This window comes from Oryza glaberrima, chromosome 12 (assembly GCF_000147395.1).
Source record: "Oryza glaberrima chromosome 12, OglaRS2, whole genome shotgun sequence".
In the NCBI taxonomy this organism is placed as follows: domain Eukaryota; kingdom Viridiplantae; phylum Streptophyta; class Magnoliopsida; order Poales; family Poaceae; genus Oryza; species Oryza glaberrima.
Window position 1 is genome coordinate 8,488,962 of NC_068337.1, and position 72,089 is coordinate 8,561,050.

The window sequence follows — 72,089 nt, forward strand, 5'->3', positions numbered from 1 at the left end:
TGGGCAATAAAGTTACTTTGACGATGGTATGCAGGGACATCTGTGGAGGCACATCACGTAACATCCAAACGACATGACTCACTCTGATCCTAATAGAATATCCAACCAAAACAAACACTCTAAAGCAACCGATAAGGAATTCAAAGAAAACCCATCCATCGCATCTATAAATAGACAAGCACAATGTAAACCCCCTTCATCCTTCTCACAACTCAAACATTACAGCGAAAGCATAACAACTAGAATCCCACCACAATGAAGATCATTTTCTTCTTTGCTCTCCTTGCTATTGCTGCATGCAGCGCCTCTGCGCAGTTTGATGCTGTTACTCAAGTTTACAGGCAATATCAGCTGCAGCCGCATCTCATGCTGCAGCAACAGATGCTTAGCCCATGCGGTGAGCTCGTAAGGCAGCAGTGCAGCACAGTGGCAAGCCCCTTCTTCCAATCACCCGTGTTTCAACTGAGAAACTGCCAAGTCATGCAGCAGCGGTGCTGCCAACAGCTCAGGATGATCGCGCAACAGTCTCACTGCCAGGCCATTAGCAGTGTTCAGGCGATTGTGCAGCAGCTACAGCTACAACAGTTTGCTGGCGTCTACTTCGATCAGACTCAAGCTCAAGCCCAAGCTATGTTGGCCCTAAACTTGCCGTCAATATGTGGTATCTACCCAAGCTACAACACTGCTCCCTGTAGCACTCCCACCGTCGGTGGTATCTGGTACTGAATTGTAGCAGTATAGTAGTATAGGAGAGAAAAATAAAGTCATGCATCATCGTGTGTGACAAGTTGAAACATCGGGGTGATACAAATCTGAATAAAAATGTCATGCAAGTTTAAACAAAATGCCTCTGTAAGGATAAATCCTAGTACATTGTTGAAATTAATTATCATCACCGTCTACTATGGTTACATTTACAACTTTACGATGTGTGCCTACATTCGGTTCTAAGCTACTATGGCTACTCGACGTGAACGGAGTGTGTTAAGCAGATCAATCTTTTCATTTCGATCAGAACAAAGTCAAAACGCATGTGGCAAATCGTATATACCCTACAACGTAATCCTACACCATAGGAAAATCATTGCCAATACGTGCTAGCCGAACTGTTGTGAGAAGCAATGCCTCCTAAGTCACGATTCCGTTCCCTTTCGTGATTTTTTCTTTCTAACGTGTTTTTGAACTCCTCGGCAAAATAAACGCAAGCTAATCTTTCAGATTTTTCTCCAAAGTGGTCATAAAATTGATGACGTTCTTAAAGGCTATCATAAGATTTTTGTCACGGAATGTCTAAACTGTTGTAGTATTAGACATATTGTCGTAAAGGCACTTTACTACATATCTCATTTGAACGTAAGCAGTTATTGATAACTAATATATTTGTCATAACTCACTTTACACATACAAATATATGTCTAGATATATCATTAAAGTTCCACGCGCCCTTGACATGTAAAGTGCATTTGTAAAACAATAGCTTACAATACATAACAAACTTAGTTTGAAAAGGACAGCAATCCATGTCACACTGAGATATAAAGTGAGTGACGAGTCATAACATTATCTATCTTGCTAACCATCAAGTATCTGTGATGGGCAATAAAGTTACTTTGACGATGGTATGCAGGGACATCTGTGGAGGCACATCACGTAACATCCAAACGACATGACTCACTCTGATCCTAATAGAATATCCAACCAAAACAAACACTCTAAAGCAACCGATAAGGAATTCAAAGAAAACCCATCCATCGCATCTATAAATAGACAAGCACAATGTAAACCCCCTTCATCCTTCTCACAACTCAAACATTACAGCGAAAGCATAACAACTAGAATCCCACCACAATGAAGATCATTTTCTTCTTTGCTCTCCTTGCTATTGCTGCATGCAGCGCCTCTGCGCAGTTTGATGCTGTTACTCAAGTTTACAGGCAATATCAGCTGCAGCCGCATCTCATGCTGCAGCAACAGATGCTTAGCCCATGCGGTGAGCTCGTAAGGCAGCAGTGCAGCACAGTGGCAAGCCCCTTCTTCCAATCACCCGTGTTTCAACTGAGAAACTGCCAAGTCATGCAGCAGCGGTGCTGCCAACAGCTCAGGATGATCGCGCAACAGTCTCACTGCCAGGCCATTAGCAGTGTTCAGGCGATTGTGCAGCAGCTACAGCTACAACAGTTTGCTGGCGTCTACTTCGATCAGACTCAAGCTCAAGCCCAAGCTATGTTGGCCCTAAACTTGCCGTCAATATGTGGTATCTACCCAAGCTACAACACTGCTCCCTGTAGCACTCCCACCGTCGGTGGTATCTGGTACTGAATTGTAGCAGTATAGTAGTACAGGAGAGAAAAATAAAGTCATGCATCATCGTGTGTGACAAGTTGAAACATCGGGGTGATACAAATCTGAATAAAAATGTCATGCAAGTTTAAACATAATGCCTCTGTAAGGATAAATCTTAGTACATTGTTGAAATTAATTATCATCACCGTCTACTATGGTTGCATTTACAACTTTACGATGTGTGCCTACATTCGGTTCTAAGCTACTATGGCTACTTGTCGCGCCCGGAAAAATACCTTTTCCAGAACGCTAGTGTGTTGATCCCCGTCCCAGGAAAAGCCGGGGTACACCACACAAACATGATATAAAAGACACATCTTTATTATATCGATAATATTTACATTATCACAAAGGCGCTTTAGGCCTGACAATCAAAAATAAACAGCAGCGGACTAGCGGGCCTACGGCTCCATCTTCACAGGCGCTCAACTGGGGTATAAGCCGGGACTCCACCAAGGACATCTTCTCCAAAGCTTATCTTACTGAAGGAGGGAAAGATAGAGCAAAAATGAGTACAACCACAGTACTCAGCAAGCCACACTGGGAGATGCATGATTAATGCAAGGGGGTACAAGGGGATAATAATAATATGGTTGGGTTTTGCACTAAAGAGCATTTAAAAGACACTTAGTTGCTCAAAGCTATTTTGTAAACACGATCCTAGAGCTACACAATATTATTAATCAAGACTGTGAACCCTCACGAACCTGCCTTAACCCAAGGCCTACGATGATTCGGACCGAACTAGCAACCCGACCTCGGTCCCAGCTCGTCCCAAGCCAACCCAGGCCAACCATTCCATATTTTAGTTGTTAAGCAAATTTTAAGAATTAAACCACCAACTTGGGTACATTGCTAGGCTTGCCCTTATCCGAGGGCACGGCTATTCGAATAAATTATACTCTGATCAGAGGTGTACATCTTTACCCACAAGACACGCCTTTACTCTGCATTCCATTGCAATTGGAACCCATCATAAAAAATGTGACATAACCCTTTACCCATCCTAGCCATGAACAAAAGCACCGACCCAACCCTGCCTACGGCCGGTATCCCGGGACAGGCAGGCCAGGATTGAGCCCCTAGCAACAGGATCTAGACCGGGTGCACCACACGCATAGGGGTGAGACCACCCGTGTACTAATCCAGTGCCATGGCATCTCGACTAACGGACACCGGCCCATGTAGCCTTCATTTGCCTAGACATCTCGATTACCGATCCGCAGCTCGCGTAGCCTTCATTTGCCTCAAAGATATCCATCGTCACAACGACTTCATCCATCTCTATCCGTGTCCTTTTGTTCAGGACTAGACTGAGCACCGAGTTAAGCCTTACCCATTAGACATGTGGTTAGTACGGTAGTGCTTTGCAACAGAGGCCTGAGCTTAATCCTTATATTGGCCGGGGTGCTACTTCCCACAACTGGCATGCACCCAAACCCCACCGGAAAATAGGTTTTAGGGGTTTTGAAAGAGGAAGAGAGGGGTATGTCCAATTCCACCATAAGCCAACCATTCCATAGTATCCAAGTGATATAAGAATTCCCAAAGTCTAAAGTTATAAAACCACCTATTGTTGCCTAATTAATCAGCAAAGCATCTACCTAAATTCATACTAGTGGAACCATAAATAGAGTACCCACTAGTTGGGGTTTTATTTGCCTAGGGTAATGAAGGTGATAATAACAATTGCAATAATAAGGCTATAACAAGGATTAATAGGTAATGCTAAATAAAACAGTGGTAACGCGGGAATTTAAATAAAGCTGTAATGCAATAATTCAAATCAAAATAATTTTATAAATTGGGATTCAATATGCTCAAGGATGATGCGACTTGCCTTGCTCAGAGAGAACGGCCTTCCGAACGTTCGGCAACGACTGCGAACCACGCTTCGGGAACCTCCGGAACGACAGGAGCTATGTGAAGCACACAAGCAGAGCTAAACCCTATAAAGAAGCAACAACAATACATAAAAAGAAAGCACAGGGTTCTTTAGGTTATAACAAACATTAGGAGACTTGAACGGTTCCATTCGAAGTTCGTATGACCAAGATATGATCATCCGAAGTTTAATGTTGTTACATGGAGATTTACGGATTATTGTAATTAGGTTTTGCAACTAAAACATGTGTAAGCACTAGCCTGGAAAAGACAGGAAGGCTGCGTTGTTGACATGCGGACCCCACATGTCAACCTAAGAGACCACGGTGGACCGGGTACACAGAGACGATCCACGGGTCGACGGAAGCGGACCCCGTGTGTCAACCGAGGCGAGTGGCCGACAAACGGACTCCACCAGACACCACGCGGGCTGCACACGTGGAAACCACGCGGCTACCGAGGGGGCACACAAACACGGTCACCACACGCACCCACGAACGACTACCGACACCGGTACACGGGTAACGGGGTTGATAACCGCACAACGAGCACGGGGCGACACCAAAAGGACGAGGACGGGGCAGCGAGAGGAGGCACCCTTACCACCACGCGATGAGGCGTGGGAACGACGACGGCGAACGGGCACGGCGGAGACGGCTCGGGGACGATGGAGGCGAAAGGGGAGGGAACGACTTCAGCGGTGATCCTTGGACGAAGGCGAGACGTGGCCGGTGCAACACTTGACGACGCGGAGCCGAGGACGAAGACGACGACGGGGCTGCAGCAACCTTGACGAAACGCGGGCGGCGAACACGATCGGCTCGACAGAGGGACGAACGCCATGACGACCGGGAACGACGAGAGGACGACGATGGGAACTGGCGAGGAGGCGACGACGAATGCCGGCGGGTTCGGCCGAAGGGGAGGCGATGCCGAGGACGACGTGGAACACACCACTGCGATACCGGAGGAGGAGACGGCGACGTCGGCTAGCGCACGGGCGACGAATAGCAGTCGGCCGGAGACGGGGAGGTATTGGACGCCGACGAGGAGGCCACTCCGGCGAGCTTCGGGCGAGGAGGAGGTGATGCCGGAGATGAGGACGGCGTCGCGGAGGCGAGGGAGGTGGTGGCGACGTCGGCCAGTGCAACGGCGAGGTGGCACAGGCGGTTGGAGGCGGAGCAGTGGCGGCAACACCACTGTTGCCGGCGGGGACGCACATCCAAGGGTCTCCGCGCGAAACGGAGGCGACGCCGGTGGAGGGGAGGCAGCTGCGACGCCGAGGGAGGAGACGGCGCGGCCGACCGGCACGCGGGCGAGGCGGTAGGGGCGGCTGGAGATGGCCGGCGGCACGGGAGAGAGAGGAGGATGGCGGGGAGAGGTGGTGAAGCCACGGGAGAGCGCGGGAGGGGGTAAAAACTGGAGAACGGATCTAGGGGGTTCCATTTTATAGGATAGGGGAGGGAGCCGGGCACGAGAGAGGTGAGAACGGCGGCGGAATTTGTGGCCGGCGGCCATGGAAGGCGGCCGGGGAAGACTCGTCCGTTCCCGACGATTGGGGGCGCCATTCAAGGGGGAAAATGGGGGAAACCAAAGAGGATTGATTAGGGAATAAAAGCCCCCAATCAATTTGGAGTTAAAGCCCATGATTCGAGCGGATTTGGAGTAGGATGAGGGATAGATTTGAACGGGAGAGATGAGAGGAGACTGACGGCTAGAGGTGGGAGACGGGTCCGACAGGCGGGACCCACCTGCCAGGCGCGGTCAACGGACGTGGGCGCGCGCTTGACAGGCGCGTGCGGCACGGCCTGGGGAGGCTCGGCTAGGCCGGGACACGGCCCAGGTGGGAGGGGGCAGGGCGGCCTGCGCCGGGCAGACCGGGAGGGGAGGGAGGATTGGAAGGAGTGGGTCGGGAGGAGGAGGAGAGGCCCGGGAGAGGAGGGAAAGAAAGGGAGGAGAGGGAGACTTTGGGCTGGGCTCGGCCCAAAGGAGGAAGGAGGGATTATTTTTAGTTTTTCTTTTTAGTAAACTTTGATAATGGTTGTTGTTGTTTAATAATTATTTCCAGTATTCTGAAAATTCAAGTAAAATTTGAGGGCTCCTTTTAGACAAAGGAGAATTTAACGAAAATTCTTCGGGCTACATTCGAAATTTTCTTGCATGCATTTTAATGTTTGCCAATTTTTTTTTGAATTTTAATTAATTCTATTATTCCTTTTAGAGAATGAGTTTTATTTCGGGATGAATTTATCAGGACGTGACACTACTCGACGTGAACGGAGTGTGTTAAGCAGGTCAATCTTTTCATTTCGATCAGAACAAAGTCAAAACGCATGTGGCAAATAGTATATACCCTACAACGTAATCCTACACCATATAAAACATGCCCAACCTATAGCGGTTATAAATCCACTATTCAAAATGTAAGTATCGATGGGACAATTTGTCATATCATTGTTAATTCAATCTTACCTTGTCACCGAAACAATACGCTCCGCGTAACATGAAGTTAAAATTTTCATATTTGAAGGCCTCGTCGCGGAAATATCAATTTATAAGTTAAAAACATTAAGCATTACTGCCACAATGAAATTCATATATGCTTAATAGTCCACGTTAATTCCCATGCATATCGGTTTCATTTGTTTTCACCTAAAGTCACAAAATATAGTTGTTGTTCTTAAAGGTCATAATATCTACCCAAGCTACAACACTGCTCCCTGTAGCATTCCCACCGTCGGTGGTATCTGGTACTGAATTGTAGCAGTATAGTAGTATAGGAGAGAAAAATAAAGTCATGCATCATCGTGTGTGACAAGTTGAAACATCGGGGTGATACAAATCTGAATAAAAATGTCATGCAAGTTTAAACATAATGCCTCTGTAAGGATAAATCCTAGTACATTGTTGAAATTAATTATCATCACCATCTACTATGGTTGCATTTACAACTTTACGATGTGTGCCTACATTCGGTTCTAAGCTACTATGGCTACTCGACGTGAACGGAGTGTGTTAAGCAGGTCAATCTTTTCATTTCGATCAGAACAAAGTCAAAACGCATGTGGCAAATAGTATATACCCTACAACATAATCCTACACCATATAAAACATGCCCAACCTATGGCGGATATAAATCCACTATTCAAAATGTAAGTATCGATGGGACCATTTGCCATATCATTGTTAATTCAATCTTACCTTGTCACCGAAACAAGACGCTCCGCGTAACATGAAGTTAGAATTTTCAAATTTGAAGGCCGGGTCGCGGAAATATAAATTTATAATTTAAAAACATTAAGCATTACTGCCTCAATAAAATTCATATATGCTTAATAGTCCACGTTAAATCCCATGCATATCGGTCTCATTTGTTTTAACCTAAAGTCAGAAAATATAGCTGCTGTTCTATTCTGAGAGTGAATAGGTAGGCATTTCGTTCTTTACTGGTATCGTTGATGACCGCCGTGATGCAATCGGACCATGGTTTGATGCTAGCAAGGAGCTATTTTCATTTATGTTCTGCCTCCTAAATGTCCTTTCGTTCTTACATCTAGTACCGTGACAAAAATCTAGCTAGTTCTATAGGCAAATCGTTGCCAATACGTGCTAGCCGAACTGTTGTGAGAAGCAATGCCTCCTAAGTCACGATTTCATTCCCTTCGTGATTTTTTCTTTCTAACGTGTTTTTTTAACTCCTCGGCAAAATAAACGCAAGCTAATCTTTCAGATTTTTCTCCAAAGTGGTCATAAAATCGATGACGTTCTTAAAGGCTATCATAAGATTTTTGTCACAGAATGTCTAAACCGTTGTAGTATTAGACATGTCGTCGTAAAGGCACTTTACTACATATCTCATTTGAACGCAAGCAGTTATTGATAACTAATATATTTGTCAGAACTCACTTTACACATACAAATATATGTCTAGATATATCATTAAAGTTCCACGCGCCCTTGACATGTAAAGTGCATTTGTAAAACAATAGCTTACAATACATAACAAACTTAGTTTGAAAAGGACAACAATCCATGTCACACTGAGATATAAAGTGAGTGACGAGTCATAACATTATCTATCTTGCTAACCATCAAGTATCTGTGATGGGCAATAAAGTTACTTTGACGATGGTATGCAGGGACATCTGTGGAGGCACATCACGTAACATCCAAACGACATGACTCACTCTGATCCTAATAGAATATCCAACCAAAACAAACACTCTAAAGCAACCGATAAGGAATTCAAAGAAAACCCATCCATCGCATCTATAAATAGACAAGCACAATGTAAACCCCCTTCATCCTTCTCACAACTCAAACATTACAGCGAAAGCATAACAACTAGAATCCCACCACAATGAAGATCATTTTCTTCTTTGCTCTCCTTGCTATTGCTGCATGCAGCGCCTCTGCGCAGTTTGATGCTGTTACTCAAGTTTACAGGCAATATCAGCTGCAGCCGCATCTCATGCTGCAGCAACAGATGCTTAGCCCATGCGGTGAGCTCGTAAGGCAGCAGTGCAGCACAGTGGCAAGCCCCTTCTTCCAATCACCCGTGTTTCAACTGAGAAACTGCCAAGTCATGCAGCAGCGGTGCTGCCAACAGCTCAGGATGATCGCGCAACAGTCTCACTGCCAGGCCATTAGCAGTGTTCAGGCGATTGTGCAGCAGCTACAGCTACAACAGTTTGCTGGCGTCTACTTCGATCAGACTCAAGCTCAAGCCCAAGCTATGTTGGCCCTAAACTTGCCGTCAATATGTGGTATCTACCCAAGCTACAACACTGCTCCCTGTAGCACTCCCACCGTCGGTGGTATCTGGTACTGAATTGTAGCAGTATAGTAGTATAGGAGAGAAAAATAAAGTCATGCATCATCGTGTGTGACAAGTTGAAACATCGGGGTGATACAAATCTGAATAAAAATGTCATGCAAGTTTAAACATAATGCCTCTGTAAGGATAAATCCTAGTACATTGTTGAAATTAATTATCATCACCGTCTACTATGGTTGCATTTACAACTTTACGATGTGTGCTTACATTCGGTTCTAAGCTACTATGGCTACTCGACGTGAACGGAGTGTGTTAAGCAGGTCAATCTTTTCATTTCGATCAGAACAAAGTCAAAACGCATGTTGCAAATAGTATATACCCTACAATGTAATCCTACACCATATAAAACATGCCCAACCTATAGCGGTTATAAATCCACTATTCAAAATATAAGTATCGATGGGACCATTTGCCATATCATTGTTAATTCAATTTTACCTTGTCACCGAAACAAGACGCTCCGCGTAACATGAAGTTAAAATTTTCATATTTGAAGGCCTAGTCGCGGAAATATCAATTTATAATTTAAAAACATTAAGCTAATCATGTAGAGAGAACTCAACTAGTAATTTATATATTATTTGTGATAATCATATTCTAAGCAGGGATTAAGATAATCCAAGGGTAGAGTGACACACAAGCATTAATTACTCATCCTCATAATATATCATCTAAGCTAAGTGGAAAGAAAAGAGAAAGAGAATCTATTCCTATACTTCTAATATACATAGTATACATACATTCTAGTTAACTGATATACTAGCTAATACCCTCTATCTGATGCCCTCCTGGTACTTCGAGAAGCCACCCCTGACTGCCGAGTTCCTTACGACAGCCTGTCATGACCAAATAATGATATCCCATAATCTAGACACCACGTCTAAACTACCAGATACTACTCTAATATCATCGTCACGACATAGAGTAAATGCATAAGCAAACATTATACCCGCACCAAAGCATCTCCTAGATAAGCTAGCCGTATATTCAGTATAACATGAACATAATGTAAAGTAGGTACTCATATACTCGAAAAGTATTTCAGTACCATAAATGTATATAGAAGAGTATTCTAATAAAAGTACAAAGCTTACAAAAGAGGAAAGGAAAGCTGCTAGAGCCATACCCGAACTCTTCTGAAGGCTTCCGGACTCCTGATTCCTATTCTAATTCTATTCCACCAACTAGATACTACTAAACTAAACTTGAGAGGAATGAGAGAGCTATTGCTTGAGGTGTGTGAGTGAAGTGAGAAGGTGAGGGGTTCATATAGCCTCCCAATGACGGTTGTGACGGTTGGAATGGTCGGAAATACCCTCCAATCGTAATTGGGAGCTAATCCACACCGTCCAGAAGAAACCCTACATCCAGCGGCGATGAGGGAGGTTCGGCCGAACCCCCTAGTTCGGCCGAACCTGGGGACGGCCCAACCAGCCCATGGCTTGGCTGGTGGCCTCCTCTATTGTTCTTCTCCGCAGACTTGTGAATTTTGGCCCAATTCATCGTGTCAATTCTAAGTTCTTGGCCTATTCACACACAAGTCTGGTTCTCGACATCGTCCGATTGATTTATCGTCTGAGTTAATGTCGATTCTCCTCCACTTTAGTGTCATTCCCTGCAAGAGGTTAGTATACCTAATACTAGTCGAAGTTCATTATTCTAGCAGATATATGCATTGCAAGCATCACTAGTTCTCTCCTATTTTAGTAATATTGACGGTCGAAACTGATCGATAACGACCGTCAACAAAACCCCCCAAGCTTGAACCTTTGCTCGTCCTGAGTGAAGGACGAAAGGAAACAAAGACTTGGTTATTGATCAGGAGGTGCTACTATGCTGCATATCTCAAAGATACAGGTGGAAGGTATATGTACTCTCTCTTAGATTAAATAATCTTTGGCACGGTGGCTTACCCTTACCCCTGATTCCCACAAGACACTGCTTCTCCTTGCCTTGGGCGGTTGAAGGACAGAACATTAATTAGAGCACCAATCACCCGATCTTTATTCAACTCTTGTTTCGGAAGTTTTCAAATGATTTTGAAAAAGAAAGCCAAGTTTCTCAATTGATTCACTCAGTCTCTCTAAGTGTATCAATTTGAATTCCTCACCAAACATTGCATTGTTGATTCCTACTCTAAGGTTTATATGTGGAGCTTGGTAGGGATCAAACATGGCACACTTACATTCACATTTATTACCAAGTCAAAATTTTAGACTAGAGCAGATAACTAAACATACTCAAGATCAAGATCGTGCATAATGTGTGTGTGGTATATAGTGGAAAAATAAAGGAAAATGCTTCTCTTTTGTGCTTACTTTCTTCTCCCAAAAATCCTTCTTTTATTTATAAGGAGAGGACATGGCTATATTTTATTTCAACATCATGCTCATGCTTGATGGAGCATAACTTTATTATTATTATTATTGTTATTATTATTATTGTTATTATTATTATTATTATTATTATTATTATTTTATAACCATGCCTTTACCTCCTCTTTTTTTTCTTTTTTGTCAAAAGGACTTTTTTCTTTTTAGGAGAAGAAAGTACATGAAAGCATGGAGAATTTATTTTGATGGTAATGTGAAAATGGAATGGAATATTGCATAGCTCCCAGTGTAGGAGTTTAGCATGTGCATATATGTGGGTGTATGATCTTGATCATACAGCATGAGAAGTATCTACACAAGTCACAAAAGTTTGACAAAGTTCAATGGAATGGTAAGCAACCAAAATGTATATGGTTTAATCATGATAGCACATTTTTGGCTCTAGTAGAAATTTACATCAAATGAGGAACTTCAATGTTATCATTTTGAAAAACAAAACATCCGGAATTCAAGTCAAACTAGTATCAGGATCATAGCTACTCATATTTACTATCTCATATCTCACAACAACTTAGACTTAGATTAGCAACTGCAGCCCATTTACCTCAGGTTCCCAGATAATTGTTGGCAACTTATATTTAACCTTTGAGAGAGTATTTACCAAGAACTCATATATAAGAGATATAAAACAGAGCAACTATTCAAAGAGAACTAGCTTGCCTTACCTAGCATGACTCAAACCTATCCTATCTTTTTGGTATTTTCTATTTTGCAATTTTTTATGTTGTTTTCAAGTTTTGTAGGATGCAATTGGAAAGCAAACATGCAATTGGAAAGGGAAATATGCAATGTGATACAAGTTACCTCAGTGGGTGTCACATCCTGATAAATTCATCCCAAAATAAAAATCATTCTCTAAAAGGAATAATAGAATTAATTAAAATTCGAAAAGAAATTGGCAAACACTAAAATACGTACAAGAAAAATTCGAATGTGGCCTGGAGAATTTTTGTTAAATTCTCCTTGGTCTAAAAGGAGCCCTCAAATTTTACTTGAATTTTTAGAGCACCGGAAATATTTATTAAGCAACAACAACAATTAAGAAAGTTTACGAAAAAGAAAAACTAAAAATAAATCCTCCTTCCTCCTTTGGGCCAAGTCTGGCCCAAAGTCCTCCCTCTCTCTCTCCCTCGGCCCGCGGCCAAAGTCCTCTCTTCCTCCCTCTCTTTCTCTCCCTCTCCTTCTCTCCCTCCTTCTCTTGGGCCTCCCCTTCCCCTCCCGGCCCACTCCTTCCTCTTCTCCTCCTGGGCCGCCTCGGCTTCGCCCGGCCCAAGCCGAGCCGCGCCTCCCACCCGTGTCGCGCACGTGCACGCGCGTGCACGCCGTTGCCACGCGTTGACCGCGCGCCTCCCACGTGGGTCCCGCCTATCAGGCGTGTCCCCGACCTCCAGCCGTCGGCCTCTTCTCTCTCCCGTGCAAACCCTAGTGCCAATCCTCCCCAAAATCCACGCGATTCAAACCGGGGTTTCCGAAATTGATTAGGGGGTTTTAATCCCCATTGATTCCTCTTTGATTTCCCCTGTTTTCCCCCTTGAATGGCGCCCCCAATCGCCGGGAACGGACGCGCCAACACCGGCCGCCTTCCATTGCCGCCGGCCGCCATTCCCGCCTCCGTTCCGACCTCTCTCGTTGCCGGCTCCCTCCCCGCGCCTATAAAATGGAACCCCCTCCTTGCGTTCTCTCATTTTTGCCTCCTCCTAAGTCTTCCCGAGGTCCCTAGCCACCTTCCCGCCGTCCTCCTCTCTCTCCCGTGCCGTCGGCCGCCTCCAGCCGCCCCTCCCTCCTCGCCGGAGCGCCGTCCAGTCGTGCCGTCGCCCCCAGCGGCCTCGCAGCCGCCTCCTCTTCCCCGGCATCGCTCCGTTTCGCGGGGAAATCATCGGAGCCGCGTCCTCGCCGACGACCAGTGGTGTCGCCACCACTCCATCGACTCCAGCTGCCCCTGCCGCGCCGCTCAGGTGCGGGCCGGCCGCGCCGTCTACTCCCTCGGCGTCGCCGCGTCGACCTCCTCCCCGGCCTGCCCTCTGATTCGTCCGGAGACCGCCGTCGCTGCCGCGCCGGCTTCTCCATCCTCCTCGTCGACTCCTCCAATTGGCCGTTCCTCCTCGCCGGCTCGTCGTCTCGCTGCGCCGCCACCGTCGTCGGCATCGCAGCGACGTGTTCCACGCCGTCCTTGCCTCCGTGCAGCTGCTGCCGGCTGCCCTCGTCGCCTCCTCGCCGGTTCCGGTCGTCGTCCTTTCGTCGCTCCCGGTCGTCATGGTGTTCGTCCCTCCGTGAAGCTGATCGCGTTCGCCGCCCGTGGTTCGTCAAGCGAGCTGCTGCAGCCCCGTTGTCGTCTTCATCCTCGCCTCCGCGTCATCAAGCCTCATGCCGGTCGCGTCTCACCTTCGTCTAAGGATCGCCGCCGAAGTCGTCCCCTCGCCGTTCGTCTCCGCTGCCCGTTCGTCGTCGTCGTTCCCACGCCTCGTCGCGTGGTGGTAAGGATCCGTCCTCTCGCTGCCCCCGTCCTCATCCTTTCGGTGTCACCCGTGCCCATTGTGCGGTTGTCGACCCCGGTACCCGTGTACCGGTGTCGGTAGTCATTCGCTTGTGCGTGTGGTGACCGTGTTAGTGTGCCCGCTCGGTAGCCACGTGGTTTCCACGTGTGCAGCCCGCATGGTGTCTAGTGGAGTCCGTTTGTCGGCCACTCGCCTCGGTTGACACACACGGTCCACTTCTGTCGACCCGTGGACCGTCTCTGTGTACCCGGTCTGCCGTGGTCTCTTAGGTTGACATGTGGGGTCCGCATGTCAACAGCGCAGCCTTCCTGTCTTTTCCAGGCTAGCGCTTACACATGTTTTATAGTTGCAAAACCTAATTATAATAATCCGCAAATCTCCATATAACAGCATTAAACTTCGGATGACCATGTCTTGGTCATACGAACTCCGAATCGATCTGTTCAAGTCTCCTAATGTTTGTTATAACCTAAAGAAGATTGTGCTTTCTTTTTATGTATTGTTATTGCTTCTTTATAGGCTTGTAGCTTTGCTTGTGTGCTTCGCGTAGCTTCTGTCGTTCCGGAGGTTCTCGAAGCGTGGGTCGCGGTCGTCGCCGAAGGTTCGGAAGGCCGTTGTCTCTGAGCAAGGCAAGTCACATCATCCTTGAGCATATTGAATCCCAGTTTATAAAATTATTTTGATTTAAATTAATGCATTATCGCTTTATTTAAATTCCCTCGTTATCACTGTTTTATTTAGCCATGCCTATTTACCTTTGTTATGACCTTATTATGATTGCTATTGTTATCATTACCTTGTTCACCCTAGGAAAATAAAACCCCAACTAGTGGGTACTCTATTTATGGTTCCACTAGTATGAACTTAGGTAGATGCATCGCTGGTTAATTATGCAACATTAGGTGGTTTTATAACTTTAGACTTTGGGAATTCTCATATCACTTGGACACTATGGAATGGTTGGATTATGGTGGAATTGGACATACACCTCTCTTCCTCTTTCAAAACCCCTAAAACCTGTTTTCCGGTGGGGTTTGGGTGCATGCCAGTTGTGGGAAGTAGCACCCCGGCCAATATAAGGATTAAGCTCGGGCCTCTGTTGCAAAGCACTACCGTAATTCCACATGTCTAGTGGGTAAGGCTTAGTTTGTGGCTCAGTCTGGTTATAAACAAAGGTACACGGATGGAGATGGACGAAGTCGGGGCCCGATGGACATCTCTAGGGCAAATGAAGGCTACACGAGCTGCGGCTCGGTAGTCGAGATGTCATGGCACAGGGCCGGTGTCCTGCTGCTAGGGGCTCAACCATGGTTGCCTGTCTCGGGAATCCCGGCCATAGCCAGGGTTGGGTCGGTACTCTTGTTTATGGCTAGGATGGGTTGGGAACTATGTCACGTCTTCCGTCCGTATGCCGTGGTGGTATGTGCCACGTGGTTACACGTGAGGAAGATGTGTCTTGTGGGTAAAGATGTACACCTCTGATCAGAGTAAATCTATTCGAATAGCCACGCCCTCGGTTATGGGCAAGCCTAGCAATGTACCCAAGTTAGTGTTTTAATTCTTAAAACCTGCTTAACAACTAAAATGTGGAATTGTTGGCCTGGGTTGGCTAGGGACGAGCTGGGACCTAGGTCGGGTTGCTAGTTCGGTCTGAATCATCGTAGGCCTTGGGTTAAGGCAGGTTCGTGAGGGTTCACGGCCTTGATTAATAACACTGTGTAGCTCTAGGATCGTCTTTATAAAATGGCTTTGGGCAACTAAGTGACCTTTAAATGCTGTTTACTGCAAAACTTAACCCCTATATTATTACTCCTTGTACCCCCTTGCATTAATCATGCATCTCCCGGTGTGACTTGCTGAGTATTGTGGTTGTACTCATTCTTGCTCAATCTTCCCCCCCCCCCCCTCAGTAAGAGAAGCTTTGGAGAAGAAGTCTTAGGTGGAGTCCTGGCTTATACCCCAGTTGAGCGCCTGTGAAGATGGAGTCGTAGGCCCGCTAGTCCGCTGCTGTTTATTTTTGATTGTCAGGCCTGAAGTGCCTTTGTAATAATGTAAATATTATCGATATAATAAAGATGTGCCTTTTGTATCATGTTTGTGTGGTGTACCCCAGCTTTTCCTCGGACGGGGATTAATACACTAGCGTTCGGGAAAATGCAAATTTTCTCGGTCGCGACAGTGGGGGGAGAGGTATCTCCCTCCAAGCTTGGCTTTCGCTCAGGGTCCTTGATAAGGATTGAACCCCTGAAAGCGAAAGTACACTTGAAGGTCATCATGCTGTTGCTGCATCATGTTGTTGATGTTGGCGAACTGAGCATCAGCAGATTGTTGCCATTCTTGCGTTTGAGCTATGTGTTCCGTGAGGTTGTACTAGATCTCCTCCGTCTGCACATCAAGGGTGTCCATTCTCCTGGCGATTTCACCCAAGTCCCAGCGAGAGGAACTCGAGCGAGATTCACTAGGAGATGGAGGCACACCACTTGATCTGGAGGGTTGGTTGTCCCCCTAGTGGATGTCATGAGGTGCATGCCACCGGTCATCACTGGCGCTTGCCCAGGTTGAGACTCCGATGCTATGGCGTGGAGCTTGGGTCCATCCTAGAGCATCCCCAGTTGGTGCCCAACCTGCCTCATACATCTGCACGGGTGGTTAGGATGATGATCTTTCTCGTTCGTTCCTTGTCATGTTGCGCGTCTTCCTGTATGTTCCACCTACACGAGATTCTTCTATGGTCTACAGGCGAATGGTTAGTTCATGGCAGTTGTACAAATGATACCCCGCGTTTGGCAACGGGATTTCATTTGTACAACCGGGGAAAAAGTATATCAAAGATCCATCTACCCCATGTTTCAAAATATGCCCTTGCACTAGGTAAGCCTCATCAATACGCGGACGAGCGGCTGAGATAAAAGCAATTTGGTCGCTAATGACCCCTAGCCCTTTTGCTATCCGAGTAATCAGAGAAGTGCACTCAACAGGAGCAGAGAACTTTATACTTTCTAACCATTGCCTTATCATACATTTCACAGGAGAAATTTTGATCTTTCTAACCATGGCAAACATGATAATTAATTCATCTCCCCTAATGAGTCTCAGATCACTTCTAGGAAACAAAGTCATAGCAATCCATTTGTGCATGAGCCTAAGTGTAGGATTATGGATATCATTCGTTCTAGGTTTCTTGCAAATTGGAGCACTATAAATGTCTTCACAAAACCTATTTTTCTCGAACCCAGAAATTTGTTTCTGGAGATCGATTTTACAGGAATCGTGAAAACCAAGAAGTGTACTCAAGCCATTCCATGTGAGTGTGAACTCCTTACGGAAAAAACGAAAAGAAATACCATCTTCTATTTCTTTCAAAGTGCACAGAAATTGCAAAGTAAGCAAACGAGAACCAGGCTCATCTACCACAGCAAATCTCTGCTAACCAATAGCTTTCCAAATAGAACGAAATTCAACATCCATACCTATCTTTTTCAGCAACTCCAGTGAGTATTCTCGCGTGTGAGCATACTCCCAGTCACTCGGCATGTAGTAGGCTTGTCTCTCCCGATCACTGACAAGGTCGAGGTTGGCGTCGTTTTGGAGTTGTCGCGGAGCTTCGACGTCTTCCATCGAGACATCAACTGATGAACGAGTACTAGACTCGTCATGACGACTTGATGGAGAGCCGGACCCCTTGAACAGACGAGACAATCGCCTACTCATTCTGCACAATGGAGCAAGAACAGGCTAACTCAGCGGGGGTTAGAACTGGCAAGAGTTTTACCCGCCGGTTAGTTTCACCAAAGCAACTTGTATATATGCAACTAAATTTTTGAATTTGAGGGAAATTATCAAAGCTTGAATGAACTTGAGGGCAAACTTTGGAGAGGGAATGAAAATGTGTTGAAATGGGGTGGAATTCCCTCTCCCGGCCGGTTGGCTTAAGTAGTGCACCCACAACGGTCAAAACTGACCTGTGGGGCCCACTAGTCGTTGCCTCAAAGAGTGAGGCAGCCGACCGTTGGCCTGGCTGGTTCGGCCGAACCAGGGTGTTTGGCCGAACCCCTGGTGGGCCCAACCGGCCCCACTTTCGGCCGTTGGATTTCAACGGTCAATGCGGTCGTGGCACAGTAAATTTTCGTTGAAAATTTTATTTTGGTTTGCTCCGAAAAATTCATTTGAAGAATTTCCTCAAAATTCAAAAAATCCTAAATGCAATTTTGAAATTTAAACATGTGGTGATGCACAAATTCAAATTGTTGAAAGCAAATATGCGGATACATACCAATTTACCTGTTGGCGAAGGTCGCATCGTTTAAAGTCCGACGTGCAAGATCGTACCTCCTTCCGTTTCAATTCATGGATTTTCCACCCGTCTCCGGAGGTGATGGAGTGGGCGTCTTTGGCTTTTCCTTCCACACCTTCTTTGATTTCGGTGCGGAAGACGGCTTTTTCTGAGCTGGCTGCTCTAACTTCCTGGCCGGTACAGGTGATTTTACCGGCGTCCTCCAATAACAGTTCCTGGGTATCATTGTTTCCTTCTCCAGGAAGTTCTGCATAAATTTTACCAGGCTGTCCGTCTTAGGTGGCTCCACTTCGACCACTTGAATATTCTGCGGGTTTGGCCCGTACTTGATTCTGACCATGGAGCATTGTTCTGTCCTCGGTTGGAACTCAAACTTTTCCTCCTTCCCGTAGATATGGAAACCCGTTGATATGGAAACAGATACTCCTCGTTCCCACATCAATGTTGCCTCCTGCGGTGCTAAGGAATGGACGCCCCAGGATAAGCGGCGTCTCCTTCCCCGTCTCCATGTCCAGCACCACGAAATCAACCGGGATGAAGAAATCCCGTATCTTGACTGGCACATCCTCCGCTATCCCCGCAGGGTAACGAACTGATGAATCAGCCAGTTGGAGGCGCATCGGTGTTGGTGCCAACACCGTGAAGTTGAGTTTGTCGAAGACGTCTTTTGGCATGACGCTGACGCTAACTCTAAGATCGCACAAGGCCTGGTCGAATTGTTGTGCCCCGATCGAGCAGGTGATCGTGGGACACCCCGGATCTTTCTTCTTTTCTGGGAGTTTGTGGAGTATCAGGTTGCTGCAATGTTCCGTCAGCTTGACCACCTCCGTTGTTGGGAGCGGTCTCTTGTTGTTGATTATGTCCTTGAGATAATGGGCGTATGTCGGCACTTGCATAGCGTCCAACAACGGCACGTTAATGTGAATCTTCTGGATTACTTCAACAAAACGAGCAAACTGCTCGTCTACTGACGATTTCCTAATCCGTTGGGGAAATGGCAGCAGCCGTGTGTCGTAGTACTCCTGCGGCACTGTCTTTTCTGGCTGAATATCCTTATCAGCTGAGTCATTAGATGGCGTTTCTTTTGACATCCCATTGGTTCCTGCAGGGTTAGGATACGGCGGATCATGAGTGGACTTACCTCCCCTTGTCGTGATCGCCTTGACATTTTCAATGGAGGAGTCGGGTTGGCTCGGAATCCTCCCAGATTCATTTGCAGGGACTAAAGATGCTAACTGAGCTAACTGGGTTTCTATCATTTTATTGAAGCTTAGTTGGTTCTGAAATGTGGAAGCAAAGCCATCTAATTTGACATTTATGTTCTCTAGGATCTTATCATTGGCAATAAGCTTTTTGCTTAGCACATCGGTGCTTTTAGCTTGCGCAAAAACAAGATCCTTCAAGGGGGGCTGGTTAGAGAAGTTACCGTTATTGTTACCTCCTTGATAATATGGGCGTGGTTGGTTCCACCCCTAACCTCCTTGTGGATGGTACCCGTTGTTGTTGCCCATGTACATCGCCTCCTCACGGGTTTCTGGGCAGTCGTTCCCAGAATGACCCGTGCCGCCGCAGACCTCACATGTGATGTGAGAGTCCAAGGCCTTGACGGTGCCTTGTGGCCTTTTCTCGTGTTCGTCCAAACGTTTCATGAGGAGGTCCAGCTTAGCAGCAAGTAATTCCGTTTCCTTGACAGTGTGCATGCCTCGCTGACGGGTCTGGAGTCGTTCCTCGCTACAACCCATATTGGAGACCATCTTCTCTATTAATTCAACGGCTCCTTAAACCGTTTTAGAGAAGAAGGCTCCTCCAGCTGCCGCGTCTAGGTGATCGTGGGACATCGGGGTGAGTCCATTGTAAAAATTCTGCAGGATCAGCCAGTCGTCCATCCCATGATGAGGACAGGCGGCCATGTACTCCTGTAGTCGTTCCCATGCTTCCGGAATACACTCGTCCCTTGTCTGCTAGAAACTGGAAATCCTTCCACGAAGAGCATTGGTTTTGCCCATCGGGAAGAATTTCGAGAGGAATGCCGTAGAGCATTTGTCCTAGGTGTTGATAGCAGCACGGTTGGCATAGAACCACTGTTTAGCTCTCCTGAGAAGAGAGAACGGAAACAGTCGCAGCCTGACGGCGTCGGGACTGACGCCCTTGATAGTGTACGTGCTACAAATCTCCAGGAACTGTTGCAAATGAGCATTAGCATCCTCATTAGGCTTGCCACAGAACGGGCTAGCCTGCGCCATCGTGATAAGGCTGGAGTTCAAGTCAAAATCCACGTCTCCTGTGTTGACTTGCGGCCCAGTGGCCACATTGTCAGTAGAGGGAGCAACGAACTCGCGAAGAGTCTTGCTGGCCATTGTCTTGAAGGTCGGTGGCACTGGTACGGCTGGTTTCTTTGTCGGTAGAGTTTTCTACGGAGCAACGACTCGCGACCTGACGCTCCGGAAGAAAGCTTCTAGATTTTGTTTTAAGTTTTCCGGCAAGTTGAAACCAGTCATGCACTACCCTGTTTTCACAACAAAAAGTGAAAACAACCAAGGTTAGCCTGCAAAGGAAATGATTATACAGTGGTAAATATAAAGTATTAGTTCAAGTAATCTCTATTATGAATCTTCCCCGGCAACGGTGCTAGAAATGCTTGTAGGTATTTCTTAATGACATTACTAGAAATATAATTCTCAGCAATGGCGCAGAAATACTTCTAGTATATTATGGTTACAGAGTTCATCCGCAAGCGCACAGATATACCATTGTAGCATTTCACCCGAGAGTATTCCAAGGGTGTCGTATTTATTTTATCCCATGGGAAGATCATGTAGAGAGAACTCAACTAGTAATTTATATATTATTTGTGATAATCATATTCTAAGCAGGGGTTAAGATAATCCAAGGGTAGAGTGACACGCAAGTATTAACTACTCATCCTCATAATATATCATCTAAGCTAAGTGGAAAGAAAAGAGAAAGAAAATCTATTCCTATACTTCTAATATACACAGTATACATACATTTTAATTAATTGATATACTAGCTAATAGCCTCTATCCGATGCCCTCCTGGTACTTCGAGAAGCCACCCCTGATTGCCGAGTTCCTTACGACAGCCTTTCATGACCAAACAACCGGTGCTAAATACGGAGAAATACCCTCCCCAAGAAATTAACTTAGGATTATATATAGGCGCGGAGGAATACCCGTACTGAGCTGTCATCATCAGTGGCCTACCTCTCATCCGCAATATATAACCCCAAATAATGATATCCCGTAATCTAGACACTACGTCTAAACTACCAGATACTACTCTAATATCATCGTCACGACATAGAGTAATTGCATAAGCAAACATTATACCCGCACCAAAGCATCTCCCAGATAAGCTAGCTGTATATTCAGTATAACATGAACATAATGTAAAGTAGGTACTCATATACTCGGAAAGTATTTCAATACCATAAATGTATATAGAAGAGTATTCTAATAAAAGTACAAAGCTTACAAAAGAGGAAAGGAAAGCTGCTAGAGCCATACCCGAACTCTTCCGAAGGCTTCCGGACTCCTGATTCCTATTCTAATTCTATTCCACCAGCTAGATACTACTAAACTAAACTTGAGAGAAATGACAGAGCTATTGCTTGAGGTGTGTGAGTGAAGTGAGAAGGTGAGAGGTTTATATAGCCTCCCAATGACGGTTGTGACGGTTGGAATGGTCGGAAATACCCTCCAACCATCATTGGGAGCTAATCCACACCGTCCAGAAGAAACCCTGCATCCAGCGGCGTTGAGGGAGGTTCGACTGAACCCCCTGGTTCGGCCGAACCTGGGGCCGGCCCAACCAGCCCATGGTTTGGCTGGTGGCCTCCTCTGTTGTTCTTCTCCGCAGACTTGTGAATTTCGGCCCAATTTATCATGTCAATTCTGAGTTCTTGGCCTATTCACACACAAGTCTGGTTCTCGACATCGTCCGATTGATTTATCGTCTGAGTTAATGTCGATTCTCCTCCACTTTAGTGTCATTCCCTACAAGAGGTTAGTATACCTAATACTAGTGGAAGTTTATTATTCTAACAGATATATGCATTGCAAGCATCACTAGTTCTCTCCTAGTTTAGTAATATTGACGGTCGAAACTGATCGATAACGACCGTCAACACAGGATATCATTTGTACAACTGCCATAAACTAACCATTCCCCTGCAGACCATAGAAGAATCTCGTGCAGGTGGAGCAAACAGGGAGACGCGCAACATGGCAAAGAACGAACAAGAAAGTTCATCATCCTTAACACCCGTGCAGATGTATGAGGAAGGTTGGGCACTAACTAGGGATGCACCCAGAGGGACCCAAGCTCCACGCCGCAGCATCGGAGTCTAAAACTGGGCGAGTGCCAGTGAGGACCGATGGCATGCGTCTCATGACATACATTGGGGGATAACCAACCTCCCAGATCAAGTGGTGTGCCTCCATCTCCTAGTGAATGGCGCTCGAGTTCCTCTTGTTGGGACTTAGGTGAAATCACTAGAAGAATGGATACCCTTGATGTGCAAACGGGGGAGATCCAGTACAACCTCACGGAACACATATGTCAAACGCTAGAATTGCAACAATCTGCTAATGCTCAGTTCGCCAACTTCAACAAAATGATGCAGCAACAGCACGATGACCTTCAAGCGTACTTCCTCTTCCAGGGGTTCAATCATTATCAAAGACCCTAAGCGAAAGCCAAGCTTGAGGTGGGGAGACATCTCTCCCCCCACTAAGGTAACTTGTATCACATTGCATATTTCCCTTTCCAATTGCATATTTGCTTTACAATTGCATCTTATAAACTGAAAACAACATAAAAATTTGCAAACTAGAAAATACTAAAAAGATAGGATAGGTTTGAGTCATGCTAGGTAAGATAAGCTAGTTCTCTTTGTAGAAATGATGAATAGTTGCTCTGTTTTATATCTCTTATATATGGGTTCGTGGTAAGTGCTCTCTCAAAGGTTAAATATAAGTAGGCAACAATTATCTGGGAATCTGAGGTAAATGAGCTGCACTTGCTGATCTGAGTCTAAGTTGTTGTAAGATATGAGATAGTAAATAAGAGTTGCTATGACCCTGATACTAGTTTGACTTGAATTTCGGATGTTTTGTTTTTCAAAATAATAAAATTGAGAGTTGCTCATTTAATATAAATTCCTACCAAAGCCAAAATTGTGCCATCATGATTAAACCATATACATTTTGGTTTCTTGCCATTCCATTGAACTTTGTCAAACTCTTGAGACTTGTGTAGATACTTCTCATGCTCTATGATCAAGATCATACACCCACATATATGCACATGCTAAACTCCTACACTGGGAGCCAAGCAAATATTCCATTCCACTCCATTTCCATATTACCACCTAAATAAATTATCCATGCTTTCATGAGCTTTCTTCTCCTAAAAAGAAAAGTCCTTTCAAAAAAAAAAGAGAAGGAGGGAAAGGCATGGTTATGAAAAGAGAAAAAATAAAGTTACGCTCTCACAAGCATGAGCATGATGTTGAAAAAAAATGTAGCCGTGCCCTCTCCTAATCAATAAAAGAAGGATTTTTTGGGAGAAGAAAGTAAGCACAAAGGAGAAGCATTTTCTTTATTTTTCCTCATGTGCCATTTCCACCATATACCACACACACTTTGCACGATCTTGATCTTAAGTATGTTTAGTTATCTGCTTTAGTCTAAGTTTTTGACTTAGTAATAAATGAGAATGCAAGTATGCCATGTTTAATCCCTACCGAGCTCCACATATCAAACCTTAGAGTAGGAATCAAAAAGGCAACATTTGGTGAGGAATTCAAAGTGATACACTTAGAGAGACTGAGTGAATCATTTGAGGAACATGAGTTTCTTTTGCAAAATCATTTGAAAACTTCTGGAATTAGAGTTGGATAAATATCGGGTGATTGGTGCTTTAATTGTTGTTCTGTCTTTCAACCGCCTAAGGCAAGGAGAAGCAGTGTCTCGTGGGAATCAGGGGTAAGGGTAAGCCACCGTGCCAAAGATTATTTAATCTGAGAGAGAGTACATATACCTTGCACATGTATCTTTGAGATATACAGCATAGTAGCAACTCCTGATCAACAACCAAGTTTTTGTTTCCTTTCGTCCTTCACTCGAGACGAGCAAAGGTTCAAGCTTGGGGGGTTTTGTTGACGGTCGTTATTGACCAATTTCGACCGTCAATATTACCAAAATAAAGGAGAGCTAGTGATGCTTGCAATGCATAAACATGTTAGAATAATAATATTCCACTAGTATTAGGTATACTAACCTTTTGCAGAGAATAACAATAAAGTGGAGGAGAATCGACATCAACACATATGATAAATCAATCGGATGATGTCGAGAATCAGGCCAAAATTCACAAGTCTACGAAGTGAAGCAGCGGAGGAGGCCACCAGCCAAAATGTGGGCTGGTTGGGCCGGCCCACCCAGGTTCGGCCGAACCTGCTGTGAAGTCGTTGGATGCAGGGTTTGGATGGACGGTGTGGATTGCTTCCCTATGGCGGTTGGGGGTATTACCGACCTTTCCAACTACCATAACCGTCATTACCTGCCTATTTAAGGAGTTCACTCTCTTCACTTCAACACACACCTCAAGCAAGAGCTCTCTCATTTCTCTCAAGTTTAGTTTAGTAGTATCTAGCTGGTGGAATAGGAATATAGTAGAAATCAGGAGTCCGGAAGCCTTTGGAATAGTTCGGGTATGGCTCTAGTAGCTTTCCTTTCCTCTTTTGTAAGCTTTGTACTTTATTTAGAATACTCTTCTTTATACATTTGTGGTATTGAAATACTTTCCGAGTATATGGATGCCTACTTTACATTATGTTCTTGTTATACTGAATATACGGCTAGCTTATCTGGGAGATGCTTTGGTGCGGGTATAATATTTGCTTATGAAATTACTCTATGTCATGATGATGATATTACACTACAAGAAATATGACCTTCTGTGAAGAATTCCTCGTGACATCGGAGCTATTCGTCATTAGCACATTCCATTTTATGACGATTAGTATGAGATGGAGTGGCTTAGTGACGAAAAAAATGTGTTCATCGTTGCCAACTAGAAATCGTCATAAATTATTTCAATGGGACATCGTGACGAATATTAACTTGTCATAAGGGGCACAAAGCAAACGTCATAAATATATATAATGCATTTCTAGAAAAATATACTCCATCTATCCCATAATATAAGGCGTGGTTACTATAAGATTTGTAGCAACAAAATTATAACCATATGAAAGTAAATTTAAATGTCAATCTAATGATATAATTTTTAACAATTAAAATTCATTTCATATTATACTAAGTGTTGGTCAAATGTTTAAAAGTTGAATCTTAAAATGTGTGCTCGTCTTATATTATGAGATGGAGGGAGTATTAAAAGTTAAAGCAATTTAATTGTCACGCCCGGAAATTCACTAATAATTTCCGAACTAATTTGTGCATAAAATCCTCGTCCAGGAATCAGCCGAGGTACACAAACTGACAATTTAATATACAAATCCATCATAATAATAACGTTACATACTTACAAAAGAAAAGAAAAACAACAGCAGCGGAATGACGGTCTAGCGATGGCTTCAGCTCCACTCCCACAGGCAACTCAACTGGGGTATAAGCCAAACGTCTTCTCCTTCTGGATCCTTTTTCTTCAACTGAGGTTGATTGATTATTGTAAGAATGAGCATATGACATACTCAACAAGCCACACAGCAAATATACAAGTGCACAAGGATACCAAAGGATGGCATAAAATAGGCTCATTTGCAAAAGCAGCATTTAGCAAAACATTTAAGAGAAGTAAAACAGTGGAGTAATTAATCAGAAATTTTAATCAACACTGAACAGCACACCCATGCTGCACAGGCCCAACCATCCTGAACAACCATACCCGGCTGTACAGATCTAACTCCAAACCAGGAGCTAAGCAAATTATTACCAGTTATAGCATCAATAATTATTGTGAGAGGCGTGAGACTAATCACAAAAAACATTGCTCAACTCGCCCATAACCGCGGGCACGGCTATTCGAATAGTTTTACTCTGGCCAGAGGTGTACCACTGTACCCACAAGACACAGCCTCAACATCATGTCTACCATGCGTCGCGATACTGGAAAGTACCCGAATAGAGGCTGTGACAATACCCCCTGCACAACATAACTCACCACAGTGCACCATTCCTGGATCATAATCACCCCCTCTATAAATATAACTAGAGGCATGGACTCCCCAGCGACCCCCACGGACTTCTCACTGCTTCTCAGTCTGGTGCCCCGCAATGAATCATGCTATACAAAAGGTAAAGCCGTTGCCCACGCTGGCTTGTAGTTGGCACGGTTAATGTCTCACAACAGTAGCTCGCGAACCGGTCCTTAATTTTCATGAGCACGACCTTCAAAACCATGTGCTCACAACCCACCTTAATCCAGTTTTAATTATCAATTAATTAACATAACACGATTAACCATCGTGAGCTACCATTAAATATAACCATAAGTGATAGTGTAACATTAGTTATCCCAATTATGTGATAATGTTTCTAAGCATGGATAAGAAATTATATATATATATATATATAGCATTTAGCTGAACCAAACCAATATATAAGGTTCTAGCTAATCAAATTATAACCCGTAGGAAAATAAAGTCATCTTCGGCCATTAATTAATTGGGAAAGGCTCATCACCCGATGACATTCGAGAATAATGCATAAGTTGAATCAAACAATAGCTTTAAACGGGTTCAACATGCTCAAAGGATTGTTTGGGATCTGTGTGACTTGCCTTGATCTTCCGCAAACACTTCTGAACCTTCCTCAACGAAAACGCTCCCCTCCGGAACGTCGGAAACTAAAGCGAAAGAACAAAATTAACAAAACAGTACAAAAACAAGCATAAACAGTATATGTGGATATTTTTAACATGTAGATCTAGATTTTAGATGAATTTAGCAACTTGAACCACTCGAATCCGAGTTACGATGATTTAGTTATGAATTTCCGAAGATTTAATCTATTAAAAAAAACTGAAAAAGAGGAGATGATGACGTCATGATGACGTCATCGACGGCAGCCACGGCACGGGTGGCGACCTCGCCGGAGCTAGGGTGGTTGGCCGGACTTTTGGAGGACACCTACGCGTAGAGGACAACATTGCGAACTCAATGGTGCTCACCGATACGACAAACGACGACGGACAACGGCCGGCGGCGAGGTGGACGGCGGCTTCGGTCGGCGGTGGCGCCGGAGCTGCGATGGTCGGCGGCTTCGGGGGACAGGCGGCCGGGCTTCTCCACCCTCCCGCGCACCTAACGGTGGTGACGGCGACCGGCGGCGACGACGGAGGCGGCGGCGCGACGCGGTTGGAGCTCGGCCGGCGACGATGGCGGGGTGGAGCACGTGGCGGCGGCGCTACGAGGCACGGGAGATCACGGGAGAGGGGGCAAACGAAAGAGGAGGACTAGGGGGTCCTATTTATAGCCTTGGATCGAAGAGATCGGACTCCTCCCGCAAGAAATCGCTCCGGGAAATCAAAAACTCGGTTTTGGAGATAAACTCAAAACGAGTTCGATTCGGATAAAATACTCAACGATTTGCTCCGATTTTTGGGGGTAAGGATAGAGGAAGAGGAGAGGATCAAAACCCCTCAAACAATCGGAAGAAAAGGGGAGAGATTGGGGAGGAAACGGCGCGGCAAAGCGGCGCGGCAAGGAGACTCGGCTCGGCTACAGCCGGCGGCTGGAGCTGGAAGATGAACAGTAGCGGGGGAGGCAAAGTAGACTTTTCCGACTGGGCTGAGAGGAGAGGAGGCGGCTCGGGTTGGGCCGGCGTGGGCTGCACAGCACGCGCGCGAGGAGGGAGAGAAGAGGAAGGAATGGGCCGAAAATGGCCCAAGCTGAGGAGGAGGATTATTATTACTTTTCCAATTAAAATAATCACTGAAATGATCTTTGAATTGTTAAAAATACTTCCAATGCTCAAATAATTTCAAGAAAAATCCTGAACATACTTGGACACTCAAAGTACTTAAAAAAATTATAATGAGACCATTTAATGATTAATTTAATATGTGGATAATTACTGAAATGTTCTTTGTATGATTAAAATTAGGAATTGAGCTCCGAAAAATCTGAGAAAATTCCAGAGAGTATAATTAACCATGGAGAATTTAATAAAAATTAAATCCATCCATGCTTTATATTTAGGAAATTTTATTTCCCACATTTAACTTCACTTGTAAATTAATGAACATTTAATATAAATTCTAATAATAATTTATTAAATAATTTAGAAATCCTAAGACGAAAATCAGGATGTGACATTAATCAAGTGAATAAATGAGGAAAATAAAATTTTCCTGCAAAAATTATGGCCGGAAATATTTTTTTTAATATTCTACGTGGTCTAAATTATTCTCTGAAAATTTCTGTGAATTTTCAAAGCTCAATAACTAATTTTAATTGTGAGTGAGCAAATTTGAGTTATGCTATCAGTGCTATTTCAATAGTGAGTGAGCAGCAATACAAGGAAGATGGCTAAATGATTTGTACCTGGAGGACTTCTTGATTTTCGGCATGGGATGACTGGATGTTTTCTTCTTCGGGTTAGCTTGCCTTGCTGGTTTTCCAGTCATCCCCTTGCTACCAGCTTTTTCAGAGTCATCATTTTCATCGTCGCTCAGAACTAATTTCCTCTTGCGGAAGTCTAATTGGTTGGCCGATTGAGTGGTGCTGGGTTGAGAGTCAGACCAGATTTTTGGTCCTCCGCCAGCTTGACCAGTTTGCCGACGGGGTGAGCGGCGTTGAGCAGTTGGAGGGTCTGACTTCATCAAGGCGAATTCCTAGGCATGATGATTCAAGTTTTCCATCAACTTTGTAGATGATAAAAGCATGCTTTTGAGAAAGGTTGAAATTTTAAATACATACCAGTGGAGGGGGGTTGAAGGCACTGTATGGCACCATTGGCAGCAAGTGCGAATAGCTTACTACGATTGCATTTGAGAAGATCTTATACATTCTCTCCTTCATAACCTTGAATTCAAGAGATTCAGGATCTTCACGGTTGGGGTCATGCTTGCCGTCGAATTCAAAGGCCGTGCGAGATCTTTCTTTGATTGGGGCTAGCCGGCTCTTGATAAAATGTCGGGTGATCTGTTCTCCTTGCAGACCTTGCTCCTTTAGTTTCAGCATACGGTCCATCAGGGCAAGTGCCTGAGCGGCTTCCTCTCGAAGTGAGTTCCAAGTGTCCTGATAAACTGGAGGAAGACAGGAGTACTCGGGGAGTGCAGGCTCGGGGTTTTGTACATAGAACCAATTTTCATGCCAGCCTTTGTTTGAGGTTTTGAAGGGCATGGAGAAATACTTTTGGCTCAGAGTTCCCCGCAGTTGAAATCCAGCTCCCCCAACTACGCATGGCTTGTTCTTGTTCGGTTGGGGTTTGAGGAAGAAGATGCGGCGAAATAGTGCAAAATGTGGTCTGACGCCCAAAAAAGCATCGCATGTATGTATGAAGTTGGCGATATGAACTATGGAATTCGGGTTTAGGTGATGCAAACTAATTCCATAGAACTCTAATATCCCCCGAAAGAATCTTGAGGTTGGAAGAGAAAATCCGCCATAGAAGAAATGAGAAAATACCACGACTTCATATGTGTCAGGGGTCGGGAATGCTTCGCTGAACGCCGGACGCCATCCAATGATCTCCTTCGCCGGAAGATCACCATGTGCTACCATTTCCTTCAAGCTTTCCTCCGTGACGTCGGAGGGCGCCCATTGGCTCTCTAAGCTTTCTCTCTCCTCCAACATGGATGCGAATTGGGTGATGCGATTTGCTTTGGAAATGGCTGAGAATGGATGGGGGATCGATGCGGTGGATGCGCGATGGTTTTTGTGGAATTTTGGAAGGTGGATTTGAGCGAATTGGAGAACCCTAGTTCCGCCGGAGTGGTTTTGCACTGTAGTGGGAAATGGGGAAAGTGGCGAGAGTCTCGGCGGGGAAGACGAAACGACGCTCTGACTTCGGCGTTTATTTCTCTAGGGTATCGGGAGTGCTAATGGGCCTGGGCCTATACAGTACTTCAGCCCAATTCTGTTATCGGCGTGGCTAAGTTGTGATCCGTAGGGACTTAGGCATTTTTGCTTCGGCAATTTTTGCTCACAACAGTATGGCCTAATGCTGTTAAAATCCTTTGTGATGCAGTTAGATGATTCCTTGGAATTACTACGATGCAAATAAAAAAAGGTACCCGACAAAAAGGTGTTATACTTCTTTTGTAAGCCTTTTTAGGCTGCAAAGGCTGTTTGGGTTTTGTTGAGATGATTGGTTTTTGAACAGTCATTCTCTCGGCATGTTATATGCTTATTTTTTATTATGGCGTGAGTATAGCCTAGGCTATTTTGACTCATTAATTGTCGTGATATCATATTTATACCACATTTGATGGATCTTTGAGAGTTTTTACTCAGATTCTTGTCATATGTGCTGATTTATGGACCTTTGGAGTATTTTTTACTCGGGCCTCTTTATGTCTTCATTTTTGGTATATTAAAGCTAAAGCAGTCGGCTGGATGTTTTATTAAGCGCTGCATATGCTTAGCTATATGATACTCTGGATGATACGGTTGTAAAACCACTCGGATGGATGTTATTTGCACTTTGACTATATGTTTAGCTTTTAGCTACTCACATAGTCGGGGGCTACACCTAATTAGGTGCATCTATTCGATGCACCTGATTATTTATTTTTAGTCCTTCACAATCTTTGATTTTGGTACTCGGGAGATCAATGCAGAAGAAATTGAAGCACTCGGATTATCATTTTGTGCTACAAGAAAAGACTATTTCGTCGACTGTAAAGGTCTCAGAGGCTACTGTGGAGATTATGGATACCCCATACCTACACGGCATGTATAGTCCGACTGGGTATGGGGTGCCATGTATAGATAGAATATCTTTAAGAGGACTCGGGTTAAATTCTAAACTTGTATGTCAAGGAAGTACCTGAGATCCTAGTCGGTTACGATTGTATTTTATCTGTAATTACATATTCCGTTAGGGATATGAACTGTATTTTGTAATATGGACCCCTTCCCCTATATATGGAGGGGTCCGGGTGTCTCTAGGGGCACGATTTTTCACCTAGATCATACGATCAATAATACTCTCGGCGGATCAATCCCCAGACAGGAGTAGGGTATTACTTCTTGATTAAGAAGGCCTGAACCTGTACAAAATTCCTTGTCTCTAAACCTATCCACTTTTCCAGCTTGATAGCCACCCCCTTTTCGTATTGCGGAAATCTTGTTTCGACACTGAGCCACTTCGCCCGAGCTTCATCAACCTCTGTAGATCAAGAATCCCGAAGGAACCGACGCGAGGTGGACCACGGAGGGAGATCCTCTTCTTCTTCCCCAACTCCGGCCGCCGACGCCATTCCTTTCTTTCTCCTTCTCTGGTGAGCTTCGGTGCAAATATTTTTCGCCTAGAGCTACCACCCTCTCTATGCAGTAGAAGCCCGGGGGTACACCGTCGACGACGACCGTAGCAGCCGCGCCGTCGCCCAACCAGTACACCGTCGCCAAGACTTCGTCGAGCCGCGTTTGCCGCTTGGTGAGCCTCCTAGTAGTCCCTAGAGTCCTTACCATACGCATGCACGATTAGATCGAGCCTCAAAACCCACATGCATATGCAAGCTGTGCTTTGCCGCCGCTTCTAACACTCTAATAGCCGCTATAGACCACGAAAGCTTGCACTAAAGCCACCAATAGGTTCGCACGGTCGTCCTCTACACTTTTCGTTTTGGGAGCTTGAGCTGAATCGCCGCCGTTCGCCGCCGGTGATGCTGTGAAGCTCGCGGCTGTGCTGCTGCTCTGCTCTGCTCTGCCCAGAGCAAGGGCATGTCTCGTGAAATTTAAAGACTCCCAGGGATGAAATGGCAACTCAACCAAAAACTTACATGTGGGACCAGTACTAATTCGTAAATAAATTAAAACTCGAGAGTCTTTTTGCATAAAATCCTAAACACCGTACTAGGGGCTGCGGGATCTATTTCCCGAGAACCCAGGGGCTTATGCGCAAAACCGTAGTCGCTGACTGGTGGACCCGAGAGAGTAAATGATTTGAGAAAATTGGAGAAAATACAAACCTTGTTTCTTATCAACTGAAAAATGACAGAACTTTAGAAATTTGTAGAAAATTCATCCTAACTCTAAAATTTGCAAACTAAATTTTGTTGGAATAATATTTTCATTCTTTGCATCAAAAAAATGGTTAGCTTAACAGAATCATAAAGATTTATGTCTCAAAAATCCGAAATGCATGTAGGTCTATATTTAACATGTAGACACTTTAAAAATTTGTAACTTTAAACGAAAATTCTTAAAATTAAAATTCTTTCACTAAAAATCAAATTAACACAGATCACACCAACTCCATAAAAAGCATTCATTTTAGAGCATGTTGGATTTTTATGTATGTTTTAATTTTGATTTTGCATATGTATGTTTAGACGATTCGCAGCCGAGTCACGAGGAAACCTACCTTTTAGCTGAGCAAGGAGTGGAAGAGCAAGGCAAGCCACCTCCCCTCTTTGATCACATTGAACTTATGATTTGGAGGTTTTTGAAAAGATTGCAAAATATGCATGTCTATTGTACACTAATCTATTAAAATCTTGTAAAATTTGTTAGATCAACTCCTTAACTTGCATTATCACCTAAACTCCACAAAAGACCTTAACCATTATTCCAAATCTTAGGAAAAATTCATTGTGTCACATTAAGAATGATGTTTGAAGTCACAAGTCTATAAAAATGCTTAGCCATGCTTAGTGATGAGTTTACTTACCGTTTGGGCTCAATTACATATATAGAATGATTTATTTTATGATCTGAATTAAAATGTTAAAATGTGTTATTTTTCAAATAAAATGATGGAAAATATGGATTTTTAGGTTTGGGCCTCATGTTGTACACATATGGTGTTTAGTTGTGTTCTGATAGGGGGAGAGTGTGTCCAGACCGACCTAAGGACTTCACTTAGCGTCAGTTCATTTCGTATACAGTACAACCACACGTGTAGTATGGGATAGCCTAAGCTTAGTAAATTATTTACGGTTTAGCCTTACATTCTGGTAGGCCGGTGTGTATGAGTTAGTCGATAATTCTGAGGAATTAGTCGTTGATTCAGAGGAACTTCCTATTTACCCCGACGTGGTAGTTTAGGTGACTAAGTCTGTCCAATACAACGGTATAGTGCCACGTGGTGGGTTCCCGTTGTGTCCGCCACCACGGCGTTAAGTTTAAGGCGTGAGCCTGCCACCTAACGGTTCTAAGTCATATATCGAGTATGGCTTAGGATGGAATAACACGTATCATACTGGTGTAAGGCTAAATCATGAATCTTGGAAGGGCTTTGTTGTGAGTAATAAATCGGGTACTTATGTATCGCGTGCCATGCTCTTTCATGATTATTATTTCGCATCATGTGGGTAAAGTGTACGTACTCTGCAGAGTTAAAACTAATCAATTAGCTGTGCTCACGGTCAAGAGAGGCATATGAATATGTCATGAGTATAGACCTGTGTTTTATTCTTCTAAAGCTGAATTTGAACTTCAAAATGTGATGTGATTTATGATTTTTTGTCCTTGCTGCCATGGAAGGCAATAAGGAGCTATGTTCTATGTGGTTAACAACTATTTTGATGCCCATTTGCTAAGTGTATGCTTGCTGAAATTTAATTGAAAATAAATCTGAATTTGAAATGTTCTTTGCAAACTAAATTTGCTTTATGCTAAAATTATCCCATGTAAGCTTTACTTTGAATATGCCATGCATGTAGAGTACTAGGCTTGCTTGGTGCTTGCCATTACAATTTATTTGTACTGACTCTTGCTTGTATTGTTGTATTGTTGCATGTTTAGATTTGGTTGCAGCTGAGATCACTCCTGAGGAGGATGATTTCAATGGGGATGTCTCTTTCTTCCAGGATGGTTCTTACTAGGGTCTACCCTAGTCGGTTGTATGAAAAGTCTTTTGGGTAGAAAATGCTTCCGCAAACCTAACTATTCGGCCAATCGGCCATATGTATCTAAGTTATAAGTTGTATGAACCTAACTAAAACTTAGAACTTAGAACTCTCTATGTTGAGATATCATGTGCTTGGATAAAAGTGTTTAGTGTGTTCCTTTTGTTAGGGACATATTAAACATGAGTATGAGTTAAAGATATTTGAGATCGTAGATCTTTAGCCATTTTTGTCAAGTCTCCTGAATGTGTAACACATCTGGTCGCCGCCTTCGAGTGGTTTGACAGGCACATCTCAGGCTGAAGTTGACTGGCAGGCTAAAGGCCCAGCAATGTCTCAAATATCTTTCTCTTGGAGCGTCGAATGTCTTAATATGTTTGATGGAAGAATTGTGTTTAGCTATTCATCCTTCAAATATACTAAGGGGTTCGGAGTGCTTCCGACAGCTGAGGGAGAGGAAGGGATGGGGATTGGGCCGAGCCCAAAGGGGGGAGGACTTGGGCCAAAAATGGCCCAAGGCAAAGGAGAAGGATTTTAATTTGTTTTTCTTTTTATTTAATTAATTAATTGAACTTTGTGACTTTAAAATTATTTCTTGAGCTCCTAAAATTCACGGAAAAATCCTGAGACTATTTTAGGGCACAAAGAATATTACAAAATATTCTCGGCCAATGATTTTTAAAGGAAATTTTAATTTCCTCTATAATTTCACTTGATTAAATTGATTTAATTTTTATTTAATTTCTAGAAAATGCATTATTTAATGGTTTTTAATTCCGAACGAAAATCAGGGCGTTACAATTTGTAGCTCAGTCTGGGAATGAACAAAAGGACACGGATAGGGATGGATGAAGTCAGGTTCGATGGATATATCTAGGGCAAATGAAGGCTACACGGGCGGTTGTCTGGTAGTTGAGATGTCATGGCATAGGACAGGCATTGGGAGGTCACTCTCAAGGGATGTTCTGATGCTAGGGGCTCAACCATAGCCTACCTGTCCCGGGTTTTCCGGCCGTAGGCGGGCGTTGGGTCAGTATTCTTGTTCATGGATAGGATGGGTTAGGAACTATGTCACATTTTTATGATGGGTTCCAAGGCCATGGAATGCGGTGCAAAGATGTGTCTTCTGGGTAAAGATGTACACCTCTGATCAAAGTATAATCTATTCTAATAGCCGCATGCTCAGTTATGGGCAAACCTAGCAATGTACCCAAGTTAGTGGTTTCACTCTTAAAAATTGGTTAATCAACTAAAACCTGGAATAGTTGGCCTGGGTTCGCTTGGGACGGGCTGGGACCTGGTTTAGGTTGCCAGTTCGGTCCAACTCATCGTAAACCTTGGGTAAAGGCAGGTTTATGTGGGTTCACGGCCTTAATTAATAAGACTGTTTAGCTCTAGAATCGTGTTTGCAAAATAGCTTTAGGCAACTAAGTCACTTTTAAATGCTGTTTACCGCAAAACCTAGCCCTATATTATTACTCCTTTGTAACCCCTTGCATTAATCATGCATGTCCCGATGTGTCTTGCTGAGTAGTGTGGTTGAACTCATTCTTGCTCAATCTTTCCTCCCTTCAGTAAGAGAAGCTTTGGAGAAGTCCTAGATGGAGTCTTGGCTTATACCCCAGTTGAGCGCCTTTGAAGATGGAGCCGTAGGCCCGCTAGTCCACTGCTATTTATTTTTGGTTGTCAGGCCTGAAGTGCCTTTGTAATAATGTAAATATTATCATTATAATAAAGATGTGTCTTTTGTATCATGATTGTTGAAGTTACCTTGGCTTTTCCTGGGACGGGGATCAATGCACTAGTGTTCGGGAGAGGCATATTTCCCGGGAGCGACATGAGGCGAAAACTCTCGCTTTGATCGAGTGCGACGTTTATGATGTGGCAACCAACCAGAACAAGTCTAGGACGCCATGTAATCGCTACACTATAAACGATGTCGTATCAACCGTGACGCCCTGTTGATGATCCCTGCAATGCAAATGAGAGAACACTGCAAGAACAAGATAAGATGCAATCTAAATATTATGAATAGGTGATTAAGAACAAAGAAATAGTTGCGATTGAAGTGGTAGATCTAATCGACCCGACAAATCAACACACCAACTATTGGGAGCTCTGAATATATAGTCACCAACTAATCGAGCGAGTACTAGGGACAAGCTGAATGGCACTTAGTAAAATTCAACTAAACAAAACCCAAATGTTTTTGAGGGTGTACAAAACTATTTATAGAAGAAAATGTATCTACGGTTAAGTGCTAATTCGTGGAGGTGGAGGGAGACACTTCCGACATGGCCCTAGTCTATTACAAGGCCCAAGGCCCAAGTTCGGTTTCAGCAATAGCATTGTCTTGTTTTGGCGATTCCCGTTGACTCGAGATAAATTTAGATATGAGATTAGATGAGATTGAAAGGTGACGAAATAAGCTTTCCATCAAGTCCAAGCTCACTAAAATCAGAGTTGGCATGAAGGCGCTAGGTCAGTTTGAATTCAGTGCTCTCTCCAGAGGCCGAACTGGATTCCAAAACTCATTGGACTTGAATATCCTATAGATTCTCCATTCATCCGATGTATTCTTTGGCAATGTTTTATATTTATCATGCTTGGTTTTATGTCTATACTTGATGGTCACATCATCTGCTCTGCCCTGAGAATGAATAGGTAGGCATTTCATTCTTTACTGGTATCATTGATGACCGCCGTGATACAATCAGTCCATGGTCTGATGCTAGTGAAATGGTCAATTAAGCCTAGAGGGGGATGAATAGGCTAATTCAAAAACTCAAGTAAATGCGGAAGCAGGAATTTTCAGAATTTCCGAAAATAACAGAGTATGCACAATACAAAGAAAATTCTAGAGCTAGCTGCCTACAACAAAGAAATACTAGCACAAACAGCAACTAGACCTATAGCGGCACCAAACAAGCAAAAAGTAGAGGAGTGAGAAAAGGGATATCACCAAAGATGTTGCAAGATGAGATGTTCACAGAGTTTGAATAATTGAGAGGATTCTACTCTCCTTTGAAGCTCACAAAGAGTCGGGTCTTCGCTAAACCTTTCCTCAAGAGGTTGCACAAAGCACTGCTCCTTCCATTAGTGGTATCTCTTTCCTTTCGGAGGTGAGATCCGACCTTCACAAACTTCTCCCAGCCAACCACATATTGATCGGTGCCTTGAGAGTAACACCTGGCCGTTTAGGAGTCCTCAACCTCCAAGAGTAACAAATGATGCAAAGATCTCCTGGAGATGATGCAAGTGCTCACAAATCTTCATGAAGCCAACAACAGGCACTCACACAAACTCGAATCCACAACTCTCACACATACACCAAATCTGAATCAAACACAGGTGGAGAGGGGAAACAAGAAAGCAAGGCTCAAAAGTGAATCTCAAGATGAACAAGCCAAGGGCACGAAAATATCCGATCAGACCAGCAACCCACACAAGTAGAGAGAGTGGGCTATTTATAGCCACAGCTCTAGATCTACCCATTATGCACAATAATTACAATTTCCGTAAATTCCAAAAATTAATTTCGGACATATCAGAAAATTTCCAGAACAACAAAATAGTAAAGTCAACTGATGTTTTTCGGAGATTCCGAAAACTTTTCGGACAAGTTCGAAAATATCCAGAACCAAAATCTCCCCCTAGACATTTTCGAAAATTTCAAAAATTACTTTCGGACATGTCCGAAAATTTCTAGAAGCGTTTTTGGCTGCATAGACATTTTCGGAAATTCCAAAATATGACTGTAGACAACTCCAAAAATTTACAGAAACACTTTTGCCTTCACTGCAATATTCGGAAATTCCAAAAACCAGTATCGGACAAGTCCGAAAATTTACAGAACCGATTTTGGCTTCTCGGTCATTTTCGGAAATTCCGTAAATCAATTTTGGACGACTCCAAAAATTTTCAGAAGCGAAATTCAGTTATGTCTATTTTTGAAAATTCCAAAAATCTGTTCCAGACAAGTCTGAAAATTTCTAGAATACAGAAACTGAGGAGAAACACTTTCAAAAATAGATTTGGAGCACACACATCACTCATCATATGTGAATGCATCATCCCCCTTAATAGTACGGCTTTCCTAATGACGCAAAGAAATGAAAATATACAATATAACCTTTGCTCATTGCCGCAACTCATGATTTAGTCACATTCGTCAAGATATGCATTGCACTACAAATCGTCACGGACTAACAATCTTTCACATTGACTTAAATTAAATTGTTAGTCCTCTCTAATCGCATTGTTATTAATCCACAAAATCATTAGGGGCCTAGATGCACTATGAGCTAGCAATGGGAGATTTTCATTTATGTTCTGCCTCCTACATTTCCTTTTGTGCTTACATCTAGGACCTTGAGAAAAATCTAGCTAGTTCTATAGACAAATCTTTGTCAATACGTGCTAGCCGAACTGTTATGAGAAACAATATCTCCTTAGTCACGATTTCATTTCCTTTCGTGATTTTTTTCTAACGTGTTTTTTAACTCCTCGGCAAAATAAACGCAAGCTAATCTTTCAAATTATTCTCAAACGTGGTCATAAATGAATGACGTTCTTAAAGGCTATCGTAAGATTTTTTTTGTCACGGAATGTCTAAACCGTTCAGGCGATTGTTCGATCGAGAGGAGCTTCTTCTTCCAACTAATTAACCGTGTCTTGATTTGGTCAATTAAGTATTAGAGGTGGACCTTTCGAAGTCTGCTTACTTTGAGTGGCATCCCTAGCTATTGCATGGGGAAGGTTCCACATGGACCAGTAAAATTGTGTAGGACTTCATCAAGGTCAATTGCACCACAACTTATTGGAATCATTGAGCCTTTTTGAAGGTTGACCTGGAGTCCGGTGGCACCCCCGAAACTGTTCAGGATCGAGATTAGGCTGTCCACGTCTTGGCATGATGGCTTGATGAAGATTGCCGCGTCGTCAGCATACAGGGAGCATCTGAAGCGCACGCTGCGGTCCGCGAACTCGCTTAGGTGGCCCTCGACGGTTATAATCTTGAGAAATCTGTGTAGGGGGTCCATTGCAAGGATGAAAAGGTACGGAGATAGTACGTCCCCTTACCTTAGACCCCTAGGATGGTCTATCCTTTCTCCCTCAATTCCGTTTAGTGAGACACTGGAGGAGGAGGTTGACAGAATCAGGGCCACCCAGTCGTGCCATTTGGCGCTGAACCTCATCTTGTCAAGTAGCGTTAATAGGTATTCCCATGAGACCAAATTGAAGGCCTTGGCGATATCAAACTTGAAAAAGAGGGTGGGCTTCTTGGATCTGTGCATCTTCTTTGCCAAGTTGGAGACGTAGAGGAAATTGTCCTGGATGCAACTCATTTTGATGAATGCACTCTAGGCTTGCAAGATCAGTATGTTGATTTGTCTGGACAAGCAGATTGCCAGATTTTTGTTAGCATCTTCGCCAGGAGTGAATTAGCTAATTGGTCTGTAATCACCCACTGTACATGCGTCATTCTTTTTGGGAATGAGAATCAGTGTTGCCCTATTTATGCTTCCAAAACTCCCCCCTGATAATGAGTGGAAGTTATCAAGGAGCTCCATGATGTCTAAATTGATGATCTCCCAGTAGCTTCTGAAAAAGGTGCCTGTGAAACCATCTGGCCCAAGCGCTTTTTCAGCAGGCTTTTGTTTGATAGCAGCCCAAACTTCATCTTCAGAGAAAGGAGAGTCTAAATCTTCCGATGTCACTTGGGGGAGGTGGAGTTCTTCCCAATTCAGGGTACAAGAGCGTTGTAACCAATGCCCCATCATGGTGGAGAAATGTTCATACAAGGCTCACTCTTTAGCTTCATGAGTCTCCAGAATGGCGTTACTGTGATGGAGTCTGTGGATGAAATTCTTCCCATGTTGTTGGTTGACTCTTAGGTGGAAAAACTTGGTATTTGCATTGCCCTCTTTCAGCCATGTTAGCTTTGAACATTGTCTTTTCCTAGCCTTTTCAACTACGGCAAGGCCGAGGATCCGCAGTTTTAGATCTTTCCTGAGGGAGAGCTCCAAGGGTGAGAGCGGTCTATTTCCTAGGCGATGTCCAATTTGAGAATAAGCTCGTTGACGAGGTGAAATTGGACACGACTGTCACTCAGGATGCGGTTACTCCAGGATCTTAGTGCCTTGGCCATCATTTTTAGCTTTGTGCTCAGGCGCTTGACCGGGTGTGAAGTGCTAACCGGCTAGGACCAAGCTGTTTGGACAACTTCGAGGAAGCCCAATAGTCTTGGCCAGAAATTCTCAAACCTGAAAGTTGGCTTGCGCAGGAGCTGCTTTGTTGGTGAGAGCAACAGGGGGCAGTGGTTCGAGAAGAGCATGTCTGGAGCATGATGAAGAGTGCTTGGAGGTTGTGGTTTGAGAAGAGCATGTCTGCATCAGAGTTGCATCTTCCATCGGGCCGTAAACATTGGTGAGGAGGAAGGTCGTATTTGAGGACTTCTGAGTGAGACGGATTGAGAGGGAGAAGGTTCTGATATCAAGATTGCTTTGTTGGAGGGCTTCATCATCCCAAAATGTGGCTATTCCTCCCCGGCTCCCATCAGCAGAAACTCAGACAAGATTATCAACTAATAATTGAGCTCCAAAACAATCATTGACGTGTAAAGTGAATGGCAACTTCAGTGTTAAAACTTAGAAAGCTTATGTCAAAACAATATTTCGCATCCAAAGCATAGTGAAGGCAACAACTTACTCAACATTAAAAATTTAGTTCCAAAAAAGGATATAATCCAATTAACTAGCTTTATCAATATTTGACATGCAAAGCTCAGGGTGAATTATAGCTCATAACAGTTATCAAGCTTTGCAAAACATCAGATTTGCCGTGCAAGATATTAGCGTTTATGAATAGTGCACTTGCACTGCCACCTTGACGTTCTTCAAATGATTAACCTTAAAGTCACTCAAACACCAACCCGCCCTATGACTCATGCCCCAGCAATGCTGCCAGCAGCTCAGGCAGATAGCACAGTAGCGTTGCCACTTACCAAGCCATCTGCAGCACTGCTGCAGCTTGAGTTTAATGGTGGCTATCTTGATCAGACCCAAGCTTGAACTCTAGCTCATGAGGAGTTGAACTTGCCGTCAATATGTGGCATCTACACTACCCTTCGATCTTTTACTCGCTTCCTTTCATTTATTCTTCTGAGTTTGGCTCATTCTCTATATATCATGAGTCTCTCTTTTTACCCTTCACCTATCCATCCTGTTCATAGACCAGTAGATTTTATAAAAATGCCTATATTGCCCTATGTTGTAATAATAATTGATAAGATTTCCTCGAAAACTAAAACCTTCACAACAAAATGATTCAGTTGATGTGTTTTTAAGTGAAATTACCCAAATCACCAGATTCCAAAATTCAAACAAACTTTAAAATCAAGATTAGAACTTTATTATCGATATCAACCAAATTTTAAGGGAAACAAATTTGGTTCGAATTCACTGGGAAATAAAAAACTGATTTTGTTTTTCATATTCTAGGTGAAAATATCTGAACATCTGGTGATTTGTGTAACATCACCTCCGTCAGTAATTTCTTCAATTTTCCATAATGTTGATTAAAAAAAATCAGATATCGGTTTCATATGAGGCAAAAAAATACTAAAATTATGCCCCTTGATTTTTTGCATAACTGATAATATTTTTATTTGAAGGATTATGGTTTTGTTGAAGCTAGCATTTCTTGTTATGGAGAGGGGCAGTATGGTAAATTCTAAAAAAATTCTAATAGTCGACTAATAAAACAGGTAAGTACAAAATCATGATATTTTGTTAAGTATAAAATCATGATATACTTAGGGGTAAAGAAAGGATTGAGCGATAACTTAGAGAAACATGAGGACTTCTCGTGATGAGGCACAATGAGTGAAAACTAGCTTGCCAAATGACAATTTAAAACAGTATTTGAAATTTGCCATTTAAATCTAGCACAAACTATCAGCACAGACACAACATTTCATTCAAAGGTGATAATTTTAAAAAAAATACTTAGCACAAGTAGCACACAGAATTAGGTCTATGAACTGAGATTCATGAGGCAGTAGTCGAAACTATTGAATAGTGACAGACACATCAAAAGCACAAAAATGTTTAGGAGCATGCAGTGCCAATTTCAATGAATGCTTAGATTTAACGTACATAGTAGGCCTGGAAAAATACTACGAAATCAAGAGATACAACTGAAGCTCTCAATTCAGTTCAGTTCAAAAAATTGTTGCCCCAAATATTTTTCCATCTACACCAGGAAAATAAATCCTAAAAACTATAACCAAGTACTGAAACAATCATCCCTAAGAAAACAAAAATTAATTCATCGTCAATAGTTTATCCAATGCACCCAAAACTGCCATACAAAAAGCAAACAGTAAACTTGTTGTATGCTTGTATGAACAAAAATAAATAAACAAATAGCAACAATCTACTAGATTTAACTCATATGTATGAAATGAACTGATAATAAGAGAATGCAGAGAAATATATACACGAAGGGAGGAGTGATATGGAGTCATGGATATAGTTAAACAAAATAAGAACATACTAGATAACCATCTATTTGCATTTATGCAAATGGTGTAACAGTTCTCTCTCAACCAATATGAGTTTCAGTTTGCACTGACTTGAACAGAAATGCTAAGCATTTTAGCGATTAGCTAATATCTACCTGGAAAACTAAAGATCAGACTAGATAGTTACCAGTATGGTCAGATGAAAGTAATAAAATGAAAAAGATCGATACCGATGTAAAGAAAGTGTAGCCTTGTTATGGTGAAATAATTCCAAATGCAAGTGAAATCAACTCATTGGACAACAAAAAACCATCTGGGTCACTCAGACGGATGAAGGCAACTCTGCTTCCATTCTCACCATCATGTTGCAAGTCCAACTCAAATTCACTTGGTTGCAAAGCTCGCCGTTCCATATCCATGGCAATTACAAGCCCACTCTCCACAAAAGGCCTAAATGTGTTGCACAATGACTCTGTCAGACTCCTTCCGAAGGTTTTACTGAAACTTTGCACATCTAGGCCCCATGCTGTTCTCAGTGATAGCATCACCACGTCCATTGCCATGTCCTTTATCCCAGAATTGCCAGACTCATGGCTCCACACTCCATTTTCCAATTTCTGAACCCACTCTGCATATTCCTTCATTCTTCTGGGCCTGGAGAACCTGATACCATTGATGTAGCTAGCGGATCCAAGACCAAATGCATAGAATGACCGGTTTTGCCAATATGTTACATTGTGCTTGCACTCATACCCAGTCTTGCAATAGCTACTGATTTCATAATGGTTATATCCTGCTTCAGAAAGACGTTTCGAAGCTATCTTATAGAAGTTTGCAGAATCTCTCTCATTTGGAAGCGGATAAACACCAGGTGTATATCTGCAAGCATTAATTATGAAAAAGGATTGCTGTAAATTGATCATTCAATCAACTCATCCATGTACATGGAGCTGAATTCCTACTGGTTGGAATGACAGCTAGAATTAGAGGAATATGAGTAAAATTTCGCAAAAGAACACAACTATATTGTCAATTATCGGCTTGTTATAGCATTAGCTGGACAATTCAGAAAACTACAAAAACAGTTGATGATGTTATCAAAAGTTGCTACTTTGTCAAGAACAGGGTTTAGGGTATGTTTGATAGGTTGGACACACCTGTCACACACATATATGGGATCAAGTTACAACTTTCAATGTCAAAAGGAAGTTTACAGTTTTTTTTATATAAAATCATGTTGTATTGTTGAAGTTCAATGAATTGTCCTGCTAATGTTGTAGCAAGGTGAAAATTTACTTTTACTTGAGGAATATTGTTTTAGTGATGTGCAAGATTTTAAATATCCTAGTTTTTGTATACTTAAAAATCATAAATGAGATTTTGCCTCAATCTGTAGTCATGTAAAGGCAAAGGCTGACCCAGGGTTTCAAATCTAACATAAGAGAATCAGTACCTTCCCATAAAATGATCAGTGCAAATTAACATATCACAAATTAGTGAGTCATTTTTTTCCCATAATTAGATGAGACATGCCTGAGACGACCATAACAATTTCATGCTTGAACTCTTTTACCTTTTAGCATATTGCAGTTATATCTAACTACAATAATTGTTTACCATCATAGTGAGTTCTGAGCAGAGTATTGAACTTAAAAACAACACAAACAAGTGCAAAATAGTAATACGAACTTCTGCCCAATAGAATGATAATGATTCTAGTTATTTATTCTTCATTCTCTAGTTCATAGCCCATATGGCCATACCAACCAAACCCCATAATAACTGAATCAGAAAATGAAGTGATTAACACAAATGTGGCATGTGGCCATAATATATCCCAAATCTCCAATCGGTTACTGAAAAACATAGGATGTGATTCATGATTTGGCAATAAACACTTACAGTTGCTACTTTGTCAAGAACAGGGTTTAGGGTAAGTCTGATAGGTTCGACCCACCTGTCAGGCACATATACAGGATGAAGTTACAGCTTTAAACTTCAAAATAAGTTACAGTCTTTTAATAATATCATGCTGCATTATTTAAGTTCAATGAATTGTCCTGCCAATGCTGTAGCATGGTGAAAATGTACTTGAGGAATATTGTTTTAGTGATGTGTAGGATTTTAACTTTCACAGTTGTTGTTTAAATAAAAATCATAAATGAGGGTTTTCCTTAATCTGTATTCATGTAAAGGAGAAGGCTGACTTGGGGTTTCAAATCTAACATAAGAGAATCTGTATTGGGATATTACCCATAATCAGATGAGACATACCAGAGACGACCATAACAATTTCATGCTTAAACTCTTTACCTTTTGGTGTATTGACTACAATAATTGTTTATCATACTAGTGAGTTCTGAGCAGAGCACCGAACTTAAAACAACAGAGATTTTAACTATCATAGTTTTTGTTTAATTTAAAAAATCATAAAAGAGGGTTTGACTCAATCTGTAGTCATGTAAAGGCAAAAGCTGATCTGGCGTTTCAAATCTGACATAAGAGAATCAGTACCTTCCCATAAAAAGGTCAGTGCAAATTAACATATCACAAATTAGTGAGACATATTTTTCCCATAATTGGATGAGACAAGGCCAGAGACAACAATAACAATTTCATGCTTAAACCTTTACCTTTTAGCGTATTCCAGTTACAATAATTGTTTATCATCATAGTGAGTTCTGAGCAGAGCATTGAACTTAAAAACAACACAAACAAGTGCAAAATAGTAATACAAACTTCTTCCCAATAGAATTATAATGATTCTAAATTATTTAATTTCTATTCCTAGTTCATAGCCCATATTGCCATACCAACCAAACCCCATAACAGAATCAGAACATGAAGTGATTAACAGAAATGTGGCCAGAATATATCCGAAATTTCCAATCGGTTACTCAAAAACATGGGATTAGATTCATGAATTGGCAATAAACACTTACAGTTGCCCAAACTTGGTTCCCTGCTCGATCTGCAAGTCATAGACAGACACATGCGTGGGACGGGCATCCACCGTGCACCTCAAGCTCTCCTCCCACATCTCCTCTGTCTGGTTGGGCAGCGACGAGATGAGGTCCATGCTCCAGTTCTGCAGCCCCTCGCACGCCGTCACGATGCCGACCGCGTCGTGCACCTCCCGCAGGCCGTGCGCGCGGCCGCACGCACGGAGCAGGTCCTCCTGGAACGCCTGCACGCCGAGGGACACCCGGTTGACGCCCAGCCCCACCAGCTCCCTCAGCTTGGCGGCGTCGAACGTCCCGGGGTCCATCTCGATGGACACCTCCGGGGACGCCGACAGCCCGAACCTGGCCCGCAGCGCGTCGAGCACCGCGGCGACGAGCCTCGGCGGGACCAGCGACGGCGTGCCGCCACCGAAGAAGACGGTATCGAGGGGCACCCCGTCGTCGGACACGGGGCGCGTGGCGGCGACCTCGCGGAGGAGGAGGCGGACGTAGTCGGCGATCCTCGGGTCGTCGCCGTCCCCGCCGTGTGGGGATGTCGGGGGCGAGGAGGTGCCGAGGGCGACGATGGGGAAGTCGCAGTAGTGGCAGCGCTTGCGGCAGAAGGGGAGGTGGACGTAAGCGGACGCCGGCGGCGGAGGAGGAGGAGGAGGCGAGGCGGCGGAAGAGGCATAGGGCCGAACAGGTGGTGGGCGTGGGCGGATTGGGGGTGGTTTGCGGGATGGGAGGTGGGAGACGAGCGGGAAGGTTGACCTTAGCATTATTGGGTTTCTGTAGGGGAATGCGCCTGCGCTGCAGCTTGGGCCTTCTTTTGTTTTCGGGAGGGAACTGGAATTTGTAGCACTCTACTACTTAGACTACTACTAGTACTAATTTTTGCCCTAAATTTAAATGAATAATTTCTTGTTATTAACTTTTGAAACCGGATAAATTCTCACGCAAGGCGAACACTATCGTCTCTTGGTAGCGTAATTTGGCAAACCAAAACTCTCCATAGCAACTTCACCATCCCAACCACTCCCTCTATCTCAATATATAGCAACTAATTAGAACGGGATACAACGTAATGTCCATATTCGTGGTATAAAATGTGCTCCATATGGTATTAGGCTGCTATATTTTGATACGGAGGTTATGCCAAAACTCGAGCAATACTAATTGTTAGCATTTTTTTTTGACCTGAAGACAATAATTGGGACACCTAAACATCTTACGGTGGTATGGAGTCGCCGACCACCTCAATTTAGCAAAAGCTAAATCAAGACGGGTTTTGGTAGATTAACCGGGTTAGCAGGCCCGATTTAGAAGAAACAAGCGATAAACACCCGTCTCGTGGACGAACATAAGGTTTACGGGATAAACTTACAAAGGGTTTCACACTCTCGTAGCGAAAGCAGACGATTTACATCGCAAATTGATAAAGATAGACGAATTAGGCTAGGACTAGGTGAAAACTAGATGCAATATTAAAAAAGCAATTCAATTGGCTAGGTTGGATTGTGTGTAGATTCTTTTCAATTGAACGGGTCTTGCTGCCAGGTCCTCCTTCACATCCAACTCGGGTAGAAACTAATAGAAACCCGAAACATATCCTCCCAAATAAGAAATCCCGAGATCCGATAAAAACAAACTTGGGATTGGACTCTGTCGGTCTGACCAGCCACAAATCGCCGGTCAAACAAGCCCACACATGGCGGTTAGACTGGCTTCGTGAAGGAAACCGGTACTCTCCAAATTTCAGAAATATTTTCCTAATTCGAATCTAGGTGTTGAATTTGCACTACTGGAAAAATGGTCTTTCGTCGGTTGGCCAAAAAGCACATTAGTCCCGGTTCAAATAGGAATCGGGACTAAACATCTTTTTTTTGTCCTGGTTAAAAAGCCCAACCAATTTTACCGGGACTAAAGATAATTTCACTCTGGGTTCAATAGTTGTTAGGTCATGTCAGGCCCCCAACGATTTTTAGTCCTTGTTGGTATCACCAACCAGGACTAAATATCTCTCTCCCACCTCCTTATTTTATCTCCCACGCCTCTCTCTCGATTTCCTCGTCTATCTTCCACGTGGCCTCTGCTCTCTCTATCTCTCTGGCTCTCTCTATCTTTCTCTCATTCTTTCTCGCTCTCTCTATCTCTCTCTCATTCTCTCTAGTTCTCTCGACGGAAGCAGCGGCGACCGTGGTTGGGTGGCGAAAGCGGCGGTGGCCGCGGCCCGATGGCGGAAGCAGCGGCGGTAGTGGTCCGACGGTGGCTGCGGCAGTGGCCTCGCCCTCCCCTCCGCCAGATCTAACCGGAAGGGACGCGGCGAGATGGAAGGCTGGCGGCGGACGGGCGCGGGACGGCGGCCTCGCCCTCCCCTCCGCTAGATCCGGCTAGAAGGGAAGCAGCGGGATGGGAGATGAGCCGGCGGCGAGATGGGAGGGCGACCGACGGCCGGGCGGCAGCGGCGGATGTTCATTTGTTCTAGAATGTTTCTTGATTTTTTTTTATGATTTGTTCTAGAGTTTTGGATGTTGTTGATATGTGAATGTTTCTGTGAATAAATTTATGATGATCTGATAATATAATTTGCTTGTGCTGTGAATGAATTGTGATTATCTGATAACTTGCAAGCAAATTAATAAAAAAGGAAGAAAAGGACCTTTAGTCCCGGTTGTTGGTCCTAGCCAGGACTAAAGATGGCAGTACCAGTCACGTGACACTGCCATTTTTAGTCCCGATTAGTGTTACTAACCGGGATTAAAGATAGCGATCTTTAGTCCCAGATTCGTAATACCAGTTTGCAACCCGGGACTATAGGGAGTTACAAACCGGGACTACGAAGCCTTTCTCCAGCGGTGTTGGGGGTAAACACTAACATTATTTGATACAATATAACTCTAAAATGACTCATCATATTCATATTTATTACTTTCTCCATCTCATAATATTGCTACTTTTAGAGTTTTGCCATATTGGGGCAGCATCGGGAACACGGACTTGAGCATCGGGTTTTGGTTTACGCGGGTTGGTGGGCTGTATTTGCACTACCGTTGTTTCTTTTAGGAGGAAACTAGGAAGGAAGCCTGCGCAGATGCGCGGGTAACTTATTTTTTAAAAAAATCTACTAAAAAGTCATATATCATCATAAAGGACCATAGATTACCTCATAACCTTACCGTAAAAGAAGGAAATATTTATACCATGAAATAGACTATGGATTTTGATACACTAAATGATAATGTCTATCATATTCAAATAAAAATCACTTTGTTTCGGTTATATGTAAACTTACCTATCATCATCCTTTGAAAATAGAATATGTGTTTTGATTATTTTTCTTTTATTATACATCTAATTCACCTTAACATGTTCATGGTAATATACAAAGAAATACTCTATATTATCAAAATTATTTGTACTAATTGTTAACACAATTAATTAACACAATTTATATGAGAACGACATAAGTAAAAAAGATAAAATATGGTTCCATACGACATTTTTTACTGAATGTATGTATGTAAGTTTTTTTTTGGTGAATGGTAGTCTCTCAGATGTACATACTTTTCATAATTTTTTGGACAAATATTTTTCTCTCATAGGAGGTAGGGTGTGTGTATGTGCATTCATAGGGTGGTGTGCACACATTTATATGACTGCCTATGATTACCTTTTACATTGTTATTTCAAAAAGTACATTCAAGAAAATTTGCGAGGGTGGCATGAAGCAGCACCATGTCAGCGTGGCTTCTTCGTTAAACTCGCAAAAAGTGGTCGCTACATATATACATAATTTGAGAGAAACCTTAGGGCTACAAAGAAAAAAAAACAAAAAAAAACTACCTGATGGGATGTACCATATATGCACTCTTCTTTTTTGTTTTTACATCTCTTGTGTATGTACGTGCATAGGGAGGGATTACCTAGTTTTTAGGAGCGAGGGCTTACCTAAATAAATCTAGTTTGATGATTGAAAATAATGGATTCAACGGTTTAAGTGCAAATTGATGGCTAGATGTTTTGTTTTTCCCATATATTTTTTCTTAAATTTTCTTCTATTTATTAGAGCATCACATGGCATCTTACAAGTGTTTGTAGGAGTAGAGGAACTCTATTACTCATACTCAATATGAGAAATTATAAATCAAATAATAGTTTTGAAGACCGTGTTGAGTTTGGTCGTATCTTATATTATATTATGTGATAGAGGGAGTATAATTAGTCAGTTTTTAAATCAAAATCTCGGAAATAAAAGATACAACGTTGAGTCTCCATCCTGAAAACATATAACTTTCAACAAAAATTAATAACCAACTAGTCGCATATTACATATTAGCAAAACATATAACTTTCAACAAAAATTAATAACCAACTAGTCGCATATTACGTATCAGCGAAAATCAGATTCGACGAGTTAAGGAAGAACTTATCCCTCTCCCCCGCAAAGTACTGAACAGGATAAAATACTGTAGCACAAGTACGGTTTACTGTTTATTGGTATTGTGCTGTTTTAATCGGGCATGGCTAGCGCGCACGCGCGAGGATGCTAACTCGCGCGCACGCGGGCCTCCGCCTCCTCAACAGATAACGACGTGCGTGACTACGTCACTAATCCTGACAATTAGCGTTAATCATGGTGTTTAGTGAAAATGCTACAGTAATTTCCCAATAAAAAAATGAAAACAATTGATTTTGAAAATTTTCAAAATACGATTTTAAAGTTTTTCAAAATATCGATCTAAAAGTTTTCAAATCCGAGTTAGAAGTTTTTTTATTTTGAGTTAAAAGTTTTTAAAATTTGAATTGAAAGTTTCCAAATCTGAATTGAAAGTTTCAAATTTCAGTTGAAAGTTTTAAAAATTGAGATGAAAAGTTGAAAGTTTTCAAAATTTAACTTCAAAAATTTATAATTTCGAGTTGATAGTTTTCAATTTTTGAGTTGAAATTTTTCAAATCTGAGTTTGAAAGTTTAAATCTGAGTTGAAAGATTTCAAATCTGAATTGAAAGTTTCAAATTTCAGTTGAAAGTTTTTAAAAATTGAGATGAAAAGTTGAATGTTTTCAAAATTTGACTTCAAAAATTTCAAATTTCGAGTTGAAAGTTTTCAAGTTTTGAGTTGAAATTTTTTAAATCTGAGTTTGAAAGATTTCAAATCTAAGTTGAAAGATTTCAAATCTGAGTTGAAAGTTTTCAAATCTGAATTGAAAGTTTCAAATTTCAATTGAAAGTTTTTAAAAATTGAGATGAAAAGTTGAAAGTTTTCAAAATTTAACTTCAAACATTTCAAATTTCGAGTTGAAAGTTTTAAAATTTTGTGTTGAAAGTTTTTAAATCTGAGTTTGAAAGATTTCAAATCTGAGTTGAAAGTTTTTAAAAGTTGAGATGAAAAAAGAAAAAAAACGTGGCTGCTCAAAAAAAAAAGAAAAAAAACAGGAAAGAAGTACAGTATGGGCTTTTTGGGCTTTTGGCAGCGGCGCGCGTCAATTAGCATTCTCGGTTTTAATCTGGACTGTCCTTTGCAATCTAGATGGCTACGAATCTTTCAAAGTCACGTTATTGTGCATCTCTGTCTTTACTTACCAAAGTCAGGATCCTGATTCCCCAATGCCACCCCCACCGCGAAACGCCTAATTGGCGACTAGCCGCGCGCCCGCTCCCCCGCGCGGCACGGCCACGTGGCGCACGCGGAGGGGGGCGGGCCGGGCTGGGCCGGGTGGCAGGAGGGCGACGGAGAACTTACGCGTGTCCGGGGTTTTTTGGTTTTTCTTCGGTTTTCCTCTGGTTTTTGGTTATTCTTCGGTTTTCCCCGGTTCTTCCGGTTATTTGGGTTTTTAATATATATATATAAACTTTGTATACGTACGTATACAAACTTTGTATTCATGTATACAAACTTTATATACGTGTATACAAACTTTATATTCATACGTATACAAACTTTATATACGTGATTTTTTTTGTTTTTTCGATTTTTTAATACGTATGTATACCAAATTTGTACATATCGTAATATAAAGTTTGTACACGTCACATACAAAGTTTGTATATATTGTATACAAGTTTGTATATAAAGTTTGTATAATATTAGTAGTAGTAGAGTAAAGTAGTACTGTACCAGTAGTACCGTAGTACTAAAGCGCGCCACTGTATAGGGCAGCAGCAGTAGTACTACTAGACAAATAGTACTAGTAGTACTAGGACTATACTAGGTGGGAGTGGCTCTGGTCGCCGCGCCGATTAGGGGTACCCCCCCCCCCCCCCCCCCCCCCCGGGCGTCCATGTCGGTGTCGGCGGCGGCGGCGGCGGCGCGGCATCTGGAATCCCTCCTCCCGCGCCTGGCCTCCCTCCGCCACTACCTGCAGTTCCACGCGCGCCTCCTCACCTCGGGCCACCTCGGCGCCCACCCGGGCCTCCGCGCCCGCTTCCTCGACCGCCTCGCGCTCTCGCCGCACCCCGCCGCGCTCCCCCACGCGCTGCTCCTCCTCCGCTCCCTCCCTACCCCGGCCACCAACGACCTCAACGCCGCGCTCAGGGGGCTCGCCGCCTCGCCGCACCCGGCCCGCTCGCTCCTCCTCCTCGCGGGCCGCCTCCTCCCCGCCCTGCTCCCTCGCCCCGACGCGCTCTCGCTCTCCTTCGCGCTCAAGGCGTCCGCCCGCTGCTCCGACGCGCACACCACGGTGCAGCTCCACGCGCTCGTCCTCCGCCTCGGCGTCGCCGCCGACGTCCGGCTGCTAACCACGCTGCTTGACTCGTACGCCAAGTGTGGAGATCTCGCGTCCGCGCGGAAGGTGTTTGATGAAATGACCGTGCGGGACGTGGCCACATGGAACTCGCTGCTGGCGGGGCTAGCGCAAGGCACGGAGCCTAACCTTGCTCTTGCGCTGTTCCACAGGCTGGCTAACAGCTTCCAGGAGTTGCCGTCGAGGGAGGAACCCAATGAGGTGACTATTGTTGCGGCGCTTTCCGCGTGTGCGCAGATTGGCTTGTTAAAAGATGGGATGTATGTGCACGAGTTTGCTAAAAGATTTGGACTGGATCGCAATGTTCGGGTCTGCAATTCACTAATTGACATGTACTCCAAGTGTGGCTCGCTGTCAAGGGCCCTGGATGTGTTCCATTCCATCAAGCCGGAAGACCGGACGCTTGTGTCCTACAATGCTGCAATTCAGGCACATTCCATGCATGGGCATGGGGGTGATGCACTGAGATTGTTTGATGAAATGCCCACACGCATTGAGCCAGATGGAGTGACTTACCTTGCTGTGTTGTGCGGGTGCAACCATTCTGGCCTTGTGGATGATGGGCTCAGGGTATTCAACTCGATGCGAGTTGCTCCAAATATGAAGCACTATGGAACAATTGTGGACCTTCTTGGCCGTGCAGGCCGTCTCACTGAGGCATATGACACCGTCATTTCTATGCCATTTCCAGCTGATATTGTCCTTTGGCAGACATTGTTGGGTGCAGCCAAGATGCATGGGGTTGTTGAGCTTGCGGAGTTGGCTGCCAATAAACTTGCTGAGCTTGGTTCTAATGTCGATGGTGACTATGTGCTCCTATCGAATGTTTATGCATCCAAGGCTCGGTGGATGGATGTTGGTCGAGTACGTGATACCATGCGAAGCAACGATGTGCGAAAAGTTCCTGGCTTCAGCTACACAGAAATAGATGGAGTAATGCATAAGTTTATTAATGGTGACAAAGAGCACCTGAGGTGGCAAGAGATATACAGAGCACTGGAGGACATTGTATCAAGAATTAGTGAGCTAGGATATGAGCCAGAGACAAGCAATGTACTGCATGACATTGGGGAGGAGGAAAAACAGTATGCATTGTGTTATCATAGTGAGAAGCTGGCCATTGCATTTGGGTTGATTGCAACACCACCTGGGGAGACTCTTCGGGTGATCAAAAATCTCCGAATATGTGGGGACTGTCATGTGGTGGCAAAGCTCATCTCTAAAGCTTATGGTCGTGTTATTGTCATTCGGGACAGGGCGAGATTCCATCGATTTGAAGATGGGCAGTGTTCCTGCAGGGATTACTGGTAAATAGTGGCATGCTGGATCATTTAAAGGATAAATTTGGCATGAGCTCGTGGAGATGAGGTCAAAAAGGATGATATAACATGTCTCTGATCCAGCATATCGATTTGTATGGATACTGGAACATATTCTTGAACCATGCATACCACTTCTGACACTTCACACAATGGGTCAAACATCAAAAGGTTGTTCGAGATATAATCCAGGGCTCCAGGCTTGCTGTTGCAGATACATTCAATTTAGTCCCCATTGAAATTAATCTTGTAAGTTAGGGTGTGGGTGGTTTGAAAATCCTCCACTTAGCCTTCACAGAGAATGATCTTGAGAATGAAATACCAAATACAGTATACACGGTTTGAGGTTTCCGGATGGTTTCTGCTGCCACTGGACCTCACAACCCTATAAAGGTTTATAATCACCAAGAGTCCAGGACACAACTGGATAGTCACAATGCCGTAGGTTACAACTAGCATTCAGCTGGTAATGGTATGGTACTAATGAAAAACTGACATCAGGATAGGAGCATGCTATTTTTCCTTTCAGGGAGACAACATAATTTTTCATATCTACGGAGCGAAGTTTTCCTTCAAGTCTTTGGTTCTTTGTCCCGATTCCTTAATATTGTAAGTTACAGTCATGGTTCAGCTGTTCCATTCCATTAATAGCCGGTGATTTCATTGTCGATTTTGATGATGCATAATAAGATGCGCCTTTATATGTGATGAAGTAAACTTATCCTGGATTATAATAAATACAAATTTTTGCCTTATCTTTGTGCTATGATCATTGATGCATTTGGCAGTTTTGGTCAGTACCAACGTGGTCGTAAAATAATCATTGCATGATATTTTCCACACATAATTTTGTTTGCAGTGGAGTTTGGGCTATCTGGTTCTGTGTGAAATTATTGGGTTTTCAAAAACATTTCATTGAGCGATGTCATGTAGCTTCCTCACAAGGATTTGTCACTTTTGCAACAGTGGAAGGCCACGACGCAGGTGAAACTAGCAAAAAAAAAGATGGACGAGCTCCGGGCCTTGTTTCTTGCCAGACTTTGTCTTCTACACGCGGCAAGAGATACAGGATGTGGACGGAGAAAAAGATGCTGGACGCGCAGGTGAGGTCTGCTCTTGGTTTTTTAAGCAACTGCATCTATGTTAACTTTGATGGTCAAAGTTAGTCATGTCTCACTTAGAACAAATCTAAAACGACAATAAGTTTGAAACAGAGGGAATGTTTTACATAATCTTACAATTAATTATTACATGGTCTAAAGGAAAAAACACATTGAATTATTGAAAACCAAGTGTAAGCTTAACCGGTGTTGTAAATAATGATCCCTTAGATACAACTTTCGTTTATATTGAAGCCGATTTGTGCACGGGAGAATGTTTGATGCTGCCAACATTGGGGCCATTGGTGCTGCCAACATTGGGGCTCTTGCCACTGCACTTCTCTGTTATGTAACACCAAAGGAGCACCTTGGATTGCCTAACCGTGATGATGTTTAGACAGGCATGATATCCTACAAAATTGCTGCTCATGCTGCTGATTTGGCAAAGTGCCATCCGTATGCACAAGCATGGGACGATACACTAAGCAAGGCAAGATTTGAGTTTAGATGGTTGGATCAATTTGCTCTGTATCTGGATCCTGTGACCACTATGTCTTTCCATGATGAAACATTACCATCGGAGGGTGCCAAAGTAGCACATTTCTGCTCAATGTGTGGCCCAAAGTCTTGTTCGATGAAAATCACAGAGGATATTAGAAAATATGCTGATGAACATGGTTACAGGATAGTGGAGGAAGCGGTAATACCAGGAATGAATGCTATGAGTGCTGAGTTTTTGGCTGCAAGGAAAACGATCAGTGGGGAGCAACACGGTGAAGCTGGAGGGGAGATCTATGTTCCAGAAAGCTATACAGCTCGCAAATAAGGTTGGTCTTTTTCTTATGATGTATAGTTCAACTTGTGGGAGATGTTTGGACTCTTTTGTTCTGAATGTGTAGGGTTGTTTACTCGGTATGAAGTAATTAGTCATCTGGGAGTAAAATGGTTTAGTGCCATATTTCAATCAGTTTTACATAAATAAGCCATTAGTGTGTGCTTACCGTCTTGAAACAGCGTCAGCTTGTTGTTGGCCCAATAACTTCATACATGCTAGTACTAGTTATTTAGCATTAGTGCAACTTGTTACAAATATTTCTGAATTATCTGGACTATAAATAAATACTACTCGAGTACTATCTACCATTTGGTAAACATTCTGCTAATCCTTTTATGTCAGAATTGTTTCATAAATCTATGAGAACTGTTGTAATTTTGACTCCACACATTCTCTTCAGCGATATTTCTTAAGGGAAAATTACTCTCACAGCAATCCTTTGAAATGGGTTTGCATGTACATTTGAAATTTGACACTAACTGTAATAGCAGTGGATAGCTGCTCTATCTTTATCAACTTCTACTTGTAATTTCAGGGACCTTAATAAACCTTTAGTGGCTTGGACTTATTGTGCATTACTGCAAAGGCACTAACTTTTATATCACTATAACATGTTCTCGGAACTCAGAATACAATCTCTGTGCAGATCATCTTGGCGTCCATCTACTCCGGGTGATAAAGATTTACTGACTGGAGCGTTTATCAGCAGCACTCACCATCCTATGTTAGGGAGGTGGTAAGCTGGTGTTGCTTAGCTCAGTTTCTGCTAACCCATCCACTTTTCGAGCTTGTATGCTACCCCTTTTAGTATTGTCAAAATCTTTTAGTATTGTCAAAATCTTGTTTCGACATAGGGTCGCTTTCCGAAGTGAAAAGTTGTGTGAAAAGATCAGTAGGATCTTGTTCGAACCTGTTGGCGATCAGCCTTTGAACCCCAAGGTGTTCGACGAAATACAAAATCAAAAGAGAGCATTTTGCACCGCGTAAGCTTGTAGCATTTTCTGATGCATTTATTAACTTAAATAGCTCGGCGATCGTGCCATCCCACGATCGAGCGCTCTCCTCGCCATGCGCCCTACGACTCCACCATGCGCTTCCCGACTGAGCCGCGCAATCCCAAGGCAGAAGGCACATGTCCACATGACGCCTACTAACTCCGACGCGCTCGCACATGAACAAGCATGCGTAAGAGCCCATGGTACAAACGCACACGATCCCCAGACACACAGACATCATGTACCATGAAGAAACGCAGAGCAGAAATGGGTACGGCGCTAACTCAACAGGACCATATATTAAATGTTTAGCTAGCTTGCACTTTGTCTGAATTCCCGAATAGCACTGCAAAATGAAGGGCAATCATAGGTCAGGTACTATCAGAATGCAATAAACAAGCATACAAGTAAAGCTCTGCAGATTGACAGTCCTATATACGAGAGGATGAATCAATACCTGGCTTCCAGCGCTTCTGGTTTCCGACTATGATCAGTGGCTACTGAATATGAGGCTCTTCAGTTCCACCTCTGTACTGCCTTTTAGCTGCTCCTCTTCATCTTCCTTTACCATTTCATCTTCATAGCGCCTTAGAATTTCGAGAGTAAGACAGCGAGTCTGGATGCTGGCCACGTTCCTAATGGCATCTTCCAAAGCTTTCACGTCCCTTGTAGTGGCATCAGAACAATCAAGAACGACGATTAGATGCTGGAGGCTGGAAAGGTGCACAAAGCTCTGCTCAAACCCAAGGTTGGATGCTGCTTTTTGTGCAAACAACTCAATAGAAAGCCTTTGGAGTTTTGGCATAGCGCCAGGTTCAAACAACAACCAATGCAGGCGACTATGCCTGAACATCAACTCCTTTAGACAGGGAAATCCACCACAGCCTACAGTGAGTCCATCCTCCCAGCCTTGGGCGAATATTACTTTAAGATAGAGAAGCTTGGGTATACACCCAAGGAGGTTGATATCTTTCTGATCATTGCTTCTAGTATTATAGAAGATCACAAGATAGGCAAGATTAGAAAGGGAAACCATCTGCTCCGAAAGTTTTGATATTCCAACGCCAGAAGTAGAAAGCTCTCTGAGACCGGGAGCACTACTACAACATGAATCCATCAATGTATCTGAAAACTTGGTTGTAACACGTACATGTAATGATTGAAGGCTATTTTTACCCAACTCATCGAGATTCATGTAAAAGGCGTCCTTGTACCTCTCGAACCTTGCTACATCACCTCCAAAAGGCGTCCTTATGCGCAGATACCTTAGTCTGGTCAGCCGACGGAGCTCTTGTAAACATTTTATGCTGTACTCTATGTTGTAAAAAAGAGATAGCATCTCCAAAGCTTGCAAAAATCCAATTTCATCTGGCAATCTCATTGGGTAATCAACAATTAGGCGCTCTAGTTTTTGCAGTCTACAAACACTTGACGGAATGTTTATTTCGTTGACATGTCCTCCTCCACGAATAATTAGTGTTTCTAGTTGCTGCAGCCGTCCAATATCCTTGGGCATCTCGGTAACATTTGCAACATTGAGCTTCAGATACTTCAACTGGAAAAGGTATGTTAGGCTGTTAATATGCTGGCTGGCTCTCCAGGCTCATGCACCCATCCAGAACCAATACCCGCAGAGCATGGCATTTCTTAAATTGTGGTATTTGCTCCGGTTTAGGACTGTCAAAGAACAGCGAACGAACATGTGAGCAGTTGTTCGTAATCTCCTTGACTATTCTATTATCTGTGCCATTGGATGGGAACCAGGTCCTCCGAATCTTCTTGAAAGAACTTCAATGCTGTTGTTCATGCACTATTGTGACGAAATTCTGTCCAGTTGATAGGCTAATGATAAGATCAAGCACAATATCGTGGACTCTGCAGCAACTGGCCCTACCATCATATTGGATATAAACTGGTTGGATCAAGCTTCTATTTATAAGCTCATTGAAGTAGTTCTCTCCTACTTGCTCCCGTGTTTTTCCCTTCGCTACAATGATGAATCCTTCAGCTATCCATCTCCATATAAGTTCTTGTCTATCAATTACATAATCCTCTGGATACATGCTGAGATACAACAGACAATTTTTCAGGGGATAAGGAAGATCATAATAACTGAGCATCAAAATTTTTCTCACTTCGACGTCTGAGTTTAGTGTAACACCAATAGAATTGTGCACTTGCATCCACTGGTCCTCTGTATCAGGTTTGATTGATAGCAAGCTAGCTATGGAGATTATAGCTAATGGTAAACCACGACATTTCGATATGATGGCATGAGAGATGTCTTCCAGGTGAGGCGGGCAGCAACTCTCAGAATTAAAAGCTCTCCGGTAAAATAATCTCTGTGAATCTTGCTCTTCTAGTGGCTGCATGCTGTGAAGATAGCCTTCAGATGTGGTACGGCTGCATGCTTCAGCTACGGCAGTGTTTCTTGTTGTTGTTATGATTATACTGCCCAAATTATTCTCTGGGAAAGCACAATTGACCACCTTCCACGCACCTATGTCCCAAATGTCATCAACAACAATGAGGTACCTGCGTACAATTAAATTTATGATCCAGTCATCATACTTTCGCACCAATGTGGATGAATGAATATACATAAAAGCTAGTTACCACTCATGTAGCCATAGCTAAAAGACTGGTATTGATCGAAGTACAGATGTTTTTGTGGCTAGAATATTACAATTAAGAGTGCAAAGTGTTTTATTGTGTTTGTTCTAGTTCTAGATACAACGATATATGTCTGTACATTTTGGATTTGCTATATATCTTGCGACAGAAAATTGAAGTTGGAAACTTCCAAATTTAATTTGTGCTGTCAGATAGGCATTAAGATTCACGATTCACGTGTGGGGGAGGAAAAGAGAATGTATCCGCGCATGGGATGAGGATCGACTCATCAACCGAAGCTAGTGGTTGTGCTAGATCGTGATTTTATTTGTAATATATTAGACCTATTTCTGTATTTGAAGAGAAAAAAAATATGTTTGAAACCTCTATTTGCTGTTATGTTCCACAAAAATTAGAAAACATAAAAATGTGTGTACCTTTTATCTTTCAAGAATCCTCGAAGATGACTGATGAGGTTCTGCTCATCTTCCGATACATCTCCATTGCTCCCGAGTCCTTTAAGCATATCAACCAAGAGCTTCCTTATATTAGGGGTACGTGAAATAGACACAAAAGTTATACACTTAAAATCCCCTTGTATTGTCTTGTACACTTCATTAGCTAGAGTTGTCTTTCCAAGACCACCCAAACCAACAATAGAAACCACTTTACGTTGCTCTAATGGCTTGCCTTTGGTCATGATCCACTTAATGATCTTCTCCCTTGGACCATCAATCCCCACGAGCCTCTCCACCTCCTCATACAATGCCGGTAGACGGGGATCAATTTCCACCACACTTGGCTCGGAGATGAAATCATCGATCTGATTCCTCTTGCGACGTTGGTCCTCCATAACCCGATTCTTCAGTTCTTGGATACACTCTGTGATCTGGTGTTTGCCCCATAACTTCTTTATCTTGCTTCCTATCTTCTGAACAAAGTTGGCATTCGCATCGCCACAACTCAACTTGTGGATGAAGAGGTCGATGCAATCCTCAATATCATAAGCTAGCTCGAGCATGTTGTTCCTCCACTCCTTGGTCGGCCCATCAAGCTTGTCCTCCTTGGTCGACAGATGCTCAAGCAAGACACTGATGCTGCTGAGCTCATTCCTCAAAAAGATGATATCCTTCTTCACACTTTTGAGCAGCTTGTACTCTCCCTCGACCAAGGCGGAAAGCTTGGTTAGAAGAGGATTCAGCACCCCTACTGAAGCACTAACAAATGCTCCTGCCATCTCTGTTCCACTCTCTGCTGTTTCATCAACCAACCATGCAACGTCCAGAAACAATAGCAAGCATGAAGTACATAACACAAACGGCTAGCCAAGACAATTCTCCAAAAGTGTATATGATGTAGATGCACCCACCAACTGCTTGATTCGTGCTCCGCGCCACGGGAGGAGACGCCGGGAAAGGAGCGACGCACGGTGGAGGTGGCAACCTGCTGGGAGCTGCCGCCAGCAGAAGGAGGCAGAGCCAGCCTAGTCGCCTCGCCTCGCCTCTGAGCGACTTCTAGGTGGGTTAATCGGAGGGGAATCGGTGGCGAGATCAGCCTAACTCACTTGATTCTCACCATCACACCGGCAGTGAGGAAGGAGCCCATTAATAGCTTTTCCATTGTGCGGTGGTTGTTGGAGCATCGAGGAAGGATACGCCAGGACCGACCGGGGGAATAAAACCGAGGGAAAAGAAGGCCTTTCGGTGCCGTTGGTGGGACCTGCGATTTGACGTCACATGCTAACGCTATGGAAACTGACATGGGAAACCACACGAGTACATGACCATGAACATGGCCTTTTTACTCACATGGGCGATGCACCCAGACTTGGTTGGATTCATTGGATTCATATATATTGTTCGTTACTTTTCTTACTCTGTATACAGACTATTCAAATTATTAAACAAGAAATCTTTTTTAAAATGTTTCTATACAAAAGTTACTTTACAAATTTATATTAATCCATTAAATCTTTAGAGTAATACTTAATTAATCATGCTAATGAGCAGCACCGTTTTCCGTGGAAGGTGGGTTCCTAACCCCACATTTCTAAAGCAACCCTAGTTTTGTTTCAGCTTTAATTGAAAGAGCACGATTAATAATTAGTAAATCAGCAAACTCCCTCGATTCCGAAAATTGCGTTATTCTGACTTACCACGTATAAGTACTTCTCGTTCCTATCTAATATACCCTACTAAAACTAGTAATGTGCCCGTGCTAGGCGATAGTTGCATTTACATTGCTTGAAAATGCTATTGGCCTATTTAGATCCCCAGACAAAATTTTTCACCCTGTCACATTGAATGTTCGGACATGCATAGAGTATTAAATATAAAAAAAAAATAACTAATTACATAGATTGTGTGTAAATTGCGAGACGAATCTTTTAAGCCTAATTGCTCCATGATTTGACAATGTGGTGCTACAGTAAAAATTTGCTAATGACGGATTAATTAGGCTTAATAAATTCGTCTTGCGGTTTACACACGGAATCTGTAATTTATTTTGTTATTAGTCTATGTTAATACTTCAAATGTGTGCCCGTATATCCGATGTGACATGCCAAAACTTTTCACCCCTGAATCTAAACATAGCCTTAGTACAAAATGTAATTCCTGTTTGTTTTGTGCCTAGTGCACCATGCCATAAAATTTTGCATGCCTCGAGCACCAAAATCGATGGCCGGACTCAGGCTAATCACGTCTCCCCATATGTCAATCCAGGCGGGAGTGAAAGAGTCCCAGGCTAGGAACCAAACAAAGCTTAGAATAAGCCAGGCTAGTCTCAGGCTGGCAAATTCTTCTCAAGTTAGAGGTGGACACACCTATTGGGTGGCATAGGGCAACCTGGCTAGCTACGGCTCACGTCGCCTCACACCTCGGACCCTCTCATACTTCCTGGTCTAGGCTTAGGCCACATATTATCTAGTACACACCATTGGCTTAGTCCATTGATCAGCTATTCTAGCCTTTCAAGCATGACAAATTTTTTGATTGATTCATCTTCTGCAGTCCACACTCGTCACGTCGCGTCTTTGGCATCATTCGTTCGTATTCTCACTCAATCCACTAAGCCTGGACACACCGTTGGTGCCGCGGTCCAGGGAACGAGCTTGCACCGTGTGCAGGCGCGGGCGTGCGGCTCGATGATTGTGCCTTTGTTGCGGCATGGCAGAAGTGCGCCGGCGCTGTCGGCCTAGCCAAACGGTTGCAGCAGCAGCTGCAGGCAGCATTGCAATAGACCCCAACACTAGCGCTGGGGTTGTTGCCTTATATGTATTGCAATTGGAATATATTGAGTGTACACTGTTTTTATGCAATCTATCTATTATATTATTAAAGGAATAGAAAAAGGAGCCTCCACGTTCGCTCTCATGGCCTATAAATTCTCACATTAATCGAAAAAAAAGAAAAGACAGAGTCCATATAGAAATACAATTTAGAAATAGCTGAAATTCGGAATTAAAAAATAATGAATATTAGAAGAGGAGACTAGAGTCCATATAGAAATACAATTTAGAAATAGTTAAAATTTAATTAAAAAATAAGAAATATTAGAAGAGTACACTAGAGTCCATATAGAAATACAATTAGGAAATAACTGAAATTCGAAATTAAAAATAAGGAATATTAGAAGTAGAGTATAGAGTCCATATAGAAATACAATTAAGAAAAAAATAGAAATTCGGAATTAAAAATAAGGAATATTAGAAGTAGATTATAGAGTCCATATAGGAATTTAAAACTAATTAAAATTCGGAATAAACATAACAAAATTAAAAGTAGAGTTTTAAGTCCGTATAAAAATACAATTTACAAATAACTAAAATTCGAAATTAAGAAAAACATGGGAAGAAGAGTTTAAAGTCAATATAGGAATACAATTTAGAAGTAACTAAAATTCGAAATTAAAAATTAAAGAATATTGAGAGATGAGTTTAGAGTCTACATAGAAATACAATTAGAAATAATAAAAATTCAGAAATAAAAATAAATAATATTGGAAGAAGAGCCTAGAGTCTATATAGAAATACAATTTACAGAAAATTCGGAATTAAAAAAAATATGAAAAGACGAGTCTAGAGTCCATATAGGAATATATATAATTTACAAATAACTAAAATTTGATATTAAAAATAATTAATAACTAACACGTATATAAAATACAATATGAATATTACACATTTGTAGTTTCGTAAAGTTATTGCAAAATTTAAAAATTTGATGTCATTCTAAAAAATTTGAATAATATAATGAGAAAACATATATGCTATTATATGAGAGAAAATATAATGATGCTTGCCGCGCAATCTGTGCGGGCCACCATGCTAGTTGTAATATAAACTAGGAAGGTAGCCCGCGCATATGCGCAGGAATCTTATTTGATGTTGCTTGAATTTTTATTTTGGATGTTTTATGTGTGGGTTAATTTTTCTTTTATGTTTTATGACTCTCTTATAAATTTGTTTTTGTCAATAATTAGTTTGGGGTTGCTTTGAACATTACATCAGTATATTGGTTATGATACTCTTTGAACTACCCTTGCAACATATGAATTCTAAACTAATATTACTTGAACCGTGCAATCTTAAATTTATGAGAAAATATTGTGTCGCAATAATAGAGTTGATTACTATTAGACTATCATTTGTACTATGTGTGTATCTTTTTTGAATATTTAGCATATCTTATTTTATAGAACTTTCGGTTACAAAATTTCTTTTATAGTATAGATTATTTGTAGATTTTAGGATATATTTACTTACATTTACTTCTACGCCCTTCTTTCTTTCACATCCCATCTTCTTTTTGAAAAAAACAATTTATCTGAAATAAGTATGTGTGGAGCATTTGTAATTGGTCAGTCACCGCGGACTAAAGTATAATTTTGTTTGGTTAATTCTTTTTTTTTACATCATATATTTTCATTGCATTGATTCTGATATATAAGCTTCGTATGATTTGTGTTCCCTAATTTACCAAACTGAGTATGAAACACCCATGTACCATTTGTTTTTAATAGGAATTAAAGAGAAAAAATTACAAGCCCTATACTCCGAATACTTTAGGTTATTCCCATACTGTCCTAACTGCTGAATAAAATGGACCCCACATTTTGAGCTTGTTCATATGATGATATAATCCATATCACTAATTTTTCATGATTTTTCATAATTCTCGATTGCCATGCAAAGCACCAATATGACTTGCTACTTTTGGACATTGTAGATTTAATTTAATGGTGCATATTTATGAACCAATAATGGATATATAGTGATATACCTATATACTGTTCTTTTTCAAACTTCTCAATAATGTTTGTAACATACCTGTGTACGTCCACGTATAGAGCCTGGGTGGAGTTGAGTTTGGGAGGTTAATTTTTTAACTTTAAGACAGATCTAATGGTTGTAAATAATAGATCCATTTTACTTTTATCATTGTAGAGTTAATTTAATTTAATTATTGTGAAGTTATATGAAAGATGATAAAATCTATATCATTAATTGTTTATAACTTTATAACAGTTTAAATACTATGCAAAAGTCAGAAAATATAACAAAAAATGGCATATTTCTTTTCGAAGTGAATATGGATATTTAACACTAAATTTAAAAAGTTACATGTATGGTTTAGATGTTACAGTTGTTTAATTTTGTAACACAAATTTTCTAACTTAAAATAGCTTGAAAATAGGAGAAAAAGATAATGAAAGGATTGAGGGAGAGGGAAGTACGTACTATTGTGAATAGAATTGATTTAGCGAGAGAGAGAATTGAACACAAGAATGTGGAGGGAATGAATGAGCGGATTTCTTTATTGATCAATGCGGTACAATTTATAGATGGGGAAGGGGTGGCAACCGGAGACGCGATGGTTGGGAACCATCGCGTCCGTTGCCAAGGAGCGCCTAGGGAAGAGGCGCGGTTGCCTTTGGTTGCGATCCATCCTTTTATATGGATGAGATCACCCTGTTGTTTCATAACACTCCCCCTTGATCGAATCCAGCTTTGATCATTGTTCATTGTTCCAGATATCTGTAAATATAATCATAGAAATAATTATAGTTAAATATATCACGTAAAACTCCTCGAAAACCCAGTGGGAAAAATAAGGAGAGAACCGTGATATATTATTGACTATTTTTAGATCTCTATGAGTAAAGCTCATAGTATGATCCAAAATAGTATAATGTCTACAGTTATCATTTAGTAAAAACTCCAGTGGGGAAAAGCCAAATGATAAGACATATAATCTTATGTTGATATTACCTCGTTAAAAACTTTGGATGAGAAAACCTAAAGGGTAAAACTCATACAAAGGAAAAAGAGTATAATATGACGAAAATAGGTTATTTTCCAGAGGAAAGTACTCCCCCTGAATCTTGCAAATTTTTAAGTCGTCTCATACCAATTCCTTCGACACATTTAAAGAATGTGGAGTATGGCAGATATTTTGTGAACAAATCAGCAAGATTATCATATGACTTAGTTTGGAAGATGTTTATCTCTCCATGTTGCTGAAGCTCATGAGGATAAAATAATTTGGGAGAAATATGCTTAGTGATGTTGCTCTTAATATAACCAGTTTCCATCTGAACAACACAAGCGGCATTATCTTCATAGATAATGCTAGGTTATTCCAATGAACCAATACCACAAGATGTTAATATGTGGTTAACCATTCTGCGAAGCCATACACATTCACGTGATGCCTCATATAATGCAATTATTTCAGAATGATTTGTGGAAGTGGCTACCAAAGTATGTTTAGAAGACTTCCATGAAATAGCAGTTCCACCTTGTAAAAATACGAATCCTGTTTGTGATCTGGCGTTGTGGGGATCAGATAGATAGCCAGCATCAGTATACCCAATTAAAGTCGAATCCTGGTTCTTTTTAAAGAAAAGTCCAAGATCTCTTGTGCCATTAAGATATCGAAAGACATTCTTAACTCCGATCCAATGGCGTTTGGTAGGAGCAGCGCTGTATCTTGCTAATAGATTTACCGAGAAAGCAATATCTGGCCTCGTACTATTTGCAAGGTACATAAGTGCGCCAATAGCACTAAGATATGGAAAATCAGGTCCAAGCACATCCTCACCATCTTCCTTTGGTCTAAATGGATCTTTCTCCACGTCTAGAGATCGAACCACCATAGGGGTTTTAGAAGGATATGACTTGTCCATATTAAATTTCTCCAAAATTTTCTGTGTATATGCACTTTGGTGCACAAGGATTCCAGAAGGTAAATGCTCAAGTTGTAGACCTAAGCATAATTTGGTTTGACCCAAATCCTTCATCTCAAATTCCGTCTTTAAATAATGACGTGCTTCATTAATATCTTGTGTATTGCCAATGATGTTGAGATCATCGACATATACCGAGATAATACAAAATCCTGTGGGGGACTTTTTGATAAAGACGCACGGGCAATCGTCATTTTTAGTGTATTCCTTTAGTGAAAGGAATTCACTTAATCGGTTGTACCACATCCTGCCCGATTGTTTTAAGCCATAAAGTGACTTCTGCAACTTAACACAATACATGTTACGATTTACCTTCTGATTCAGGATGTCGATTCCGTCAGGAACCTTTATGTAAATATCAGAATCAAGTGACCCATAAAGATATGCTGTCACTATGTCCATCAAATGCATAAATAGACGATTTTGTACTGCCAATGATATTAAATATCGGAAAGTTATACCACTCATAACTGGAGAGTAAGTTTCGTTGAAATCAACGCCAGGTTTTTGCGTAAAACCTTGTGCTACAAGCCTTGCTCTATATCTCATCACCTCGTTGTTTTCATTCCGTTTCCAGACGAAAACCCATTTGTATCCCACAGGAAAGATACCACGAGGAGTAGGCATTACAGCCGAGAATACATCTCTTTTGTAAAGCGAGACTAATTCTGCGTCAATTGCGTCCTTCCATTTGTTCCAGTCAGAGCGCTTTTGGCACTCTTTTATAGACCTAGGTTCTGGATCAACTTGGAGGCAATCAACAATTTTTTCAGAAAAATTAATGTCGACAATTGTAGCTCTTCTATCAAAAGATTCTCCAGTTTCAGAGTAGTTGATGGCAATTTCATCAACCCTTATAGACTCATCGTGATCTATGGAAAAATTAATGCCGACAATTGTAGCTCTTCTATCAAAAGATTCTCCAGTTTCAGAGTAGTTGATGGCAATCTACAATGGTTCCGAAACAATGTGTCTATGGTCTTCTGAATTCTTAGTCTCAGCATTGTGCACCGCTGTTGGTATTTCTTAACGACATTACTAGAAATATAATTTCCAGCAATGGCGCAGAAACACTTATGGTATATTATGGTTACAGAGTTCATCCGCAAGTGCACGGATATACCATTGTAGCATTTCACCCGAGAGTATTCTAAGGGTATCGTATTTATTTTATCCCGTGGGAAGATCATGTAGAGAGAACTCAACTAGTAATTTATATATTACTTGTGATAATCATATTCTAAGCAGGGGTTAAGATAATCCAAGGGTAGAGTGATACACAAGCATTACTACTCATCCTCATAATAAATAATCTAAGCTAGGTGGAAAGAAAAGAGAAAGAGAATCTATTCCTATACTTCTAATATACATATATACATACATTCTAGTTAACTGATATACTAGCTAATACCCTCTATCCGATGCCTTCCTAGTACTTCGAGAAGCCACCCCTGACTGCCGAGTTCCTTATGATAGCCCGTCATGACCATCCAACCGGGGCTAAATACGGAGGAATACCATCCCCAGGAAATTAACTTAGGATTATATATAGGCGTGGAGGAATACCCGTACTGAGCTGTCACCATCAGCGACCCACCTCTCATCTGCAATATATAACCCCAAATAATGATATCCTGTAATCTAGACACCACGTCTAAACTACCAGATACTACTCTAATATCATCGTCATGACATAGAGTAATTGCATAAGCAAACACTATACCCGCACCAAAGCATCTCCCAGATAAGCTAGCAGTATATTCAGTATAACATGAACATAATGTAAAGTTGGTACTCATATACTCGGAAAGTATTTCAATACCATAAATGTATTTAGAAGATTATTCTAATAAAAGTACAAAGCTTACAAAAGAGGAAAGGAAAGCTATTAGAGCCATACCCGAACTCTTCCGAAGGCTTCCAGACTCCTGATTCCTATTCTAATTCTATTCCACCAGCTAGATACTACTAAACTAAACTTGAGAGGAATGATAGAGCTCTTGCTTGAGGTGTGTGTTAAAGTGAAGAGAGTGAGCTCCTTATATAGAGGTAGGTATGACGGTTGTGGAAGGGGAATTGTCCGAAGTACCCTCCAACCGTCATTGGGGTGCAATCTTGGACGTCCATGCCAAACCCCGGCCTCAACGGTGGAGATGGGGGTTCGGCCGAACCCCCTGGTTCGACCGAACCATAGGCTAGCCCAAACCAGCCCATCTTCGGCTGGCGACTTCCTCTATTGCTCCACTCCGCAGACTTGTGAATTTTGGCCCAATTCATCGTGTCAATTCTAAGTTCTTGGCCCATTCATACATAAGTCTGGTTCTCGACATCGTCCGATTGATTTATCGTTTGTGTTGATGTCAATTTTCCTCCACTTTATTGTCATTCTCAGCAAAAGGTTAGTAGACCTAATACTAGTAGAATATTATTATTCTAACAAACATACGCATTGCAAGCATCACTAGTTCTCCTCTATTTTGGTAATTTTGACGGTTGAAATTGATCGGTAACGACCGTCAACAACCACCGAGCTAGGTTACAGACTATCACGATCTGCTTGATATACAGTATCAATTTGGTGTGTACCAACTAAAGGTTGGTTTGCATTTACCGTCTTTCTTTGCTTATTAGCAATTGTTTCTCGCTGAGTGGCCATACTTCTTCCTCTCTTTTTAGTGAGTGGAAGTTGAGTGGTTTTATTTGAGCGGGAATGAAAGATTTAGTCACACCTTTATAATTGGTAAATGCATTTGGCAGGTTATTTGCAAGTCTTTGCAAATGTATAATTTTCTGAACTTGAAGTTCAATTTCAGTAGTACGTGGGTCTGGGGCTAGAATACCCTAGGCATCCCAATCAATTTCCTGACATTCTTTTCGGTACTTGAAGTCTCCCCCTAATGCCGAGAAATGTTCCTCATCAAAGATAGAGTCAGCGAACCGGGCAGTAAATAGATCACCTGTTAAGGGTTCTAAATACTTTATGATCGACGGAGATTTGAATCCCACATAGATCCCCACTTTCCTGTGTGGGCCCATAGCAGTACGCTGTGGTGGTGAGATCGATATGTATACAGCACATCCGAACTTACGCAAATGGGAAATACTTGGAGGATTTCCACGTACTAACTGCATTGGGGAAGTTTCATGATATGCAGTTGGTCGTAGTTGGACAAGGTCAGCAGCGTGCAGAACCGCATGACCCCAACCCGACGAAGGTAATTTGCAATTCATCAATAATGGTCGGGCAATAAACTTAATTCTTTTGATCAATGATTCAGCAAAACCATTTTGTGTGTGGACATATGGAACAGAGTGCTGAACCTGAATTCCCAATGCCATACAATAATCATCGAAAGCATGAGATGTAAATTCGGCAGCGTTGTCCATACGGATTGATTGAATCCTATGTTCAGGGTAATTTGCCTTCAGCCTTATAATTTGAGACATTAGTTTGGCAAAGGCATGGTTTCGTGTCGATAGAAGACATATATGAGACCATCTAGTAGATGCGTCAATCAAAACCATAAAGTACCTGAACGGTCCAGATCTTGGCACAATAGGGCCACAGATATCTCCTTGAATGCGTTCAAGGAATTTAAGTGGTTCGGCTCTAATTTTGAGATAAGATGGTCTCAAAATCAGTTTCCCAGTAGCACATGCAGTGCATACGAAATCAGAGGATTTGAGAAATTTATCAGTGATCAAATGATGACCAATAAAGTTGCCAATAATTTTTCTCATCATCCCAATATCGGGGTGCCCAAGTCGATCATGCCAAATGTGGAATGCATCAACATTTTGAAAAATTACTTTGTACGCAACATGTGCAATGGGCTTAATGTATGTATAGTACAATCCCGATGTGAGAGATGGAATTTTCTCGCAAATGCGTTTGCCATATCCGTTTTGATTGGTTAAGAGAAGTAATTCTTCTCGATTATCCATATGGGTTTCTATGTGAAACCCATTTTGACGGATATCTCTATAACTTAGTAGGGTACGGGTTGAATCAGGATACAATAAAGCATCCTCGATTGTAATTTGTGTACCCATTGGGAGTGTAATAGTTGCTTGTCCCGAGCCAACTATCACAGTATCGCACCCAGCGATAGTCAAAACTTTGCTTTCTCTCTTTTTGAGAGTTTGAAACTATTGATCTCCCTAAGTATAGAGTTTGTGGTACCACTGTCCACAAGACATAATTCCTCTCCAATCGGAGTGATATCCTTAGACATCTATAATGAAAGAAGAATTGCTTAGTGAAGAATTCTTTATCCACAATATATACATACATATAATAATGAAAACATCAAATACATAGTATGACGTTTACATAGGTTAATAGTACATACTCTAATGACTAGCAAGTCTTATAACCTTATAATATAAGGGAGTTTGTACTTATCTACTTATTACAACCAATATTGTTTTGACAAACTATAGGATATCAATATAATGTCTCAAACACACTGAGATTAAAGCAACTTTATCTCTAAGTGGAACGCACTGAGATTACAGTAAATCTCTAAGTGGGTCTGTTGAGCAGTATTCGATGAACATATCGTCCATCGCAGAGAGTGGAGCGACATCTTCTGGGAGAACATTGAGGTTGCTCTCTGGTTCAACAGGAGCCTAGTGAGAACTTGCAACCTCAGGGCGCTCTTCATGTGTAAGATTGAAGTGGGCTTCAAATCTTGGGTTCTCAGAAGATTTTTTTGTCCTTAAGGGATTTTTGGTACAAGAGAACAAGATGTTTCGGGATGCGGTAGTCTTTAGCGACATGAGTGTCAGATCCACACCTGTTGCAATGCTTGTTACCATTGCTACGAGGTTGTGGTGCCTTATCCTTCCCTTTTCCTTTCTTTCGACCCTTGAATTTGCGCCTGTTGTTGTTGCGTTTGCGCTTTCCAGTCAGATTCTTAGGATTATTGGAAGAATTTCCCTTTAATCCTTTCTTATTCTCAGCATTATTCTGTACATTGAAGTGCACTTCAGGCAGTGGAGCAGAGCCCGGGGGGCGCTGTTGGGCATTCTTTAAAGAAAGCTCATGGTGTCTTTCTGCCTGAGTCAATGTATGTATAAGCAGAGAATGTTTTTGGAAATTGTTAGCGCGATACTGTTGAGTCAGTATCTTGTCCTCTGGAAGCATAGTTGATAGAGTTTTCTCTATCTTCTCTGCCTCTGTTGGCTCTTGTTCGCAAAACTTCAACCTGGAGCAAATGTTATGAACAGCATGGCTGTATTCTGCCACAGTTTTAAAGTCCGCGTAAATGAATCCACTCATAATTAGCCTCAGGCCAAATGAGTTCCTTTTGCTGATCATAACGCTCTTTTAGAGCTTTCCAAAGGGTGTGAGGGCTCGTCTCTAACATGTATTCATGTTTGAGATCCTTGTGAATGTAGAGCCTCAAAACAAAAAGGGTTGTATTGAGCTTCCTGTGCTCAATTGGCAGGTCCC

General features: G+C 42.4%; 5 protein-coding genes, 1 non-coding gene and 1 pseudogene across 11 annotated transcripts; 5 read left to right on the top strand and 2 right to left on the bottom strand.

The window, feature by feature from the left end:
• The first annotated feature begins 255 nt into the window (after window positions 1-255).
• LOC127758153 (prolamin PPROL 17D-like) lies at window positions 256-773 on the top strand. The gene has a single exon (XM_052283775.1). It carries the CDS (start codon window positions 256-258, stop codon window positions 724-726), a length of 471 nt encoding a protein of 156 aa, XP_052139735.1. The 3' UTR covers window positions 727-773.
• Window positions 774-1,848: 1,075 nt separating this feature from the next.
• Window positions 1,849-2,319, top strand: LOC127758141 (prolamin PPROL 17D-like). Its single transcript, XM_052283764.1, has one exon. The coding sequence runs from the start codon at window positions 1,849-1,851 to the stop codon at window positions 2,317-2,319; it is 471 nt and encodes a 156-aa protein (XP_052139724.1).
• A 6,268-nt stretch (window positions 2,320-8,587) lies between these two features.
• Window positions 8,588-9,105, top strand: LOC127758083 (prolamin PPROL 17D-like). Its single transcript, XM_052283712.1, has one exon. The coding sequence runs from the start codon at window positions 8,588-8,590 to the stop codon at window positions 9,056-9,058; it is 471 nt and encodes a 156-aa protein (XP_052139672.1). The 3' UTR covers window positions 9,059-9,105.
• Window positions 9,106-20,130: 11,025 nt separating this feature from the next.
• On the top strand, window positions 20,131-20,237 carry LOC127758278 (small nucleolar RNA R71). The gene has a single exon (XR_008013701.1). It is a non-coding gene; the product is annotated as a small nucleolar RNA R71 (small nucleolar RNA).
• Window positions 20,238-40,751: 20,514 nt separating this feature from the next.
• LOC127756222 (uncharacterized) lies at window positions 40,752-46,604 on the bottom strand. Of its 2 annotated transcripts, XM_052281620.1 has the most exons (3): window positions 45,781-46,604; window positions 44,741-44,795; window positions 43,554-43,717 (listed from the first exon to the last, which is right to left on the bottom strand). In XM_052281620.1, exons 1-3 carry the CDS (start codon window positions 46,557-46,559, stop codon window positions 43,685-43,687), a joined length of 867 nt encoding a protein of 288 aa, XP_052137580.1. In that variant the 5' UTR covers window positions 46,560-46,604; the 3' UTR covers window positions 43,554-43,684. The 2 variants fall into 2 exon arrangements, with proteins under 2 accessions (XP_052137578.1, XP_052137580.1); XM_052281618.1 differs by lacking the exon at window positions 44,741-44,795 and having other exon boundaries at window positions 40,752-43,717; window positions 45,781-46,603.
• Window positions 46,605-52,040: 5,436 nt separating this feature from the next.
• LOC127756723 (pentatricopeptide repeat-containing protein OGR1, mitochondrial) lies at window positions 52,041-56,755 on the top strand. 5 transcript variants are annotated; one of them, XM_052282098.1, is made up of 4 exons: window positions 52,041-54,449; window positions 54,807-54,943; window positions 55,196-55,767; window positions 56,422-56,755. In XM_052282098.1, exon 1 carries the CDS (start codon window positions 52,060-52,062, stop codon window positions 53,830-53,832), a length of 1,773 nt encoding a protein of 590 aa, XP_052138058.1. In that variant the 5' UTR covers window positions 52,041-52,059; the 3' UTR covers window positions 53,833-54,449; window positions 54,807-54,943; window positions 55,196-55,767; window positions 56,422-56,755. The 5 variants fall into 5 exon arrangements, with proteins under 5 accessions (XP_052138058.1, XP_052138059.1, XP_052138060.1 ...); XM_052282099.1 differs by having other exon boundaries at window positions 55,338-55,767; XM_052282100.1 differs by having other exon boundaries at window positions 55,342-55,767.
• A 1,034-nt stretch (window positions 56,756-57,789) lies between these two features.
• On the bottom strand, window positions 57,790-61,017 carry LOC127756725 (disease resistance protein PIK6-NP-like; annotated as a pseudogene).
• Between the last annotated feature and the right edge of the window lie 11,072 nt (window positions 61,018-72,089).

Coding starts and splice junctions, on each gene's coding strand:
- LOC127758153 (XM_052283775.1), top strand. CDS start 256: ATGAAGATCATTTTCTTCTTTGCTCTCCTTGCTATTGCTGCATGCAGC.
- LOC127758141 (XM_052283764.1), top strand. CDS start 1,849: ATGAAGATCATTTTCTTCTTTGCTCTCCTTGCTATTGCTGCATGCAGC.
- LOC127758083 (XM_052283712.1), top strand. CDS start 8,588: ATGAAGATCATTTTCTTCTTTGCTCTCCTTGCTATTGCTGCATGCAGC.
- LOC127756222 (XM_052281618.1), bottom strand. CDS start 46,559: ATGCTAAGGTCAACCTTCCCGCTCGTCTCCCACCTCCCATCCCGCAAA. Junction 43,718..45,780: donor GGAACCAAGTTTGGGCAACT/GTAAGTGTTTAT, acceptor TAATGCTTGCAG/ATATACACCTGGTGTTTATC.
- LOC127756723 (XM_052282097.1), top strand. CDS start 52,060: ATGTCGGTGTCGGCGGCGGCGGCGGCGGCGCGGCATCTGGAATCCCTC.